At 36.7% G+C, this 72089-nt stretch overlaps 1 protein-coding gene and 2 long non-coding RNA genes across 3 annotated transcripts; 2 read left to right on the forward strand and 1 right to left on the reverse strand.

Annotated features, from left to right (window-relative positions):
- Positions 1-227: 227 nt before the first annotated feature.
- On the reverse strand, positions 228-2574 carry LOC147763808 (uncharacterized). Its single transcript, XR_015331901.1, has 2 exons — positions 2293-2574; positions 228-1382 (listed from the first exon to the last, which is right to left on the reverse strand). It is a non-coding gene; the product is annotated as an uncharacterized LOC147763808 (long non-coding RNA).
- A 4843-nt stretch (positions 2575-7417) lies between these two features.
- On the forward strand, positions 7418-12125 carry LOC147763809 (uncharacterized). The gene is made up of 3 exons (XR_015332199.1): positions 7418-7477; positions 10281-10350; positions 11063-12125. It is a non-coding gene; the product is annotated as an uncharacterized LOC147763809 (long non-coding RNA).
- Positions 12126-15261: 3136 nt separating this feature from the next.
- On the forward strand, positions 15262-25147 carry LOC147763810 (uncharacterized). The gene is made up of 2 exons (XM_087000871.1): positions 15262-15956; positions 25083-25147. The coding sequence occupies exons 1-2, from the start codon at positions 15275-15277 to the stop codon at positions 25145-25147; spliced, it is 747 nt and encodes a 248-aa protein (XP_086856997.1). The 5' UTR covers positions 15262-15274.
- Positions 25148-72089: the final 46942 nt, after the last annotated feature.

Raw genomic sequence — 72089 nt, forward strand, 5'->3', positions numbered from 1 at the left:
CAGAATTTTTTTCTGTTAATTATAGACTGTAAAATTTTACGAATAATAGGTGATATATCAAAATGCAACAATATGTTTAAAAAAAACTAGATGACAATTGGCTATTCAGATGAAAATAGCTGACTTTTGAGATTTCCTTTGCTAAAATGAATGGATGTGCAGTGTTTACTAGATCCCCTGAATTTTATAAAAGCAATATGCAAATGGACAAAATGAAAACACTAATAATCATTAATGCAAAATGTTTATTGAAAAAAATATTTATCATCCTGACTAATCATGTCTTCCTTCCAATTATTTTCTGTTAATCTTTGTATGCTACTAAAACTTATTAAGCAAAACTGAACAACTTCATTATATAATTATATACAAGAAGTTTTCTTATTAACATATCTGTGCTATTGAAATGGGAGCAATGATAATGCCACATATGACAATTGTTCATAGTTTATTATATCACCTTGTTCTAATACAATACATATTAAAATGCACATAAACCACAAAAATTGAGCACGAATAAGATAAACACTAAAGATGCCATCCCAAACTATTCATGTCAGTTAAAAAAAAATTGAACACCTTCATTATTTACCATCAGTCCTCTCATCGATACACCTGTGCTGTTGAAATACAATGATAGGACAAGATGTGAATCAGGACAGAAGCTCATTCCTTTCCCTACTTAGGTCATAGTCTATATATGTAAACTGAAGAGTTGTCTGCCACATACATATGGTATCTGCTTTACCTAAGTCATTCAAAAACTTATTTTTGGCCTCTACAGTAATAATTGTCCCTGCAGGCCGAGGGTCAAAGGCTATTACATTAGTTTGCTTTCGCTTGGAGTTATATACTTTCTTGTTGATGCTGTCAGGCATTTTCCTTTTGCTGCCACTGGCACGGCAGGTCTGTGCATGCTGGATCAGAGGCACGTATCCCTGTCTGCAGAGTAGCAATGGCAAGTGGCATCCAACACAGTTCCACTTACAACAGACAGAGCAATAGTCACAGTGTATGGATTTTCATTTCTCATAAAGGGCAAAACTTTGGCTTTGACATGAAATATACTGTCAGACACTTTAGTCTCTACACAACCCACATTGCCAGACTGAACATACTGTTGTCCTCGTACTAGAGGTTTTCCAGTAACCATACACTGGTTATCCGTATCCCCTGGAAGGCTTGGCATGCTCTCCACCAACCAGTATTTGTATTGTGCTGGCAACGAAGTGGCTACTAATGGCTTCCATCCTGTGACTGGCGGGATAGGTTTGTTGGCAGATCTTTCCACCAAGATACCTGCCTTCTTCTGGTACCATTTCCCCCCATCAATGGTAATATCGATGTCCACGGACCTTCCATTTGCTATGCAATCATTGCATCTAGATTAAAAACAATAAACAAACATTAGCAATGATCCAACACCAAAAGACAAGGTATTATTGGAGGGAAATGATCTAAAAAACAATGATCAGCCTCAATAATAAATCTCTCCTGCACCAACTTGTATGTCTATAATGCCACACAAAACAATGACTTCCTTGTGTGTGTATGTGTATAAAAGAACATTGGTCATAAAACTTGAAATGTGTAAAACATTATAAAAAATATATTTGATTCAATAGTATGAGTACTGTCAGTAAATAACTACTCAGCTAATGTTTGCACTTTAAATTAAGACACATTCTAACTTGGTGTAGGCCTACCTGCAGTTCAACAAAATTTTCAATCAACTGACATGTTCTAAAATAATTCAGTACATTTTTAAAACTACTTATATTTAATTGATATCACAGGCCTGTAATAAACCTTGAAAGTCTAAATCATAAATGCAACCTGGAAATCAATACAAACATTCAAGCTATCCCCTTGCAGTGGGCCCTGTGAAACGAGACCGCCATTTTCATTTTGTTTATACACACACAAGAGGATACAAGAGCAACGTGTTATACTTACGCTGATAGCACAGTCAAAATTTGGACATTAGTACACACATTGACTAAACCATCTCACAAGTAGAGGAAGAAGATATTTTTATTGCACCGTAGTTATATTAACACGATAGTACAAGGCTTCTGAACATGACACTGTGAAGTTCGGTCGCATATTTTGATACACACGTAATATGTTAACTAGTATATTCATTTTATCCCCGAAAACCTATCAGTGATATCGATGATAGCAACTGCGAGTTACTCATATTTCACTGATGTATAGACATACATGAATATTTAAGAACGGCTCTTTCCGATACACGTGTTTTACAGACACAAGAAATATCACTGAACCTACCTTGCGACCAGTTCACTCCGGTTTCCACTGGATTTTAAGCCCCTGCAAGGCAAGCCAACGTCTCAACTGAATATTGGAATGTTCAGCTGCTGTTTCATAGGAAAATTTTGCTCCTGGGACATCATCCTCGGTCAATCTAACGAAGGAAACAGTTGGTGTCCCTTCCTTCGCCATTGAAATTCAACGTGCAGACTGCTGTACTTGTCCGACTTCCGCCTTCAGCAGTGAACTCATTAATATGCATGAGATAGTAGTGACGCAATAGGTTGCTTCTCGCTATTGATTGTACAGCTAGGCTTTTTAATCTGTTCTCACTACCGTGATCGTGTCTACGGACACGGTTACTCTTCACCGTGACCAAGCCTACCGCCCACTTTTTGAACAATGGAAGTAGGAGGATCGTTTAACAATGGATATTTAGCCAGTCGCGTGGCAGGAGAGCGTGTCCCGATCTCTCAACCTGGCAGGGGGCGACCGTCTTATTCAGGAAGCGTGATGGCATTAATAGCCGCTTATTGCTGTCCGGTAAATATTGCACCGCTTCTTATTACTTCAAAAATCAAAGCATCTACTTACTGTACTTCGTCAGTTAAACGGGAATATATAAAGCGGGTTTAGCAGAAAATACCATTTTGGCCCCAACCATTACTTTCCCCCCGTCTACCGTCGTTAACTTTGACGTGTCGACACTAACGACCCCACCATCATCGCACTCTACCACTCCATATCTGTCTGCAAATAATAGTATTTGGCAACATTACACTCAATCTACAAGTCAATAACAATAACAAAAATAAATAAATACGCTGTACATAATCATTATTTCAGGACGTGTTTATAAGCCTTGGTTAATTTATGAAAATGTCTTTTTTTCTAGTTGAATGATATTAAACAATTTACTATGAAGAGCATCGCCACTACAGAGATTAGGAAGTAAACTCTTCATGGCACTAAGATGGGTGCAAATGTGTACCCTCTCCAGCACTGTCAAAGGTCCACAAACAAATATATACAAATTTGTCAAGACGACAAGATAGATTTCACTACGATGTATCAAGTGTAATAATTGTTACATATATATTCTAAATGTTGCTTACTTATAATTGCATTAAGAAAAATCAGTATATCAATTAATTTAGTTTAAATAAAATCATCTGCAACAGAGGCTAAAAGCTGTGCACCTGGGACTAAGGGACTGCCTAAGCTTAAACATATTGAAGACAAAGACAACTTCCTTTCTTTTCCGAGGGAACAATAACGGGGGCGAAAGGAGCGTGCAAACGTGCATCAGAGAAGAAGCCCTACAATGTAGTTGCGATTTTATCTGCAATGGTGGTCACAAGCTGGTCTCATCCTTCAATGCGATGGAGTTTGATACACCACACATGTAAACATTCATATTTAAGAAAAAATCGAAAAACATTAGTACAACTGGTCTGTGGGACAGTCATTTACTTGTATTGAAACTTAAAAAGCATCAAAAAAGGGACTCACTTGTACAGTTGATATTTGAAGAATGACGCCGAAATATTTTCCTGTTCCTGCAGCGTACATTAACTGTACTTGTGTATACATGTAATTACGTACGTATTTATTCTCCTCTCGAAACATATCGCGCACAATTCTCTCGACAACTATCATCGTTATATGAGGAATGTTGAGGACATTTTGAAAAACAGGCAGTCTTAAAACAACTTTATCACTATTCTAAATATTTAAATACAAGTGCATTTATAAGGGCAAATACTGTATATCATTTTGCTTGCTTATAGCCCGCATTTCTGAAGAAATGCAGTAAGTCACACTTTACAAAGGTTGAAATGGTGTCGCCGACATAAAACAACCTCACTTGGCAATGTTATGCTGGAGTTTTGTTAAGTGATGTCAGGCATAGACCTGAAAAGGTTAATTTGATCTACATTAGTGCGTTAAACATCGAAACGAGGTAATTTCTGGTAGTGCGTCTCCGTCGATAATTAATATACCGGTATGATAGAAGAAAGAGTCTTGACAATTTCCCTCAAAGTTATCTCTTCATTGTGTCCAGACGGGAGATGTGCATTTGCTATACAGTACTAAGCAACGTTCGTACATAAACGTTTATCTAAACACATCTGTCAGGAAAATGAGTCAAGATAGATTTCACTTAGATGTTTCAAGTATAATTTCATATTTACTCCAAATGTGGCCTAATTAAAAGTCCATAAAGAAAAACAGCATATCAATTAATTTATTTTAAGTTAAATTATCTGCAACAGAAGCTAAAAGCTGTGCACCTCGGACTAAGGGACTGCCTTTATTGAACTAAACTCAAACAACTTCCTTTCTTTTCATACAGAACAATAAAGGAGGTGAAAGCGGCAATTGCAGTATATATACGTGCATTGTACAGTGTACATCAATTAAGGGGTCCGGTTGCTGTAAAGGGTGTAATTATATATATGTACTCCAATGAGGTCTTGGTGCGATTTTATGTACTAATAAAACAACCTTATATTAATGTCACTGGGTTCAGCAACAAGAAATTTAATTCACATCTTTCCTATTATGTTAAATGTAACAATCAGGGCTGAAGAGGTGAAATGGTTAAATAAATAAGGGGCGGGGGGGGGGGGGGGGTATACTTTTTCGAGAGAGCCAGGGCTCAATGCCCCCCAGCACACAAGCAGGAAAACTAAAGGATTTCTTAAGGAAAATGTAAATTTCATAGAAAACATCTGGGGCCAGTTTTATAAAGGATGTTTATCACTAACCAGTGGATAAGCCTAACCAGTGGATAAATTCTCCTAACACCCATTAACTAAAAGACGGTTAAAATGTGTTTCATATACAGTGTTCTGACTGAACACTGTATATGAAACAAGTTAACTGGCCAATGTTTAACTGGATAAAATAATTATTTAAAGGTCAGTTAACTAACAGAATGTTTAAACACTGTTTATGAAACACAATTTCATCCGTCATTTAGTTAACGGGGTTTAGGAGAATTTATCCACTGGTTAGAGTTAAACACTGGTTAGTGCTAAACGTCCTTTATAAAACTGGGCCCAGGTCTACGATGAAACACCGCTTAAGAAAATACACTAAGCCAAAAACAAAAAATGAACTAATAAGTGGGATGCAGGAATTCTAGAAGACGGTCACAACTGAGGAATGTATAAAGTACATAAACCATATAAACAAAGTTATTCCGGAGGTGTTGAAAAGGGAAGGCCGTGCATCCGGATATTAGATTAATGATTATCAGGAGAATGCACTTTTTCAATTAAATGACTGTTCGTAATAGCCATTTTACTAATTTGCCATTTTTAAAATTTATTTTTTATAAAATTGTTGTAGTTTACTGTATGGACGTTCCGTGTTAATTGTGAATAAACCGACTATTCATTGACTGCAATAATTTGTTTCATTATATATACATGTAGGTCACATTCCACTTCATTGAAAAAGACAATCACCGCATAATTCTGCCATATTCATACTTCACTTTTTCAATTGGCTTGAGCATGATATCGTGACTCTTATCGTTTCACCTAAGTAAGCCAAAATAAGATGAAAGGGCAACATCGGTAAATTAATTATATTTCATTCAATTACAAAATTCTATTTTTGAAAATGTCTACGAAGTTCGGAATGCGGTGAATAAACAGAAATATCGTCAGTGCTTGAACCATGGTTAAACCCAACATTTAGTCTTCCATGTTTTAACAAAGGGCACGTGCCGTTCTACACCAGAACAATGCTTGGAACTAGCGGGGCGTATGATTGCACAGGCTGCTTGACGGGACACGATGTAGACAGCGGGGAGTCCGAGATGGTTACGATTGATAACTTAACAGCTTAAACTGTCGATATTTGCCCTGTTATTATCCTCGCGGGGGTTATCAGGAGTCACGGTCGCACTGACCGTGACCTACTGTGAACGGTCTTATTGACCTAGCTGTACCTTTATGTGAAGGTGTTTGTCAATAAAGAATCTGAATCTGAATCTGTTGAAATTGACAAAGCCTGCCGGTGTTTACCGTTTGATTGATTTGATTTAACTTGCTTTCTGGTGTCGTTTTGAGAAATTAAATTGGAAATGTTTTGCTGATTGTATGTATTAATAAGTAAATCCATCGGGCTTTCCTTAGAATAACATTTATTTTCTCTTTATTGTAAGGGGATTCCTTACTAGACCTCGGCTCTTCTCAATGTAAATGCTCTCTGTGTGGTCCAAGCCTATTAAAGTTAACTGGCCCAAGTCCAATTCTCAAAAAAAAAAAAATAAATAAATAAATAAAAATAAATAAATAAATAAATAATAATAATAATAATAAAATAAATAAATAAATAAATAAATAAATAAATAAAAATAAATGAATAAATAATAATAATAAATGAAAATAAATAAATGAAATAAATGAAAAATAAAATAAAATAAAAACTTAATTTAATTTGAGTACATGTTACAGCCGAAAGAATTAACTGGGCCAGTAAGTAACTGTTTTTAAGAAATTTCACAGGCCCAGTCAAAAAAAAAAAAAAAAAAAAAATATATATATATATATATATATATATAATAAAAAAAATAATAATAAACTGCAAGTGCAACTGTGTACCTGAACTCATATGCCTCTGATTGGCTGATCTTAAAGAGGCCAAGTGGCTCTGCCCAATCATGTCGCACCCCATCGTTGTGTCTCACTGGTGCCACTTGGAAGTAATTAGTGTAAAAAACAAAGATGAGACATCCTGACTGAAATTAAGGAAGAAACATCTGGAGCTTGTTTTATAAGAGCCAACCTCCCCCCCTCCCTGCCCTGGAAAGCTTATCTAACAATAATAATCTCATCTCAGATATATCCTTTTATTACTTACTATCCTTACTATCTTTCCATATGTGTAATGTATAGTAGCTAGAGAGCCTCTAAATGTAAAACATTTCAGTGCTCAATAAATTATTATTATTATTATTATTTTATTGTGACCAATAAATTATATTTATCTCCGGAACGATAACACCGCCTCACGCGGATTCTCACACGCATTTAATATCTCGTATGACTCAGTGAAGACAGCCTCGTTATAGGCTTTCGTCCCACTGTCCGTTTTGCGTATCACCTAGTATCGGTAGGAGGTGTTTGGGGGAGGGTGCAAGTGCTGAAGACCAGTACTAGTATGAAAGATCTGTAGCCAGGTACATGTAAGTGCGAAGACTAGTTCTGTTCTGTTCTCTTTCTCTTAATGTTGGGTATAATGTGATGTCAGACTTATTGGATTTAAATGAATATACTGTACTAGAATAAATCAATTTTGATCGGTAGGGTAGGCCTACGTGACATACATACATATGCCTACAGACATGCGCGCGCGCGCGCGTGTGTGTGCTGTTTATAAAATATTTCTAGTTTTAATCTTTGAAGGAGAAAACAAGCCAATTCCTATTCAATCAATGCTACATGTACACGAATATTACCTTGAACTGTTAAGTTGCTTTGCAAAGTAAACATTGAAGTAGGCCTAATTGTGGAGACGAAAAACCATGATAGATCAATTTTGCTCAAAACACCGAATAGGAATACCTTCATACATAAACATTTAAAACGTTTTGCCAAATAATTGGCACTCACTATTAGTGAGATAGTTCAGGCTTTAACAGTAAGTCTCGAGTTGCCTCCCAATTCATGTCAGCCCTCACCCGTAGGGGGCAGCTTCCATTTAGTATATGTATCTAGGTCGTTAGTGTAAATATAGAACGCACACTGTACACATTTATAACAGCAACGGATTTTTGAGGAAAATAAAAAGGCGAGTATTTTTTGCTCTGTTTTATTGTTACAGTACATATTGGTGTAGTAGAAGGAGCGACTCTCGGGTGTATATGTTAGTTTATAGCACTTATGAGCCACATTGCTCAGGAAGCGACTCCAAAATCCTTCCATATAAATGAAATTATTTTATAATCTTTATTCAAGGTCGCTTCTAGTCAGCGAGGGCTGTTTCTTAATATTCGTACTCAAAATTGATTTCAACGGTATCAGTGGCAGAGATAAGCCTTTACGTTATGCACCCTCTGTCAGTTATTGAGGCCACACTATCCTTACTAGTTAAATATCTAAGTGTGTCACCTTCCAAGAATACAAATGTTTTGTCAGTGTTACCATATCACAGCGAGTACACATCCATAAGGCAAGTTGAATAAGTTCAGCGCGTCACACTAGAGGCGGAATGAGCAAGAATGCCATCGGAAAGACAATTCTTTGCACTTTCCTGGATATTCGAAGAGGATTCTTATATTTCTGAGTGCATTCCAAATATTTTTACCCATTCTCGTGGCCGGCCCGAATGTTTTGCTCATGCTCAAAACTTTCGAAGTGCATTCCAAGTGTAGAAATATCGAATGGCATTCTAGGTGTATTCTAACTGCACTATAAGTGCATTCTTAACATTCTTAGGGCATTCCGACAGCATTCGAAACATGCTGATCGCGTTCGAGGGAGAACCGAAATGGCAAGACACTTCGAATCGTGCTAGAATGAGCCGGAATGTAACTCGAATGCATTTCGATGGCTGCCGAAATCCTATTTCAGCCAGCTATCGAACTACACTCGTACGACCTTCGAAGTGCATTCTAAATATTCTGATTGTATTTTGACAGCATTATCGATAGGCCTATTCTTAGTTTTCCAAGTACATTCGAGCTGCATTTGAGAGCTAAAAGGCCCTACAGCCAACATGTGCACGAATAATTCCAGGCGGATTCAAACGCATTTTGAGTATTCCAACGGCATTCTTACAAGAATTCTTCATTCCGGTTGGTCCTGCTTGATTCCTGCTGCTTCCGAATAAGGGTGACGGGGCCTTTAGAATGACACTTAATACCCCCGTCACACTAGAGGCGGAATGAGAAAGAATGCATTCCAAGTGGAAATTCTAACTGCACTATGACTGCATTCTAAATATTCTCACGGCAGCATTCCGACAGCATTCGAAACATTCTGATAACATTAGAGGAATATTCGAACTGACAAGTTACTTGAAGCCCCCGTCAAACTTATTCGAAATCAGTAGGAATCAAGCCGGAATTACTAAATTAAAAATTCGTGCCATATTCGAGAGGGAATTTAAAATTATCATAAAATATTAGGCTTTGTAAGAATGCCTCTGGAATACTAAGAATGCACATCGAACCCACCTGGAATGATTCTTGCACATTCCAGGTATATTACATCTCAAATGCACCTCGAATGTAGTTGGAATAGGCCTACTGTAGGGAAATTGCGATAAATTTCCTCTTGGAATGCACTTCGAAAGTTTTTGACATGACAAAAGCATTCGAGCCGGCCACAAGAATGGGTAAAAATATTTGGAATGCATTTAGAACTTTTAGAATGTTTTTAGAATGCTATTCGAATATCCAGGAATGCACAAAGAATTGAATTTCCGACGCCATTCTTAATCATTCCGCCTCTAGTGTGACGGGGATTTTATACTCCGCCAGAATGTTTCGAATGTGTCTCGGATGAGCTGAAATATTAATTTTGCCAGCAATCGAACTACACTGCGCCGTTCAAAAAATATTCTAAATATTCTTACTGCCTTCTTACAGCATTATAAATATTCCTAGTTTCCCAACTACATTCGAACTGCTTTTGAGAGCTACACAGTCGAAAATGCACCCATCATTCCAGGCGAATTCAAGCTCATTCTGAGTATTCCAACGGTACTCTTAATTAAGGTCAATTTGAAATTTCCCCCCGAATGTGGTTCGAATTTTAAAAATTCTTCGTTCGGGCTCATTCTTCTTCATTCATGCTGATTCCGAATAAGTGTGACGGGGGTATGACTAATCCTCCGCGTGACTCGAGACGAAGAAGCTAAACCGGTGCGTTTATACATGTACTTTATTTATTCACGTCCATATATTTGAAAGTAAAACGCAAGGCTGGGCGGTATAAAGGTGAGTAAGAGTTGATAATGTGCGTTGAACATTGTTTTTATTTCAGGCTGGGGCTGTCAGTCCAATTTGTCTATGCAGAAACTAGCGTTGGCTCGCCATGCGTATGCTACATACATGTATGTATACAAGGTCATGGGCCCATTCAGCGGGACCTCCATGTTTAGGACATTTTTCTTCTTTAGTGCGTGATGTATGCACATGACCAATGTTTATCAGTGCGATTCAGGATGTGCATCATTACAAGACGGCATTTTGGAAAAAAATGTAATCAATCCTTTAGATGAAGAACATCGTTTCATGTAAACACCTTTTCATCGGAATTTTTCAAAATGGCGGGTCCCAAAGTTGGTGAGAGGCAGTTGGGTGAAAGTTTAGGGCTTTTTTTTTGTTGATTTAAACATGATTTATGCACATGACTAATGTTTATCATTAACATAAAATTACGACGTGAGTCATTACAAAAAAGCATTTTAGTAAAAATGTAATCAATCCTTCAGATAAAAAACATCGTTTCAAATAAACAACTTTTCATCGGTCTTTTTCAAATGGCGGGTTCAAAATTTGATGTCAGGGGACTCTTACAGATATTTTTTCAATTTTTTATTACCGTATTATGTTTGCAAATGTTTCATGGTTTTCTCATACAGTTAAGAGTGAAATCCAGTTACAGGCATTATTATGGCAAAAGTGAATCAGCCCTTTAAACGTAAAACATGTTTCAAACCACACCTATTTCCAATTGGCTTTAGGTTTATTGTTTGTAATTGAGAGTTTCGTTTAGGATATGTAGTTATATGTTGTTATGAATTCCGTACTTACTCATTTCAGGTTGAAGAGAATGCAGATGAAAGATCTTTAGTTTTGATGGGAGATGTAACCATAATTGTTCAGTCAAAATGATTTCTAGCAGCAACTTGATGAGACACAAGGCTCTGTTTTCTTACCACCACTAACATTTAACTACAGTGCAAAAGAGGTTACTATCGATGGTTTTGGGTTTAATTTCAGTCAAGCTATCAAGTTCCTTAATACCTAGTCAACAGTTACTAGTTTCCCTATAACAGAGGTTGTGATTTATTATTTATTAAGATTTTAGAGAATATTTATGTGTAAAGTTTTTTATGTATAACTATTAAAAACTATTTTTCTATAGTCTTATTCAACATGAATGAGACCAAGAATAACCATTTTGCCATTCCTTGATCTGCAATTATTATAACAGAAGCGCCTATCATCTCGAAATGCTGTGTGGCAATGAGCACCATCGCAACCTCTGACATACTTTTAAGGGATAAATAGATATTCTTGAGCTGTGCTAGCTGTTGCTAATGATAACATTTATTGGTAATCAGTGTACCTAAATTTGTCATCTTATTTTAAGTTTGGACCACCAAAAGTAAGGCATATGCAGTTAAACAATACATTGTTTGTAGACAAAAGTGCTATTTATTAAAAAATAAATTTAAATGCAAATATAAACTGATACTGGACCGCAGGTTTAATGGTAAAATTGAAGAGTGGTCCTAGTGTTAAAAGGGAATTAAGTGTTAATTGGCTATCTGTGTACTTGTCAAGACGTATAAAATAATCACCATATCAGCATGTTGCAAAATAAAAACTAACCAATTTTTGCCATATACATTCATGTATTTTTGCATTGCTTTAATCTCTGCTGGGTGTAACAATATTGGCATATTTTCATTGCTGATACTTTGTTTTAGGTGTTACACAAGTTGCTCAAATGATAAAATAAAGTAAAGCAATATCAAGCGTTTAAATATTTGTCTTTCATTTTTTTCTTCCAATGAATTTAAACTGTCATTAGTTGGCCTCATGTACTGTAATAGATAAAGGTACAAAAATAGGTATTGAAATTTTATTTAGGCCACACTTTTTTATTTTTATGGATGACATCCTGCGCGCGCACCGATTTTCCAAAAAAAAAAAAAAGAAAAAAGAAAAAATCCCCCCTCCCAACGGTTGTCGCAAACGTCGTTATTGCATTTGCCTGTAAATGAGCTTTCTGCGCATGCGTATTATCGCCACGTGGAAATATGGCCGCTTTGCCGTCAAATTGATCTCAAGGATTACTTTCAAAATACACGACAATTAAAGTCATAAAGAGAACGGGGCCGTCGTTTTGTGTTGGTTTGCCATTGATATTGGGCATGGAGATATCACCTTTTTACAATTATAGGAAAGGCTGGCCGCGGCCAGCGATTATCGCCCGGAAAATTTCAGTGACATATGACATTGACGAGTCAGTTACTTTAACTGACATATTTGTTATAAAGCAATATGACATATTAATACATAACCAGTATTGCCCTAAAACAACGACCTATGTAAGTGGGTGCCATTAATAATAGGCCTATAATGTGTCAATCAATTTTTTTTTGCTATTGCAGTGTGAATTAAGATGGATTTTTTATTTTCCCACCTAAGTGGCAAGTTGTCAAAACAACACTAAGACACTAAGCACAGCAACATCACATAAATTTTGGTTCGTTGCAGTATTTCCATTCACCAACGGCTATTTTCAACATGAAACGCAATGACTTATTTAATAAACCCTTATGTACGGAATCAACTGTTCTTTAGCCTATTTTGACGATTTTTTTCCTCATGTTCTTGCCAATAATATTAAGGATTATTTGAGCTTGTGAAAGTAGCTCAAACAGCAAAAGACAATTAAGAGCAAACCTATACTTGCATGACAGATGCTATTCTAGCAGACGAAATATTTCCTACAGATGATTCACCTCAAATATTTATTCGGGATACAGAGCTTATTCAGGCCTACCCAACTACCAGACTCGGCACCTAAGGATCCTGAATTAACCGGTATATCGGACCACACTACCCGTTTTCAAGGTGTGTGTCAGATCGCATTTCGACTGTTGTCGTCATTATAACAATATATTCTGTCCAAAGCAGCACTACACTACACCAGGTTTTATTGTAGCGAAAAAAGGATCGACAAGATTAACAAGGTATTTGGTGGGCTGAAGGTCGGACAGGCCACCCGATAGTTTGGCTGCTTCGTGTGAGTGGAAGTAGACAAAATGGCATCGACCGAAATGACCTTTTATAAATTTGGTAGTATCAAGCATAGGCCTATCGTTGCATCATTTTTTTAACAATTCTGTGAACTGTCCATAATGCTTTAATATTCTGAGAGTACAAATGAAGACACGCTGTTTATTTGATATTAGTTTTATTGATTGCTATTTGCTATACCAACAAAATGCATGAAATAACCTTAAATAGATTTGGTAATATGCAGCATATATATTCATGACTTTCTACCAAGTAGGCCCTATTCACAATGCTTTAAAATTTTTCAGAGCATGGATAAAGACATGTTGTTAGTTTGATACGTGTTTCTGTGGTAAATTAGTGTTTCCAGCTGTGTACTGGCGACATAACTTTTCTTAAGCAGTAATTTTTTTGGACTGTTTTTTTTTTTCGCCCTCTCGCACCGATTTTGGGGTCCCCAGAGCATGTCATCCATAAAAATAAAAAAGTGTGGCCTTATGTTAAAATTATGGTTAGTGCATATGCAATAACTTATTTTCATTTCCCCAGTTTTCCTGTGCAAGCTTTTCTCTACCTTGTATATAAGCAAAAAAAAAATAAATAAATAAAAAATAAAAAATAAAATAAAATAAATAAATAAATAAATAATAATAATAATAATAAAAAGCAACGAGGCTGGCATACATTGCAAGTACTATTTTTTGTGCACATGGCTGTGAATTGAATGTGTCATTCCTAGATGAAAGTAAATTTCCTTTACATGCTTACAATGAAAAAAAGCTGAATTTAAAATAAAGACAAAACTTCTACAGATGCAAATTTTAGCGTTGGAGGTGGATTTGTGAAATTAATCTCATACGTTCTTGACGTGAAACCTATTTTTGCATAACAGATCGTCTCCAGATCAAATGGAGCCTCCATTGACCTCCTAGAAGTATCTTACATGATTTGAAATTTATTTCCCAAAATGGTTGCGTCCAGGCTGGAACTTATTTCTCTACACCTCTCTGTAATCCTACAATGTTTTTATTTCTGTATGAGATTATTAGAGACTTCGCAAGGGTTTATCCCAATTGGCTGAAGCAACCCACGTGGAGGGTCTTTTGAATATGTATTAGACCCAAGCTCTCCCTAAGACCGCATTCACAACGTTTTGAGCCTGGCTTTACAAATCCTGGGGACAAAATATGGCTCAAATCGTTGTGAATGCGGTCTAAGACCACAAGCTGGGTAATTATGAGGATTAAGCCCGTTACAAGGATGGGATGGAAGGAAAACCCTTGTTTTTAATCCTTCTCTTTACAATTTCTTGATTAGACCGATACTGTTGGATCGATCTAAGCATGGGAACACAGTCCTATATAGTATTTCATATGGTTAGCAACACCAAGTTTGTTTAAAAATACATTAAATTATATTTTCCGAGTCAATCAAACATTTGTGAAGTACAGATTGCAAGGCAAACATTTGAATCTATATCATTTTGATGAATGAAACTGCGACCCCACAGACACACCATCGGTCTACGTGGATCGACCCTTTCGCGGGGTTTCCTGCTAAGTACAATCAGCTAAACTGAGCCACATACCTCCTCTTGTTTCACCGTACTCGTATAATCACCAGCTTTTCTGTATTCCACTTAACGCCAGGAGAAGACGTGTTGATCTGTTAAGCTAAGGGGATTAGCGAGAGTCCCCACAGAGTTGGGGAGATCAACGTAGGCCGATGTGTCCCTAAGCCTAAGACTGCATTCCCACAAATTTAGATCAATCCATCTGGATCGACCTAACTCCCTGTGGGTTCACCCTAAATTGCTGTCAGCTGAGCGCGCACAGCAGTTAATTACCCCCTTGCAGCTTTTAGTACGCGGGACAGACATTTAAGCCGGTTAAGCTGACAGTAATCTAGTGAGACCCCCCACGGGGATAGATCTGTGGGAATGCAGTCTAAAAGTCAGAGTCAGAATGAATATTTTATTGCAGCAGATGTTGCCTTCCCATCATGGAAAACGCCGTAGCCTTGAAAGTGTGGAAAGAGCAAAGTGGCCCTAAAGCCAGTGGGAAGCAGGCTCCACAGGAGGACTTCAGGACACTTTGTCTCTATTTCGGCATGAGTGGAAAGGACGGAAACACTGTGAATGTTGGACTGACGTGTTCAGGGTCAAACAGCGACAGCACATGGGAAGAGGGCGATATCTGTCTCACTGGGGATGCTTCTAATCCAACCACAGTCGGCCGTTGCCTTCACGTGCATGACGATGGCACGTGCAAGTGGATCCTCATCGAAATTGAAGAAACGTACCTTAAATCATTAGGACAATATAACAAACAACTAGTATCCTCTTCTGACGATTCGCCGACACAAGGTCGCCTCACTATAAGAACAGCATCTGATGAAGTATCTTATGGAAATGTAGGTGAGACATACGGTCCCGGTTGGTTTCAAGTGATACCGGAACCGGGGGGAACCGGATTCACCAAAGGCGACAGCGGTTCCGTTGTGTTGTCGGAGACGAGTTCATATGATGTGGCGACTCGTCTGAGTGGTGTAATAGGGTTTCACTCTCGCCAGAACCCTATTGTAAAAACTAAAAAAACTCTCATTTCTGAACTAAGGTTTTATCTTTTAAAGGAGGACAAAACTATCGACGAGAAGTACATCCTCACCCGACTTCCCACACTTGGTGAGTAATAGTATATTCCTTACTCCCTAAACCATTACTTTACAGAAATGATTCATTTTTTTGTCAGCAGAACATGTTTTAGTCTCCAGTATAATTAAAGTATCATTTTGCAGAAAAGATAAATGTAATACTTGCAACTTCCAACTGCTTTAATCTTTAGTACAGACTAAAGTATATGCGGTTTATTTTAGCTAAGTTCTAAGTTGAAAAGCCATTACAGTAAGTCACAATTTAAACCTGTTTCCACGTACATGTAGTGCTTACTTAGTTCTACACAAACACGATAAAATATTAGGGTCGTATATTATAAACTGTCACTTAACACAAGAAGTACCTTCTTCGTGGGACTAAAAACCTTGCCAAAGCCAATGGGTCGTAACAAAGGTTTAATACACATGTAGCTCACTCTTCTGTCCAGCTTCCATAATGTTCAAGCTTTGGAATTCATATATGTCTTTTATGTACAGACACAGATGTGTGTGTACATATAGCCATCACCTGCGTCTGTCATCGCCCTCGTCGCCGTCGTTGTCGGCGTCATTGCCGTCGTTGCCGTGCAATTTCACCGATAACACGATATGTGAAAAAACCCTTTACCTTTTGGCTTAAAACCTACAGAACTGATACATATTCATAATACGCAGGCCAAGTTCGAAAATCAGCGTGATCGGGCCATTTTTTTTTGTACAGACGCAGATGTGTCTGTAAATATTGCCGTCACCTGTGTCTGTCGTCGCCGCAGTTGCCGTCGCTGTCGCCGTCGCCATGCACTTTCATCGTAAACACGCTAGGTGGAAGACAGTTTTACCTTTTGGCTTTCTATTTACAGAGCTGATGCATATTCATAAAACGCAAGTCAAGTTCGAAATCGGCATGATCGGGCCATTATTTTAGCAATTAGTTGTTTTTTTCACTCTTCAGCATATATTCAGCACTGTAAACATACTTCAAGGCAAACAGATATGCCTGTTTTCATGAAACTCACAGGGGTAATCAATCCTACTAAAACGCAGGTCAAGTTTGAAAATCAGCATGATCGCGCGGGCTATCATTTTAGAAGTTATGCTGTTTTCTCACTTTTCATTATATATGCAACACTGTAAACACATTTCAAGGAAAACCAATAGACTAATTGACATGGAATTCACAGGAGTGCTTAATATTACTAAAATACAGGTCGAGTTTTAAAAAACCTTGTTTTGTTTATAAGTGCTTTAACGTTATGGAAAGAAAACTGTGTTACTATTTTTTTTTAACTTACGAGAATGATTCTTAGGTTTGACATACAGCTCAAATTAGAAAACCAGCTCTATTGGATTATCATTTTTATTGAATTTATTGATTTTTTTTGTGAAATTTTCATTTTTCTCATTCTGGCACTCTTTAAGTGTGAACTTGAACTCTCATAGGCCTGAAGCCTTATGTTTTTACATTCATCGGTATTACTTGCTGTGCATAATTAAGATTTGATGTTGACTGTGCAGTTAAACATAATGTATTATTGCATCAGAATTGGCAGTCTCCTAGTTTGTGCATTATTATTTCTGTTTTTCTTAAGGTGTGACTTATGGGCCTGAAGACACACTTGTGTGGTCAGTCTGTAATTTCCCCTTGGGTAATCACTAGGCTGAGTTCAGAACAATTAAGTCACTTGCCTAATTAAATGGCCATTAAATGAGATTACATAAAACACACTTGTTGATATTTCCCTGTAAACTCGCAAAGGTTAAGCTCTCTGCTAGATAACACTGTCCATAATAAGGAAGCAGTGATAATTATGCAGTCATGTTGTTTAATATTGCAAAATAAAAAAATATTCCAAATAAAAAAGGGGTGGATTGAGACCATCTTCTAGGTCTTCTTGAATATGGTCAGATTTTAAAGTTTACATTGACGAGTATCTATTTTTTTCTGTTGGAAGACCATCAAAAATGAAGGAAGGATCACCAAAGATACTTTGGAATACTGTTTGAATATATCTCTGGATCCGCTCTTGTTATTGGCCATGTTACCTGTTGTGCATGATTAAAATTCGGTGATGATTGACAGTGCTTTTACAAGCCTTATTGCATCAAAATTGACAAAATGACCTATTTTTGCATCTTTATTTTGTTTTTTTGTCTGTACATTTGGCAGCTTTGCTGCCTTGTTCACAGATTTGTTATTATTTAAAACTTACATTCATATGTAAAAAGAGAAATTAATAACAACACCAAAGACACTGTAAAGTCAAGCTTCCTATTTAATCGCCATGAGGGAACTGCTAGGTGGGGACCGAACTTTTCCGACCAATGATTGACAGACCGTAAAACAGAGTCCACCCCCACCCGTGTAATCTCCTTCTGTTGTAACTCTGTTGTAACTCCTTGATTTTAACAAGCCCCCCCCCCAACAATTGCCCCTCATGGCAAAATTTTCAGTCCACAATGCTTGTAAATGATATCAAAACCACACTCTTCGCATTAAATACATAAAAATAATCGAATAAAATCGATCTTAATTCTTCAGAAAGAAATTATTTGAAAGACTGACATAACGCCTCAGTTTTGCGTATTATCACCTTATTTCCAAATATTTACTCACGATTATTCCTCTGGTTGTTTCATAAGCTTGTTTAACATAGGGACGCTAAGGATGCTCTTTGTTTTCTTTCTGGCAGGGTTGTTAAATAGTTAAAAAAAGGTTGTCGAAACAACTAAAGATTATTGCTACGAAAACACAAACATCAGAGAAGTGGTGCATGTTGTACGTTCATGTAAAGTATTTTAAACCAGTTTGATGTCTACAATATTCAATATGGTCACCATGTAAACTTAAAGGACATCCGACATACCGTCAGAATGGCCTGAACGGAACATATTCTTCAGAAAACATGCCCAATTAACGACATCTTTATCCAAATACACAAATTAAGCTCATTTTGTAAATTTTGGACTATTTGCTCGGCCTGGGAGTTAACGAGCTACGTGGTTACGTGGTCCGACGACGACAATTGTGCCACCGGCGGAGCTGTCAAACTCAGCTGCATACCCGAGGGGTCTAAATCCTCATGAAGCTGTGTAAAACCATTTCCCGTCTATTCAATTCTTTAACAAGCATTAAATTATGCTTATCCCAAGTTGTATAAAACACTGCATTTAAATGATTTAAGGGTACTGTTAATTATTCCATATTAGGTCCATGTTATTTGTGAAATTCAATTTATTTTATTAAACTGCTGACACCCCGTCTTGCATACTTTTATTAAACTGAGGTAAACAATGCCTGTTACCTTTACAAGTCCTATCTTAATCATCCATCTAACTGGGACTTTTTTACCTCTTAATTAGAGGGTTAAATGGCATTCAATTCTCCTGTAGCTTTTGTCTTGCGAGTATCGAACGCACTCTTGCTGGCGATATTTATCTCAGGTAAAAATCTACCTGTGCGTTAGTTTCCAAGAGCTGCTTCCGCAGACCTGGGGGCACTAGATCTGAACACCAGGTTTATTGAGGAGCTAGAGAAACAAAGGGAGAATTTTTCCTGCAGAGCTTCATAGGAATTTTAACAAGGACTTGATCCAGACCTCCAATTTAAACTAACAGGGTAACATGGGCAATTTTCACAAACAAATAATAAAACTATATTTCAGTTAGCCTCCTTTTAAATAAATATACCGTTATGGGTAAATTAGAATATTTATTAAATCGCGAGAATATTTTTGACTTAAATGATGATTTTATTATTAATGGAAATTGATTAAGCTACTATATGTGGTTCATTTGCTGTGATTACGCTGCCCTTCGTGTTTTGCGTTAGTCTACATTTTGCTGTACCTGCTCGGAATTTTTATGTACAGACACAGATGTGTCTGTACATATTGCCATCACCTCCGTCGCTGTCGCCGTCGCCGTCGTCGCCGAGCACTTTCAATGTAAACGCGATAAGTGGAAGGCAGTTTTAAATTTTTTGCTTAATATTTACAGAGCCAATGAATATTCATAAAACGCAGGTCACGTTCGAAAATCAGCATGATCGGGCCATTATTGTAGAAGTTATGCTGTTTTTTCACTTTTCAGCATATATGCAACACTGTTAACACTTTTCTAGGAAAACCGATAGGCCTGTTGTCATGAAACTCACAGGAGTAATCGATCGTACTATAACGCGGGTCAAGTTCGAAAATCGGCATGATCGGGACACTATTTTAGTAGTTATGCTTTTTTTTTCACTTTTCAGCATAAATGCAATATTGTAAACACAATATAAGAAAAACAGATAGGCCAATTGTCATGAAACTCACAGGAGTAATGAATCTTACTAAAACGCAGTTTGAGTTCGAAAATCACATTTTTCACATTTCCTCAGATTCAATTCTTAGGCATGTTAACAGTCTCATTATTGAACTAATAAGATATGTAAAGGTGTTTGTTTGACATTTCCTGCATCTTTACAACATTGTTAGTTGATTTTGTAAAAAGGATGGTAAACTTGTTATTGTGTATTGTGTAATATAGTTGCAGTTGCCAGATTCAATCATTCACTAGAACTCAGAATGGAAATTGGACATTTTACACTGCTCTATAGATATTTTTCCAATCTCATCAATTTTTTTAGTTGATCATATAAAAATGGCAGTTAACTGTTAATTTGGTTTTATGTTAAAAATTGTTAAAACTGAAAAAAAAAAAAAAAAAACATTTCAGAACAGTGCTGTCTTGTTTACATTTTTGCATTTTCAAGTTGTGACTTTGAAGTTTCATGGGCCTAAAGACCTTTGCTAGTCACATTTTCTGAATATCTATGATACTAATATTTTATTATAAAAAATTAATAGTCATTAGGCCACACTTTTTTATTTTTATGGATGACATCCTGCGTGCGCACCGATTTTCGTCGGTTCTCAAACAAACAAAAAAAAAAAAAAAAATTCCCCCCTCCCAACGAAGTAGGTTGTCAGAAACGTCGTTATTGCATTTGCCTGAAAATGAGCTTTCTGCGCATGCGTATTATCGCCACGTGGAAATATGGCCGCTTTGCCGTCAAATTGATCTATAGGATTACTATCAAAATACACGACAATTAAAGTCATAAAGAGAACGGGGGCCGTCGTTTTGGATTGGTTTGCCATTGATATTGGGCATGGAGATATCACCTTTTTACAATTATAGGAAAGGCTGGCCGCGGCCAGCGATTATCGCCCGGAAAATTTCAGTGACATATATTCTGTCCAAAGCAGCACTACACATAAGCCTACCAGGTTTTTTTTTTGTAGCGAAAAAAAGGATCGACAAGATCAACAAGTTATTTGGTAGGCTAAAGGTCGGACAGGCCACCCGATAGTTTGGCTGCTTCGTGTGAGTCGAAGTAGACAAAATGGCATCGACCGAAATGACCTTTTATAAATTTGGTAGTATTAAGCATAGGCCTATCTTTGCAACATTTTTTAACAATTCTGTGAAGTGTTCATAATGCTTTGCTGAGAGTACAAATAAAGACACGCTTTTTATTTTATATTTATTTTATTGATTGCTATACCAACAAAATGCATGAAATAACCTTAAATAGATTTGGTAATATGCAGCATATATATTCAGGACTTTTTACCTTATTACCAAATAAGCCCTATTCACACTGCTTTAATATTTTGAGAGCATGGATAAAGACGTGTTGTTAGTTTGATACGTGTTTCTGTGGTGAATTAGTGTTTCCAGTTGTGTACTGGCGGCATAACTTTTCTTAAGCAGTAATTTTTTTGGACTGTTTTTTTTTTCGCCCTCTCGCACCGATTTGGGGGTCAATAGAGGATGTCATCCATAAAAATTAAAAAGTGTGGCCTTATGCTGTTAAACATAAAATATTGCATCAAAATTTGAAAAAAAAAACAAACTTATTTTGGACACTGCTCCCATGATGACCATTTAAGGAAAATAATGTCACTCACTGTTCTCAAACTTACAGGAAAGAACCATGGGACTAAAATATAGCTTCAGTAGGCAATGCAATCTGTTTGGTAATTCTTTCTGCCAGTTAAACAGTTTTTTGTGAAAATTTAATTTTTCACACATTGACATTTTCAAGGTGTGACTTTGAAGTTCCGCAGGCTTGAAGACCCATGCTAGTCACATTTTCTGAAAATCCATGATACGTATATTTTATTATTAAAAATTGATGGTCATTATGCTGTTAACCATTATGTAATATTGCATCAGAATAGAAGAAAACACAATTTTGGGTGCTGCTGCCAATATGACCATTATGGGAAAACCATGTTATTTATGATTGCCAAACTTTCAAAAAAGAAAAACAGGACTAAAATGCAGCCTGACTTGGAAAAGCAGTCTAATTGACTTCTTTTTCTGGAAGTTATACATTTTCAAAGTGTGAACTCCCATGGGCCTGAAGCCTTATGCTTGTTACACATTTTACTTACGTTGGTATTACCTGTTGAGCATAATTAAAATTTAATGTTGAATTTGCAGTTTAACATAATGTACTTTTGCATCAGAATTGACAGTAGCCCATTTTGTTATTTCATGCTTTTTGTCTGTACATTTGACAGCTTTGCTGCCTTGTTTAAAATCTGTGCATACAATTTTTGCAGGCCTGGTTACGCCCCTGTTATGTGATGAAAGTTTAAATTTGGCAATTAGTTCCTTTGCTTATTTAAAGAGAATTGCAGTGTAAAATTTTCAACAAGATGTTGGTGCAATAGCCCTTCACTCTTTGTGGATATTTCGCCCGTCAAGGTTTCTCTAAAATTATCTTTCAATCTTTACTCTTTCAAGGGCAGTATAAAGTTATCTGACATATTTTCCTAAAAACTTAAGCCAAGTGTCTCAAGTTCATTCCGTACCCAATTTTTACCCAAGCAATTTTTCTTGAGTAGATCTTTATAGCACGCTGTTATATACAATTTTTCGAAGAAGGGATTTAAATGATACCAGGTTATGTACATTGAACTTAGTAATCAGTAGTGCTCTTTTTTACACCCAACAATCTTTTAAAAATCTGTTTGTGCCTTTCTTATATCCCTTACCAGGTTAAATCTCCATGCATAATTTAAAATATACTAACGTGCGTAAAACTGCACATTTAGTAAACGCATGAAAGTAAATGATTTTTTACATGCTTCTTGTAGCAAACAATGCTCTTTTACCTTGATCTGCTACATGTTATGGGTTTGACAAAGCTTACAAATTTGCTAAAAGTTTTGCGTACAAAAGCAGAACTTGCTTTTCAAGTTATAAAATGATAAATCTTTTAAATTATTTTATATGTCAGATGAAATGAACTTCAGAAACAAATGTTTAAAGCATAAACGAATTAGGATAACGAACCATTTTATTACAGCAATTCCCATTTTTTCTTTAATATACCCCTCTTTTTTCTGTTTTTCCTCAACACGTTTTCTTCCACGGAGATAATGCCTGGGCAAACGCATGCTTCTAGATATATAAGCAGCAATGAATGTCTCAATTAGGTATCCATAGTCTTGTACTTTTGGCTTCCTTTATGGCTCATCTTTTCCATGTTTTAGAAGCAAGTTCTCTTTTGGAATCTGCAAGCAAGGGAGGTGCTACAGGGTTCAAGCCAGTTTTCTTGGTCATTTTGCTTCAAAGTCTATTCACTTTGCTTTAGCGAGTTGTTGACTTCTTTTAGCCTTTGAGAGAGTGAATTACATTGATTCTACTTTGCTCTTATGTGTACTCCTTTGCCACTGTGTCACTGTGTGGAATTAAACGGGCTGCTTTTACAAGTACGAGTCCTTAAGTCTCAACCATGGTCATCCTATGAGATTGATACCCTAAACCAATTGACCAAATAGTACAGCTGTTTTGGGAATTTGCTATGCAACATTAATCAACTTCATATGTCCCAGTCACCTTAGTATTTTTTTGTACAGAAATGCCTCTAAAACTTCTGTAATGGTTACTCTGGCTTGAGTGGTATTGCCAAAGGTTGTGTGCAAACATCTTTGTTTTAAGAGAGTGAGCCTCTTGCCCTGTATTCAGGTCTCTGGTCCGTATACACACATGTAGACGGGAAATTAGTGTGCATGCTTTATGACCTATTTCTAGAATGTCACATTTTCACCTTCGTTTGTCCATTTGTTACTGATTCTCTGATTGTTACCAGCCTATTACTAAAAACTTTCAGAATAGACATTAATGAAGTGTTCAGGATAGGTCATTTTTGGGCTAAAAGTAAGTAGATTTTGGTGGTGATCTACTTGTTAATTAGTTTATTAAGAAAGTTTGTTTTAGTCTGTGTTTCTCCAATGTTTGGATTTCCAAATATTTTTCATCTCTCAGAGAAGAATATTCCAATCGAATAATGTTGGATTTTAAAAATTCATGGAACATATTGAGCAGAACCCATCCGTGAAGTGTGAGAATTACCTGCACCTACATATACATAGTATCATAAACATTCTTTGTCATGTTGTATTTGAACTCCTTTATCGTCACTTACATGTGCCATACACCATTCACCATCAATGTACTTCACTTTGCAGCACCACTTCATAAGTTACCTGAATGTATTATTATCCAACACTATTCTCTGAAGAAACAAAAGATGTTCTTGAAGTTCCAGATATTAGGATATTTATTTGCAACTTCTTTGCTGGTCTCAATTTATTATAGTGATTGCTTCCCGGCTTTATATTTTCAAGCTGGAAACAAGCAAAATTGAAAAATTCAGGTTCTAAGCTACAAGAATCAATAAAATACCTTTGCCTGATGGGGAGTGCGGACAAATCCTTAAATATTGCATTTTTTTCATTTTGGGTCATGGACTATAGGAAGAGTGCAGTACAATAGTGTTTGTTCTTTCATTTTATATGTCCAATGCTTAAACATTTTGTATCTGCAAGCAATGATATACCTGGGCATGGATTGTATTAGGTGTGACAACCGTTATTAACAACAGTGAATTAACCTACATTCCTTCTACATTCTCACCTCAAATCTTTCGTCCATCCTAAAATATACAATGCTTAGTATTATCCTTATCAATATTAGTATTGTCTTTATCATTATTACTATTAATTTATTTACTTTTCATTTATTTAGATGTTTAAAATATTTTACATGTATAATATATTAAGATAAAAATTTTTGCTCATTTGTACCAATTTACCAGTCCCAGAAAATCAAGACCGTCATGCAGTCCCATGCCCAAATAAGCAGGCAAGTTTCGGTGTTTGAAATGATTGCAGTATGGATACTTGTTTTCGTTTTAAGTTAAAGTATGTCCGATTTGCACACGTTTAAGTAAGAATATAAGATGAAATGCATTTGTACATATGTAGTCACATGAAGTATTTTTTAATGATGAATATTATATGCCTGTAATATATTTATGCTTTAATGACATTTTAGTACAAGAATGACTCTGAACCAAGAGGTCGCGCACTAATTATAAATAACAAGACATTTTCCGTGGGTGGCTTTCCAAACCGAGATGGCACAGAGGTAGATGTAGATGCCTTGAGGAAGCTTCTCCATTACCTACAGTATGAAACAGAGATCATCCATAACCTAAAGGCAAAAGTAAGTTTACTTAGGAGACCATCGTGTGTTTTAATGGATGTGCATAAGAGTTAAGGAGGCTCTCTCAACAACATTTCTACTCGACCAATTTTGATGAAAAGTGTAAGAAAAGATCTACTTACCATTTGAATAAAATATGTTTAAAAATTCTGGGGCATTCCAGCTAATTTTTGAGAAGTCACATTTAATACATTGCCTTATACGCGATTTTGCCAAAATGGCCAAACTAAATCAAATTAAATTAAAAATTTTGCCGTAGCGATTTCAACCCTATTTAAATGTTTTAGTTCTTGGATTTTTATTGATTTTAAACAGGACTCAATGGAAATTGCTTAGCAAATTTATATATAAATGTGAGTATGGATGGGTTTATAATTGTAAAGCTATTTTGTCCAAACAAAATTATATTCATACCCTTTTTCAGCTAGCCAAATTTCATCTAATGAGCGCTTATCATTCATAAGAAATTTATGTTCAAATGTTGAAGTTTCATTTTGATTCATAGAATGCTTCTATCTTGGATTTTTTGGGCTGCCTCAAGCATATACAGTATATCAATCTTATGTGACATGGTAAAATATATGCACATTTCAAGCTAAATTGTATAGTTTGTACATGTATTTTTTATCAATTTATCAAGTCCATACTACTGGCAAGTTAGCTGTATTAATTCTTTGTATGGAAGATCGTGACACAGTGCTAAAGACACCAAGTGACAAATATGTTAGAAGAAAACTTAATAATCAAGTGATTTTAACTGCATTTTATGTTTATAACATTAAATCAAATGAATACCAAATACAGGCTTGAAACTTAATTAATGTGGTATATTTTAGTTTAAAAGGCATGTCAATGTAAAAAGCGGGTTTTAAGGCCACTTGTACTGCCTTAAGCAGGTTACTATCCCAGGCGACCCATGAAGATCCCCCTGCAAACAATGCATCATCGTTGTCTATTCCTGCAATAAAATGGGAACCATTAACATTTTTGGGCACAACACTAGAAAGATATGGTTTTCATGTTTTAAAAGTTATTAAAACAAGAGTCAAATCCTTATTTTCATTTATAAGTCCGAAAAGCAGAAAAATTAAATTAAAAAAAAAAAAACTCTTTGGAAAAAAATATTCCATATTAATTGTCAAGTCTGTATAATTTATAAACATGTAAGTGTGAGATTTGGACTTTAAAATACATTTCTTTATCCATTAAACAACCAATAACTCATAAACTACAAAGCAAATTCTTTTTGTACCGGTTAAAAAGGAAAAATACAGTTCCTGTAACTATTTTTATTTGCATCAAAAACCATCGTTTCTTTGGCTTGTGTTGAATGGGTTTTGTCTTTTGGCAGTTTTAATTATCTATTTTAAGAATGTTACTGATGCAGCCTTACCGTCACATGGAACTTTTTAGGTACATACACAGATGTGTCTGTACATATTGCCATCACCTGCGTCTGTCGTCGCCGTCATCACCGTCATCGCCGTGCACTTTCAGCATAAACACAATAAGTGGAAAACAGTTTTACTTTTTGGGTTTATATTTACAGAGCTGATGAATATTCATAAAACGCAGGTCAAGTTCGAAAATCAGCATGATTGGGCCATTATTGTAGAAGTTATGCTGTTTTTTTCACTTTTCAGCATATATGTAACACTGTAAACACATTTCAAGGAAAACCGATAAGCCTGTTGTCATGAAACTCACAAGAGTGATCAATCTTAGTAAAATGCAGGTCAAGTTCGAAAATCAGCATAATCATGACATTATTTTAGTAGTTATGTTGTTTTCTTTCACTTTACAGCATATATTCAACACTTTAAACACAATATAAGAACAAGGCAGCAAAGCTGTCAAATGTACAGACAAAAAGCAGGAAATAACTATGCACAAAATAGGCTACTGTCAATTCTGATGCAAAAGTACATTATGTTAAACTGCAAATTCAACATCAACTTTTAATTATGCTCAACAGGTAATACCAATGTAAGTAAAATGTGTAACAAGCATAAGGCTTCAGGCCCATGGGAGTTCAAGTTCTATAAATAATATACTAATATTTTATTATTAAACATTGATGGTCATAGTGCTGTTAAGCATTATGTTATATTGCATTTAAATATAAGAAAACACAATTTTGGATGCTGCTACCATGATGACCATTATGGGAAAACCATGTTACTTATGGTTGTCAAACTTTCAAAAAAGAAACACAGGACTAAAATGCAGCCTGAGTTGGAAAAGCAGTCTAATTGGCTTCTTTTTCTGGAAGTTATACATTTAAGTGAAATATTCATTTTTATCGTGTTGGCATATTCATTGTGGGACTCAGAGCTACCATGGACATGAAGACGAATAGTAATCAAATTTTCTACATGTCCATGCTATTTATAGCCAATAAAAACTTTTGATGCAATATTACATAATGCTTAACAGCATAATGACCATCAATTTTTAATAATAAAATATTAGTATCATGGATATTCAGGAAATGTGTCTACATGTAGCAAAGTTCTTCAGGACCATGGAACTTCAAAGTCACACCTTGAAAATGCCAAAATGTGAAAAATTAAATTTTCACAAAAAACTGTTTAAGGTAGTAATTATTATATTTAAGTTGGTTGAGTTTTGTTTCACAAGCTCTTTCTATTTTATTGTCTCTATGGAGGTATATGGGGACTTTACGACATTCGGTTTGAAGGCTTTAGCCACTTGTTATAGTTTATTGTTGCATTGTATTGGATTAATGTGGCAGTCCAAGGTTGTCCTAGGTGGTTTTCAAGTTTATGCACCGGGTTTTAATATCATTTAGCGATTTTACGACAACCGTTTACTATCCAATCAAGGTGACAGCCGAGCGTGCGCAGACATATAGACGAGGCGTAAATGGGCAAAGGCACGTCCCCTAGGTGTCTAGTGGTGAAGAAGGCTGACGTCACGACTAACATGGTGGCTGCTGTCAATGCATGGAGGGGGCTTCCGATTGAAAATGTTCAATAATAACGTTGAAAATGTATGAAAGACATAGTGACAGTTACATAGGCAGTGAGTAGAGGGCTGAACCAGTGTAATTAACTAAATTTCTCAGCTTGTTAATGCAACTTAGTCATTATATAACGTTGGAATCTCTGGGGAGCACTAAAAGGCTGATTTCTCCGCTTCAGTTTATGGCTTCAAGAGAACGATTTAGACCAATGACAAAATCAATTAGAACTCTCAACCGATAAAAACCGTTAGATCTAAGGTTTGTCTGAAATTATATGTCTGGGATTTCATAACATCAGCTCCGTTTTCAACTTACGCGTGCTTTCGTTAGGCTAAGGGGTCTCGTTGAACTGGAAACCAGGTTTATTTTGATATCTCTGCTAATTTAACACATATCGCTAATTTGAGACGCATTCTAGTTGATCCCAATGAGGGCTTACGAGTCAAGCTGTCTACACGTCCATTTGTAGTGGAGCACACTTATTAAGCATAATATCTCATTACGTAACGATTACATAATAAAAATAAAGATATGAAATGAAGAGCTGTTGAAATAAGCTTTCTATTGATATGTAACATGTTGGTATATCTTGGGCGGTTTAGAAGATAGCTACCCCTGTTAATTACTAACTTTACTGCAAGAAAAATTTACCAAACAGACTGCATTGCCTACTGAAGCTGTATTTTAGTCCTATGTTTCTTTTCTGTAAGTTTGAGAACAGTAAGTGACATGGTTTTTCCTTAATGGTCATCATGGGAGCAGTGCCCAAAAAAGGGGTTTCTTTCTATTCTGATGCAATAATACATATTGGTTAACAGCATAATGACCATCAATTTTTAATAATAAAATATAAGTATCATGGATATTCAGGAAATGTGACTAGCAAAGGTCTTTAGGACCATGGAACTTCAAAGTCACACCTTGAAAATGCCAATATGTGAAAAATTATATTTTCACAAAAAAAAAAAAAAAAAAAAAAAAAAAAAAAAAAAAAAAAAAAAAAACTGTTTAACTGCCAGAAAGAATTACCAAACAGACTGCATTGCCTACTAAAGCTGTATTTTAGTCCCTTGTTTCTTTCCTGTAAGTTTGAATACAGTAAGGGACATGGTTTTCTTTAAATGGTCATCATGGGAGCAGTGCCCAAAATAGGGGGTTCTTCGAATTTTGATGTATCATAACATAATGTTTAACGGCATAATGACCATCGATTTTTAATAATAATAAAATATTAGTGTCATGGATATTCACAAAATGTAACTAGCAAAAGTCTTCAGGCCCATAGAACTTCAAAGTCACACCTTGAAAATGCCAATATGTGAAAAATTAAATTTTCACAAAAAAAAAAAAAAAAAAAAAAAAACTGTTTAACTGCCAGAAAGAATTACCAAACAGACTACATTATCTACTGAAAATGTGACTAGCAAAAGTCTTCAGGCCTGTTCTGAAATGTTTTTTTTTCATTTTTAACAATTTTTAACATAGAACAAAATTAACAGTTTATTGCCATTTTTATATCATCAACTAAGAAAATTGATGAGATGGGAAAATATCAATAGAACTGTGTTAAATATCCTATTTTCCTCCATACTGAGATTCTGAACATAGTGAATGATTGAATCTGACAAACTGCAATGATATGAGTTTATTTCCATTTTTGAAACTCTATTACACAATACACGATAACAAGTTTACCATCATTTTTTTTACATAATCAACTAACAATGTTGTAAAGATGCAGGAAATGTCAAACAAACACTTTTTTATGTCTTATTAGTTAAATAATGAGACTGTTAACTTGTTTAAGAATTGAATCTGAGGAAATGTGACAAAACAGCATTCATCATTATCATCATCATCATCATCATCATTTAGAGCCTATAGTGTTCCACTGTTGGACAAAGGCCTCAGCATGCTTTTTCCATTGTTTCCTATCCTGAGCCTCAGATTTCCAGTTTGGCCAAGGTTTCTTCTTCCAAGACTTCCAGTAGTCATCTAATTCATCCCTCCATCGTTTCACCGGCCTTCCTCTTTTTCTTTGTCCATACCTTGGGGTCCATTCTGTAAGCCTGATTGTCCACCTATTTTCCTTCATTCTTTTGACATGTCCTGCCCACCTTCATTTCATTTCTTTAACTGTGAGCAGTACGTCCTTAACTTTGGTCTGTTCATGTAACCATACACTCGTTTTCCGCTCTCTTGGACTGATGTTCAACATAATCCTTTCCATCTTTCTCTGAGCTACTTGTGTAGCTTGTGTTCCATGGAGGCATTCAGTGCCCAGGTCTCTGAACCATAGGTGATTGCCGGCAGAACACTTTCTTTTTCAGGCAGGTAGGAAGTTTGCTCTTGAAGATGTCATTGTGCTTCCCATATGCTGCCCATCCTGCTTTTATCCTTCGTTGGATTTCTTTCTCCAGTGTTCGATCACTAAGGTTGAACTGTTGCCCAAGGTATATATACTCTTCTACTGCTTCTATCTCTTTGGTGTTGACCTTCACTGTGCAAGGGGTGGTTAGTGGTCCAAACATCACCTTTGTTTTGCTGGTGTTCATCTTTAGCCCACTTTTTGCGCTTTCATCTGCTAATGCCTGTAGCATTTCTTCGAGGTCTTTTGCATCATCTGCTACTATTATGATGTCGTCTGCAAACCTAAGGTGATTGAGCCTGGTATCGTCTATGTTTATGCCCTTGTCCTGCCAGTCTATATCCCTGAATATATGTTCCAATGCTGCTGTGAACAGTTTAGGAGAGATTGTATCTCCTTGGCGTACACCTTTCTTGATCCTGATCTTATTGGTGGTCTTGTGTAGTTTGACTGTTACAGAGCTATCGATGTATGTCTCTGAGGACGTCTACGTATCCATCTTCGATCCCTAGATCTTGCAGGGATGCCAGTATATACTGGGTTTCTACTGAGTCGAAGGCTTTTTCATTGTCAACGAATGCTACACATAGTGGAATGTTATACTTGAGACATTTCTCTTTGAGCTGGTTGACAGTGTGCATATGATCAGTAGTGGTGTACTGGCCTCTGAAACCTGCTTGTTCCTTTGGCTGCGCTTTATCTAGTTTTCTTGTTAGCCTTTCAGTCAATATTTTGGTGTAAATCTTGTACAAATTAGAAAGTAAGCAGATGGGTCTGTAATTCTTGATGTCTTTCCTATTGCCCTTTTTGAACATTATGATCATGTTGGCGTTCTTCCATGGTACAGGAAATTCCTTCAGATATAAGCACTTTGTGAAGAGCCTGGCTAATTCCTGAGATAGGATATCTCCTCCTGCTTTTACCATTACTGCTTTGTTGTCGTCATTTCCTGTTGCCTTCCCGTTCTTCGTTTTCTGGACTGCTGACTCTACTTCCCAAGCTGTTATGTCTGGTAGATCGCATGCTTTTGTTGAGATTTCTATTCCCTTGTTGCTGTCATACAACTCTCCATAGAATTCTTCTATTCGTTCTAATATCTGGTCTTGTGTGGTGAGCTCATTTTCATCTTTGTCTAGAAGAGTCAGCATTCTATCCCGCCCTAGTTGAAAGGATCTCTTTGCTCTTTTCATGCTCTTTCCATTTTCGATGGTCTCTGCTATCTTCTTCATGTTCTGCTTCCTGATGTCTTCCCTTGCCTTCTTCTTGATGGTCTTATCCAGTTCTGCATATTCGATGTTGTTTCTGATGTCCCTGTTGTTGTTTACCTCCATTTTCTTCATCATTCATCTTTTCTTCATGAGAATCCTCGTTTCTGTTGAGAGCTTTGAGTCCTTCATTTTACTGGCCGGTGCGACTTCTGATGCACATTCTAGGATGGTGGTCGTTATTCTATCGTTCATTTCATCTACTCCATCTTCACCTTCTAGCTCTAGTGCACTGAATCTGTTCCTTAGGAGGATTTGGAACTCGTCTTTCTTTATGACCAGTTGCTCGATACTAGGTCTCTTTGATGGATTTGACAGGCATTTCTGTCTGTCCTTCCTGACATTGATCCTAATCACTCCCATAACTGCTCTGTGGTCACTGCCCGCATCCAGTCTGTTTAGCACTTTCACATCCGTGAAAATGTTCGGTCTGTTTGTCAAGATGTAATCAATTTCGTTTCTTGTACATCCATCTGGGCTTTGCCATGTCCATCTTCTTGATATCTTCTTCTTGTAGACGGTATTCATGATCTTCAACTTATTTGCTGTCGCCCAATCAATAAGTAAGTCTCCTCTTTCATTCCTCTCTCCGCTGCCAAATTTCCCTGTGGCACGCTCTTGTTTGTCTGACTTTATCCCGATCTTGGCGTTGAAATCACCCATGACTATGTGGTAGTAGCAGTCTGTTGTCAACTGACGTTGTACTTCTTCATACAGTTGTTCTACTTCTTCATCTGATCTGCTTGATGTTGGTGCATATACCTGAATGAGTTTCATTGAGAATCTCTGATTCACTTTGAGCTTGACTGTAGCCACCCTTGCGCTAATTTGCTTTACCTCGATGATGTTCTTGCTTAGCGCCTTGTTTATCAGAAATCCAACTCCTTGTTTGTGTTTGTTGGTCGTTTCCTACTACTTGTTGGCCATTTGAAGCATTTGTATGGTACAATATATGTCCGCTATTCAAGGTAATTAAGCGTTCTTCCGCTCGCCTAACTTCTGACAAGCCTATCACATGCCATTTAACTCCCGTGTCCTGGAGTTCAGTTTCCAATTCTGCAAGTCTTTCATTGTTCTTCAGAGTTCTAATGTTGTTAGTAATGATGTTGAAATTTTTCACTGGTCTTCATGTTCAGTGATCCTTACTGACCCAGAGATTCTCAGCACCTCCTGCACTCTGCTGGACTGAACCAGAATCACCTCCTAAGTTCAGGGCGTTTGTGCGGCTGGGAACTGGAGGCCGTGTGTTTGTTGGTCGTTTCATGCTGGATTTTAGGCCTACTCATCCCACGCTGGCCATTGCGGGTTGGGAGAGGGTGTTGAAGTTGGCAAAACCATTCCTAGGCAAACTTGTGTGAACACACTAAAGAGCTTTGCCTGCCCTATGTTTGTATACGCTTTTCCTCCGCTAGCCTTATGATCCGGCTGGATTTTTGCTACTAAGGCAGTAGGTTTTTTTGTGTAGAGTTATCCTAACTCCTAGTCAGGTTGCTATTCAAAGCTTACGGGTCCTGACCCCCCGCATGATACAGGTAGTACTGGTTTTACATGTTTACCAGAATGATAAGTCCCGGCTACAGGATTTGAACCCGGGACCCCTCACACCCGAATTAAGCATGCTCACCACTAGGATATCACACCGAAGTAGAGTCAGCAGTCCAGAAAATGAAGAACTGGAAGGCAGCAGGAAATGACAACATCAAAGCAGAAATGGTAAAAGCAGGAGGAGATATCCTGTAGCATGGAAGAACGCCAACATGATCATAATGTTCAAAAAGGGCAATAGGAAAGACATCAAGAATTACAGACCCATCTGCCAACTTTCTAATTTGTACAAGATTTACAGCAAAATATTGACTGAAAGGCTAACAAGACAACTAGATGAAGCGCAGCCAAAGGAACAAGCAGGTTTCAGAGGCCAGTACACCACTACTGATCATATGCACACTGTCAACCAGCTCAAAGAGAAATGTCTCGGGTATAACATTCCACTATGTGTAGCATTCGTTGATTATGAAAAAGCCTTCACCTCAGTAGAAACCCAGTATATACTGGCATCCCTGCAAGATATAGGGATCGAAGATGGATACGTAGACGTCCTCAGAGACATATACACCGATAGCCCTGTAACAGTCAAACTACATAAGACCACCAATAAGATCAGGATCAAGAAAATTGTACGCCAAGGAGATACAATCTCTCCTAAACTGTTCACAGAAGCATTGGAACGTATATTCAGGGATCTAGACTGGCAGGACAAGGGCATAAACATAGACGGTACCAGGCTCAATCACCTTAGGTTTGCAGACGACATCATAATAGTAGCAGATGATGCAAAAGACCTCGAAGAAATGCTACAGGCGTTAGCAGATGAAAGCGCAAAAGATGAACACCAGCAAGACAAAGGTGATGTTTGGACCACTAACCACCCCTTGCACAGTGAAGGTCAACACCAAAGAGATAGAAGCAGTAGAAGAGTATAAATACCTTGGGCAACAGTTCAGCCTTACTGATCGAACACTGGAGAAAGAAATCAAACGAAGGATAAAAGCAGGATGGGCAGCATATGGGAAGCACAATGACATCTTCAAGAGCAACCTTCCTACCTGCCTGAAAAAGAAAGTGTTCAATGCTTGTGTGCTACCGGAAATCACCTATGGTTCAGAGACCTGGGCACTGAATGCCTCCATGGAACACAAGCTACAAGTAGCTCAGAGAAAGATGGAAAGGATTATGTTGAACATCAGTCCAAGAGAGCGGAAAACGAATGTATGGTTACATGAACAGACCAAAGTTAAGGACATACTGCTCACAGTTAAAGAAATGAAATGGAGGTGGGCAGGACATGTCAAAAGAATGAAGGACAATAGGTGGACATTCAGGCTTACAGAATGGACCCCAAGGTATGGACAAAGAAAAAGAGGAAGGCCGGTGAAACGATGGAGGGATGAATTAGATGACTACTGGAAGTCTTGGAAGAAGAAACCTTGGCCAAACTGGAAATCTGAGGCTTAGGATAGGAAACAATGGAAAAAGCATACAGTGGAACACTATAGGCTCTAAATGATGATGATGATGATGAAATGATGATGTCACTTACTGTTCTCAAACTTACAGGAAAAAAACATGGGACTAAAATACAGCTTCAGTAGGCAATGCAGTCTGTTTGGTAATTCTTTCTGCAAGGTGTGACTTTGAAGTTCCACGTGCCTGAAGACCCATGCTAGTCACATTTTCTGAAATTCCACGATACGTATATTTTAATATAAAAAAATGACGGCCATTATGCTGTTAACCATTATGTAATATTGCATCGGAATAGAAGAAAACACAAATTTTGGTGCTGCTGCTATGATTACCATTATGGAAAAACCATGTTACTTATGATTGCTAAAAGTTCAAAAAAGAAATACAGGACTAAAATGCAGCCTGAGTTGGAAAAGCAGTCTAATTGGCTTCTTTTTCTGGAAGTTATACATTTTCAAAGTGTGAACTTGAACTGCCATGGGCCTGAAGCCTTATGCTTGTTACACATTTTACTTACATTGGTATTACCTGTTGAGCATAATTAAAATTTGATGTTGAATTTGCAGTTTAACATAATGTACATTTGCATCAGAATTGACAGTAGCCTATTTTGTGTATAGTTATTTCCTGCTTTTTATCTGTTCATTTGACAGCTTTGCTGCCTTGTTGTTATTTTCTGCTTTTGACAGCTGTACATTTGACAGCTTTGCTGTCTTGTTTTGATCATGTGACTCGAATTTCGACCAAGCATAATGTATCAAACCTTTCCATCCATGTTTTCTAATGATGTGTTTTTTGTATACCCTAAATAGAGTTGAGTATTTCTGTTCCTTGTTCCTCACCTGTTTGTCCGTGGCCGGATTCGTTCACATTTTCTATTGCCTCAATAAGTTTGCACTTTGCCCCTTTGCTATATGCCCATGTTGATAATAAATGCGTTTCTTATTTTAATTTGTAAAGGAAATCAAAGAAGAGATAGAACGAGAAAGTCGACAGGAACATCACAAGGAATTCGATTCCTTTATCTTGTTTCTATTAAGCCATGGTACCAAAGGTGCTGTTTACGGAACTGATGGCTATCCATTGAACTACGACACAATCAAAGCTATTTTGAATAACCAGAACTGCCCTGGCCTAAGGGGTAAACCGAAGTTGATTTTTATTCAGGCTTGCCAGGGAAGTAAGTAACCGTATGAGTAACACGTGTTTGAATGTCTGTGTTGTAAATAATAGATGGAGTAGATTAAGACCTTTGCAGGGGGCTGTTAAATCCAAATAAAATAAAGCAAGATTTTCGTTTTAATTCAAAAAAGTACTGGATATGAATGAAACAAGTCCATAGAGCTTGAACATGGGTACAATCTCAAAAATATGTAATAAAGTTTCTTTTGGGTCACTACAAAAAGTTCATTGTGCATGTTTTATCATGATATATTTAAAGAGCATAAATAAATTCCATATAAACTTGTGAATTGCAATTTCAGTAGTTTATGATATTTGTTTCTCGAAAAAGAAAAGCATGAACTGATTCCCGTTTCTCAATTCGAAAATCAGTGTTCAGTTTGTCCCTCCATTTGTCAAGAGTGTTTTAACACTTTATTAAAATAAAGATATCAACCCTGTGTCACCCTCTTAAAAAACAATGGCGCTTTTTCATCTGTATTTACCCAGAGAAAAAGGACAGTGGGGCAGTCCTAGGCGAGCAAGCAGTTCAACAACCGCAACAAGCACCACCTACAACTAACCCTGGCGATGATGTACCGGATGCGCCAGGTGACAATACGCAGCCTGATCCGACTATGGCCGATATTCTCTTGGTCCAGGCGACAGCACCAGGTACTTTGCGTAATTTTTAATATATTTTTCCCATTGGAGGATGACGCAGTAGGTAGAAATGGACGCCAGAGTTTTTTATGTGTGGATTGACGTGTGGATTATTCGTTTGTTTATATGTTTGTTTTTTTGTTTTTTGTTTTTGTTTGTTTGTAAATTAACAAATATCGCCATTCATAATTGTTTAATCGGCAGCATGCTAGCTGACCACTCTTTGTCCAACCAAAAGCTATTGTAAAATTAAAAGGTAGTAAGAAATCCAAAATACAAGTAGGCTTTATTGTTGACACACTCAATTGTCCTAGTAGCCCAATAAAACAAAAGATATACAGTTTTCATTGTCGACGCAAGCCATTGTAAGTTACTCAGGAAGCCAAATATGCCCAAAATTTACTTGTATGGGATGACCGTGTGCGCGCTTTTGTTTTGGTGTGTAAACCATTTGAATCGGCTTTTTGCCTCCAAGGGCACTTGAGGGCTTAAATATAGGCTGTGTCCACTGCGTGCCTTAGCTTGTATACCCACTTAATAAAACAGTCCAATAATGCAATAAAGAGGAGGGGGTCTTACTATACCTGTAGCTCGCTATCTATTGTTAAACGTGACTGTTATTATCTCTCGAACAAGCTTAAACCATGCCTATACAATTACTGTCTCCGGCTGCCGTTCAGAAACGCCATGTCGAACATATTTTGCTACAGTGATGAACATGGTACACTAGCGACTTGTTTTAGATCACTCAAGAAAAAATGCATACGTGCGACACCACAGGAAAAACAATCAAGTATGCATCTGATCCATTAATAGTAATTGCACAGTGCATGTTACTAGACCTTTGTCCTAACTCAGTAGTTAGGAATAGGATGTTTGGATAAAAAGCTTCTATTCAACTCGCTTAGACCTAGGGCGAGATGCTACTATCATCCGATGAAACACGTAACTGAACCCTCTACCTGAACCTGAAGTCCCTTTAGCTGAAACAAAAACTGCCCCTTGAACCTGTCCATTTTTTATCGTCAAATGATTTGTGATTTCATTGAACGTCTTTGATCGAAAGCTTTCAAGTGACAATAACCGAACCTTGTGTTGATTATTTATTAAAGCGTAATTAAGTTTATTCATCATGATCTATTTTGTAAACAATACTTGCCAAGATTGTGCTTGGATTGATCATCGTCACTATTTAGCTACTCGCCTATAATGCGTGCTGAACGACAGACAACTTAAAAATATTATCTGTGTAACTGTGCAAATGAACGCATGTAGTTAAAAATAACGAAGCTGGCATTTAATCCATCGAACACATTTATATTTGTCCTTTTAAAACCAGTGTAAGGTTAACGCCAAATCAAAGCAAGCCTTGCTGACTGGTTTTGTTTAAACTGTGGTATATTAAGTAAAGCTAAGTAAAGCCTGTTTTTACTTCGCAGTGTTCATCCCAGCCATAAAACTGCATGAAGGATAACAAGACTCCGTAGCCCTGTGCTTCAGGTTTCCAGGAGTCCCGTATAACACAATAATATCGAAGAGTATGGTCTGAGAGTAATACATATATGAAGCCGTGTATGAAAGATTTTACAAATTAGAAATTCAAGAATTTAAACATGCTAAGTACATGCACATCACTTAAGTCATTTCACAAAAATCGCATCTAATTGTTTAGATTAACCTTTACTTTTATCGATCTAATCACGTTGTCTCAACCAACTAAAAGAAATATAGTGAACATAAGGAAAAGTAACACGTTTACATGCAGGCGAAGGAGTTATACTTCAATATTAATCGCGAACAATATCAACAGCGACTCAAGACCGTTGCCTGTCTTTCACACTTTTACACAAACACACGAAGGTTTAATAAAGGGAGTCGCGGCGCGATATCTATCTCTTTCATTCGAACAAGCAAAGGGCTGACCCGAAGTAAGCTTTCATAACTAATGCCCTTTTTATTGTATATTGTAATTACTCTACTTGCTCGCCTCCATTGTCTTGTAAAAGTGACATAAAATGTGTTATATTCTCACACGAGTTGAAAGAACTTTGCATAACTCCTTTGCCTTGTTGCATAATGTCTTTCTCAAGGTTATAATCAGTGTGAAGAGGGTGCCTTGCCTCATTTAAAAAGGGTGTTGTTCTTCACACTGGTTGTTGCTTAACTTATGCCAATCTATTATGTACCAATATATGGTTATAATAAATCGCCATGATTATGACATTAATGAACATTGTGTATCAAACGTTTTGATACGATTTAAATAAATGGACGAGGAGTATTACGGTATTAGGTAAACTTCGCCCTGCTATATAAATTAACAAATGTTGCAGATTGTAACAAAAAAACAAAAAAACTTTCTTATAGTGTTTTATGACATATATGATTTACACATTTGATAGTGAAACACTGCTCGACTTTAACGAATCACCTGACGTAAACTGTCTACCCACGCTCGCCGAAAAAAACTGTTTCTTTTAATTTTGAAATGAATTGCTTTTAAGGCAAAGAAGTCCATTAAACCTTTTAAGACTCATTGTCATTGTACAGCATGTTGTCATCTATATTTAAAAAAGTTTTTTTTGTACTCCGCTTTCATGGGGGATACCTTAGGTTGAGGTTATAATTACGTCGCTCGCCTATGCTACTGGAATATATATTTAAAGACAAATTAAGCTTTGTAAAGTCCCTATTGTCACACACCATAGATACCTAATTTTGTCTTGAATGAAAAAATAGCCTCAAATTATCGTTTTGTGCTTAAACCTTTCATTACTTGAACCAAGATCTGTACTATAGCTACCAAGACGTACATTCATCAAGTTGGGTCTGCTGGGGGAGGGGAGCATTTAAATGATAAACGAGGAAGTCTACCTGCAAAAGCAGCAGCAGTGGTTTAAATAATCGCTATCTAGACTCCTTTTTCTTTGACAGCAACATAAAAGTGTTTAGGGAGAAAGTCACACAAAGACCCGACGTTGTTTTGTCTTCAGCATTTCCTCTTCCTTGTTTACTGCAATTACTATCGGCAATTAATGAAATCGAGAAAGCAATTAAGTGACGGGACATTGAATATAGTCACTACGTGCATTTCGCTGAGTGTTTACAAGATCTAGCGACACATTTTATTGCCAGGCGTTCTAGTTTGAATAATCAGGGGGCGTTTATGCTGAATCGGGGAATGAAGAGATATGTCCCTAAATGGGGAGATTCTCGAGGAGACCAGTAGTGTTGAAAGGTCTGAATAATTTTGTCTGATAAATGTGGAAACTAGCTTAGATTATCATACATAGATCGTCAGTGTGTGCAACAACAAGTGACTCAAAAACGGCATAATGTAAGCAAAGAGGCGTGTGTTTGTTTATGGGGGGGGGGGGGGGGGGGGGCAGCTAGTGGTATTTTGTATGTGTAGTTGGATAAAATAAAATTGTCCAAAATAGCGTACGTACAGGTTTGAGAAGTTGAATATATATGAAAACATTTTCGACTGATAATAAAAATACATCAGGAAAAAAACGAAATAGAATGTTTAGAAAATTAAACAGTTACTCTGGCAGCTCTCCGTCATTGCTATGAATCTGACATAGAATTTAGTCCAAAATATTAGTAAATTCAGATTATTAGCTAAAACGTAAATTGCCCTAATTTGTCAGATAATCAAAAATGCCGGTGATCCACGCGGAGGGTACGCTTTCCTGAAGGTAGCGGCGACGAACGGCGACGATATTTTTCTGAACAGTGAACCTTTATTAGCTACGAAAAGCCCCCTTTTTAACAGGCGCGTTTTATTAATTACTTCATATCACAAAGTGAATTTATACAGGCAAAATTTTATTCAAGGAAATAGTTTCACGAAATGAACGAGTGTAAAATATAAGTCGGCACAAATATAAGTCATACAATAATGAGTCATGTTATGGATCATGTTATGGACCATGTCGGATTATAATGGCATACCTTGATGCAAAACAGTCTATCGTTTCTTCCACCGCGAGTCCCTTTATTTAATGTAATGTATTACTCATTACCCGTTTCATTTGACACTCTCTCTTTTTATCTCCCTTCCCCTTTCTCTTGTTAGAAGGAGGGTAAATAATTAAGCACTCAAAATCTGCATCACCAATCTTCAGAAAAAAATAAGTCAACAAACCAGTGGGCTGATCCACAACATCCGACACAGCAGAATAAATCAAATAACAGCTAGCACAAATTTATATGCAGATAGCTTTAGTGTCACTACATACATAATCAGCTGCACGCGCGAAGCTGTTGAACAAAAGGATAGTTCGCAACGGGAGACCGTTTGTTTACACAAGTAAAGGGGGCGTGGCTACCCAGGCGACCAGGGGATTAGGCTAGTTACTATATGCCGTCAACAATCGTTTAGCGACCCTATCATTATACACTCTCTCTATTGTATTTTCCACCGCATTAATCGCAGTGTCATCTTCACATGGTCTACGGGGTAAATGTACACATTCTTAATCCTAGTACGGTACTTTGTAGTGTACGCTGATATTCAGTCATGACGAAACTACTTCCTAAAGCTTACAAAACACAATAAAATGTTTCTATGAACTTTAATATACACATTCCACGCCATATGCAGCAGTGACAAGAGTGACCTTCATGCGGTACAAAACACTCTAAGCAAACTACAGGCCAATTTGTAAAAGGGGACACCTTCCGGACCTTCATACACACGGCAACTGACAAAACTGATTGACAAAAAGAAAAATTTCAAATTTTCAGCGAGAGATCGTTCGCAATCCGAGAGAGACCAGGAGGCAATTTTCATATTTGTTAAAGAGACTTCGTAAGCCAAAGGGCGAGACGAGAACGCAATTTTCGTATCGTCAGCGGGAGATCGTTCGCAATCCGAGTGAAACGAGAAAGCTCATACTCGTTCAGTGGCTTTCGTTTGCGGAAGATCGTCAGCCGGGGCTCGTTCTCGATTGTTTTTAACCCTCCCTCCCCATTGGAATTTATAATTTTTTAAAATATTTTTCATTTCATTTGTACATTTCAAGGGACTTCATTAGCGGAAGATCGTCAGCGGGAGATCGTGAACGATCTGAGCGAGACCAGAAAGCAATAATGGTTATCTTTATTACAGCTCTTAATATTGCTCTTTTGTTCTGTTACTGAAGTCTCTACTGTTAACAATGCTATTGTGCGCCTCAGCAAAACTACCGATCGTTATCTCACACCGAATACTGCGGTAAAGAAACAACAGCCCGACAGTGCAACTCTTAATATATTCTCCTGTTAACTGAATGAATGAATATGACGATGTTGTTTAGCCTCCTAAACTAACTGTACCGATCGTTATCTTGCACCTTGGGCCGCACCCGTAGTACTCAGGTAAAGGTACGCTAGGGCAACATTGCCGACTGTTAGATTTTTATAAGCGCGAAAATAGCCCGGTGGCCGATTTTAAGGCGTACAAAATTGCTTACTGGCCGAAATTCATGGTCCAGAAAAAACTCCAGACGGCCGATTTTAAGATCGTTCGAAATTCAAGAGCCGTTCGAAATTCATGGCACTTTACCGTAATTGCCAACTCTCCCTCTACTGATGCTGCTGAGTGACAGCTTTAATTGTCATCTCCCAAGTCCCAGCCGCTTATCTGATTATCTGCCCGACTGCACACAATCATTGTTCATCTATATGTGGCACGCTTTCATCGTATTCGTCCTTCAGATAGTATTTAAAGCCTAGGTCCCAACTACGTTTTCCACGCACAGTTTTTAGGTTCCTTGCGTCTGGCTAGGACGTAGCAAGATCGCACGTAGCGGCTGTTGATCATGTCGAAAAGTTAAGCCTAGGTCCCAACTACGTTTTTGACGCACGGTTTTTTGGTTCCTTGCGTCCGGCAGGGACGTATGTAGACCACACGTAGCGGCTGTTGATCATGTCGAAAAGTTTCTATGTGCTGTTTGCGTCCTCCAAAAGTCGCACGATGGACGTGCTCCTCACGCACGAACTCCCACGTTTTCCCCATTTTTTGGCCGTAGACCACACATAGCAGCCCATATGTTCGGTTGGGGCCTAGGCTTTACTTGATTTCCTCCCTGCGATTTAGCTACGTCCTAGACGGACGCAAGGAACCTAAAAACCGTGCGTCCAAAACGTAATTGGGACCTAGGTTTAAGATAGCATTTTCTTTTTTCACGATGTCTTGGTTCTCAAGGCTCGGTTACAATTTAATGTCACTCCTAAAATTGTTTCAACAGGCGTTTTTGCTGCGCACATAGTTACAGTTTTTTGCTGTAAATTGTGTTGTAGATTTTAAAATTCCCATGTGTTGTTGATTCTGAATGTTGAAAATAAAGGAACAATAACCCAAATAAGACGGCATGTTTTACGTTTTTCCTTGAGGTATCAATTGCAGCTCAAATTATTACATTGGAATGCTCACACTATTATAAATTTTGAACATATAATTGATTGCAGTTTAACCTGGCTTTGCCCTAACCTTTAAACCTTTTAGATCACGAAGAACAACAGAGACCGGGTAATCTTTTTTTTCTTTACTTTTAATTATGAAGCGGCGCGGAGTATTCAATTGGAGATTAAGACGACCACGATAATATCCATTGACTCGTACGTCAAATTATGGCTGTACCCACGCACCATTTTTCCATTATTTATTCCCACCATCCCTAATCAACGATCTCATCTGGTTTCTGACGAATATCGTCATTACAATTTCGTTACAGGAAATATCCTAACGGCAACTGGATTTAACGCTTGTACATATTAGTTTGAAGACCTTCATTTGAATTAAGCTGTTTTCTTTGGTACCAATGTCTTACTAATGAGGACAACTTAAAAACAGGTCGAAAGCGAGCATATAAAAACTACTTTTGTATTAAGCCATTAAAATTCACCATAGTTAAGGGCTTTTCTTAATTGAAGGAACTTGCAGGCAACATAATTGTACCATCACAATAATTTATATGTGTCCACACAATGATCAAAGACTACAGCATGGTTATATAATGTTTTCATTGAATATGATCGGCTATCATTACCAATAATTATGTTACAATTTTTTTGGTTGAAATTTGCTTGGTTTGGTGCATGTAAGCTCATTCTGTCACATACGTTACCGATACCGATACGGATGTTTCTTCTGTGTTTTTTTTTTTTTTTTTTTTTTTTTTTTTTTTTTGCGAATTCATATCAGAATATTTTATCTATCGCAATAAGTGATATGTCTGGCATATATAGCATATATTCTGATATAACATTATTCATACAACTTATTTGATCCAGATTTAGTTCACGTGTATCTTGATGGAATGATTTAAGCAAGCAGTTTTCTAAGAGCTTTATTTTAAATTGTAAATTTTTAAAGAACTTTATTTTAAATTAATGTTTTTACATTCCCGTCCTTCTGCTGAAATGAACAGATTTCTTATTGTTTCATGAATAAAATAATTATAAAAATCCCTTCTCCATACAATGTTCTTCGTTTGATAATTATCCTTCTGATGAGCCGTAGGGCTTAAAGGTTTAATGAATTGAAATTGAATCCTTGTTGAACAGTGAACGAAAATAAAGGCAGTCTCAAGAAATATGTTAATGGAGAGATAGGAAGATGGTGATCTTATCGGGACTCTCAATTTACCTGTACGTTGCAGTAATTAAACTGTTAGCTTACATGGCAGCTCTGATTAAAAGTGTCACCTGAAAATCTTTTGTCCGACTTAAACTTTCAAGATGTGCCAAGTTTGATTTCAATCACGCTCCCTGTGGCAACTGCCGATACGAAACCAGCACCTGACAACAGTGAAATTATCATCCCAAGAGGGAATCTAAAGCACAAAGATGTCTGCTTGCCAGCTGTCCAAAGTTGGTAAGATAATAGTACAGTTTAAAAATATACGAAACCCTACACCCTGGAACTGATCACAGTATTAAGGAATGTGCTTTTGTGCGACTACATGTAGCCCTATTTCTACAATTATTATCATCATTGAATAATAAGACTTTGCCCACCACCAAATAACTGAAACATTACAGAAAGAAGGTTCCGTTAAGATGTTATGTCGTTGGTGTGATCTGTAAGTTTGATGTTCATTACATAGGATTGGACGTTGCTTTACCGGGTAAAAAAACCCACAATACTCTTAAAATTAGACTGCGCTAAATAGGGTATCGACTAGTTAGCAAACTAAAATCAAGGAGGGAGGGATGTGCTACAGAAACGGCATAATTACGGATTACTATTAGCACCTCTTTACTATCTAGAATTGTACACCATACTGACTCTTGTCAAAGCCGACACAGGCTCTAAATATTGTAATACAATAGATGTAGCGTAACCCCCCCCCCCTCACCCCCACGGATAATGACTGGCCTGTAATTATGCATTTAACAAAGGTAGTGTTACAGTGATATTCACACCTTAAGCCTCTGGCGATAGTCAAGCAAGCAGAACAAGATATAAAACCTCCTTCACTATAAACTGAGTCACACAACAGTGGTCAAATTCCTGCTTAAATCAAGACGGTTACTCCAGCACACTTTCCCGCCATTTTGCATTAATTTGACACATGTAGTTGTACGTGTAGTGTATAATATCAACGAAGTGCTGATTCAAGTGATTGGCTTAAAAAACCGGAAGCTAGAGGAAATGAACCAAGCGTTTACCTTGGCACAAATGGCCTTCGTTAAATTTGTAGGCAGTGAAACTTATTACGAGTTTTCGTGAAACTTATTACGAGTTTTCGCATTTATGTTACTCCGATTGAACAGTATAAGTCGGACGTCGGTGAAAAAAAGGAAATTATTTTTGGTTTAAATTTTATTTATTTATTTATTTTTATTACATTTTAAAGTCGGCTCACTGACTCACTTAGTCAAAGTTATGCCTGGGTTGCATCACAGTTAGCGGGAAACTGGACCTGCAGTATTATAGACCACAATACCGTGACGTATCACCGACTCGTTGACAAAGGTATCATTTACAAGAAATCAGTAAATCAATGTGAATTACTCTTAAACATCCCATTCTTACCAGGGCAAAGGGTCGCGTCGCAGCGTAACAGAGGACGATTTAATAGCCCACAATTAAGCGGGATCATATATCACGCCTGTTTTCACACATGATTGTGTTGTCGTAAGGCGAGAAACACCCCGCCGTCACCCTGTTTGCATAAGCCCACCCCTTCTTACTCATTGCTGCATGTGTGTAAGATGTACGTAAGATGTGAGTAAGATGTACGTAAGTCGGCATTGTCCTTTAGCCTACGGACTTTCACACAATTCTTTTGTCCTCTTAAGGGGCGTACGTAAGATAACTTAATCGTTTTTGAAGTAAGCATATCCGTAATGTCATCTTCTCTGCACAAAACTGTATAAAGCATTTTTTGTCAATTTGGAAAAATTTAACATCTGATCCAGCCATTCTGTACTGTGTGACTGGGGCTACTTTGGAGTTTACTGAAACACTTTGTCAGTTTCAAGAGCCCAGATCTGTAAATTTTGATCAGGCAGAACGAGAGATAATTGATTCAGAAATTATCAAATTGTTACAAAAGGTGTAATTGTACCTTGTGAAGATGAGTCAGGGCAGTCTATTTCACCAATTTTTATTCGACACAAAAAGGATGGTTCACACAGAATGACTTTAAATTTATAAGAGCTAAACTCTTATATTGAATATCATCATTTTAAAATGGACAGTGTTCAAACATGTTTAAGCCTTATAACTCAGATTGAGAATTGTTATATGGCATCATTAGACCTTACAGATGCCTACTATATACAGTACCTGTCTCTAAACTACATCAGAAGTATTTGAAATTTAGATGTAATGGGAAATTGTACAAACATGTTTGTTTGCCTAATGGTTTGGCTTCAGCACCCAGGATTTTTACAAAACTGTTTAAACCTGTGCTTTCACATTTGCACTGTAAGGGACATGTTTTTTTTTGCATATTTAGATGACCTTTACTTACAGGCTGATAATTACGAGAGTTGTGAGGATAATGTACAGACTACTGTTCAGTTATTGTCAGACCTTGGTTTTGTGGTTCATGAGGAAAAATCACAATTTTTCCTGTCCAAAAAATTCATCATCTTGGGTTTACCCTCAATTCACAAGACCTTACAGTGAGCCTTACCTCTGATAGACAAGGAAAATTATCTCATTATTAGGCCAGATGATTAAAGATCCGTGCTGCACTATAAGGGAAGGGGCAAAACGTATTGGATCATTACAGCCTGTCACACCAGGAAGGATCACAGAGCACAAAAGCTGCTTCAGCGTGTAAAGCTTTTGCAGCTAAAGTACCTCTTGCAACAGTGATTAGGACAGCAGGATGGTCAAACAGTAGCACATTTGCTAAGCTTTATAACAGAAGCACAGGGGATACTTGTGATTTTGGTTCTTCTATTTTACATGACATTAGAAATTAATGTGTTCTTAATGACATTATGACAAGTTGTGTTATTGTGTTGTAGTCCTTTGTTTAGGACTAATAAAAGTTTAGAGATCTAAATTTGCTTATGTTCGTGTTCATGTCAGATGAGAGTTAAATTTTTTGATTAAACGAGACTTACCTGTAAGTTTGAATGGAATTAAACTCTCATCTGGATCATTTTAGGGATTATAAGCCCACCCTTGCCAACCAGTTTATGCTGTCTGTTTTGCCATGAACACTCACCTTCCAAGTTTGAGCTCTACTCATGCGCATGCAGTTCTCATATAATCCCTAAAATGATCCAGATGAGAGTTAAATTCCAATCAAACTTCAACTTACAGGTAAGTCTCGTTTAATCTTTAAATTTTGGGGTAAGAACTGAAACATCAGTTTCTTAAATTTCTCACGATCAGCGTTTCAGTGCCGATATAATGGCACCATATAGTATTCCAAACGCTTCCAGTGATTTTTTCCTAAAAGTCTTAGACCCCATTTCCATAGATTAGATCGACCTACTTTAGATCGACCTAACTCCCTGGGGGTTCACGCTAAATAGCTGTCAGCCGGGCGGACACGAAAGTTAATTACCCCCTTAGAGCTTGTAGTAGGCGGGACGGACATTTAAGTCGGATTATCTGAAAGTAATCTAGTGAGACTCCCCGCGGGGATAGATCGATCTAAAATCTATGGGAACAGAGCCTTAGACTCCGTTCACATGGAAAGTCTAATTTTTAAAAATCTATTATCTATTCGCGGTATCTTGTAATCACGGTCCCTGTGCCCTGTATGTCCCGAGAATTAATTACAGCTTTGAAAGTAACTGGCTTGCGCCGCCAGTAATTACGCTGCGGGATATTCAGGGCACAAGGGCTGTGATTACAAGATACCGCGAATAGAAAATAGATTTTTAGAAAATAGACTTGTCATGTGAACGGGGCCTTAGTTCAGATCTTATCGTTGATAAGGCCACACTTTTTTTATTTTTATGGATGACATCCTGCGTGCGCACCGATTTTCGTCCGTTCTCCGTAAAAAAAAAAAAAAAAAAAAAAAAAAATCCCCCCCCCAACGAAGTCGGTTGTCACTGCGCATGCGTACTATCGCCACTTGGAAATATAGCCGCTTTGCCGTCAAATTCATCTCTAGGATTACTTTCAAATTACAAGACAATGAATTATATAAAGTAATAAAGAGAAGGGGGCCGTCGTTTTGGATTGTTATCCATTGATATTGGGCATGGAGATATCCACTTTTTTACAATTATGCAAAAGGATGGTGGCGGCCAGCGATTTTCGCCCGGAAAATTTCAGTGACATTCTGTCCAAAGCAGCACATACCAGGTTTTTTTGTAGCGAAAAAAGGGTCGACAGAGCGTTGAGGTATTTGGTGGGCTGAAGGTCAGTCAGGCCAACCGACAGTTTGGCTGCTTCGTGTGAGTCGAAGTGGACCAATAGCATATCTATCAGGCCCGTAGCCAGCAATTTCAAAAAGGGGTTCTTTTTCTGAAAAAGTGGACCTATTTCCATAAAAACGTCATGTACCTAGATCAAATTTTACCCAGAGTGAAACTTTTTCTAGCAAAAGGGGTGGTTCTTTCGACCCCCGACCCCCCCTCCCTCCCCCCGGCTACGGGCCTGTCTATTCATGACTTTTTTACCTTTCTACAAAGTATTCACAATGCTTTAATATTTTGAGAGCATGGATAAAGACATATTGTTAGTTTGATACGTGTTTCTGTGGTAAATTTGTTTCCAGCTGTGTACTGACAGTATTCCTTTACATAAACAGCATTTTTTTTTTTTTTGGACTGCTTTTTTTTTTTTTCGCCCTCTCGCACCGACTTTGGGGTCCCCAGAGGATGTCATCCATAAAAATAAAAAAAGTGTGGCCTAAAGTAAATTAATGCCTTTTAAATGAACAACTTAACGACTCTTGAACTCTGCATAAAATTGTATAAATGCACGTTTCCTTTCAGCGTGGATTATTAAGTATATTAGTCAGTCAATGATAGTGTTAATGAAATTTTCACATCCAACCCTCCTGACCGCTTCAAGAAAACCCCAACCCTGTCCGTTGTTCAGTCTCCCAGTCTGGACGGAAAACACGTGTAGAAAAGAACGTGTATTCCATTTTTGCGAGTAAAAAATATTTGGGGTGCTATAAACCTTCATTGTTGAGTAGTAATTTATTTTGGTTCAGGTAACTTCATATTCCTTACCAATAAGCCATGGTTTGAACACTTAGACTGGAACTTTTTATTCTATCAATAAGGTAGCTAGGTTGGTCAGCTAATACTCGGCAAACACAGAACATTTCTTAAAACACTGCCCTGATTGACAACCTAAGTATTGAGTATATACTTAGATTGTCATAGTTTTAACAAATCATTTAAAAAACCATTTCTCCCTTTTCAGACTACGTATCTTGGCGAAACGAGAAAAGTGGGACGTGGTTTATTCAATCCATAGTCAAAATATTTACTCTTCATGCACACGAATGTGACATTTTGCATTTGATGCTGATTGTAAGTATTGAAACAACGTAACATGTAATGTTGAAGTGAAGGCATGCTAATTTTAACAAAATACCGTAAAATTAAAATGTATACTAGTAGCTGCCAGAAAAAGGTTTGCCATAAGCTTTGTCTTATTGGTCTAATGTTATCAAAAATTATTATGTACAATTGAAAAAAATAACAGAATGACTATTTGAATGTACTTTGACAATCCAAAGCTCTTTATTTCATATTTTATTTAACTAGGTCAACCAAGAGATATCTCAGATGCAAACTAAAAAGGGCAATGTACAGGCTTCAGTTTTGGATTGCAGCTTACGAAAGAAATTTTTCTTCAACATAACTCAACGAAGAAGTCTATCTTCTCGAGGTACATTTAGTAGATTTCTTAAGCTCCGATGGTGCTTTTGTCGTAAACTTAAAATATACTTCTAAGAAGTATAATACAAAAACATGCATTAATATTTTTATACTTTATAATTATTAAGTGCATTAGTCAGTCAATGATAGTGTTAATGAAATTTTCACATCCAACTCTCCTGACCGCTTCAAGAAAAATCCAACCCGGTCGTCGTTCAGTCTCCCAGTCTGGCCGGAAAACGTGTAGAAAAGAACGTGTTATTCCATTTTTGCAAGTGAAAAATATTTGGGGTGCTATAAACCTTCATTGTTGAGTAGTAATTTATTTTGGTTCAGGTAACTTTACATTCCTTACCAATAAGCCATGGTTTGAACATTTAGACTGGAACTTTTTATCCTATCAATAAGGTAGGTTGGTCAGCTAATACTCGGCAAACACAGAACATAATTAAAACACTGCCATATGGTTTATATAATTGAGACCGTTATAATATATTTATGTTAACCTTTTAAAACGTTCTGTACCAGTATTTGGTGAGTAGGAGCAGTCAAATTGATGCATCCTGCCTTGTGAACTTGACCATCAAAAAGAGGAGATCGCCAGTGGCTACTGTTCTGCAAACAAACCATTTCCTTCAATGATGTCAAGAATAAATTACCTTTATAAACGGCCGTAGAGACCTTTATATTGGTTCAAAGATGTGGATTGTTTCACATGGAGAAAGATTTATGCTATTTATATGTATGTTCTTACACAGATGTGCGTGTACATACAGGCCTTACCTCTGTCTGTCATCGCCAACATCGGCTCCGTCGCTGTGCACTTTCACTGTTATAACAAAAAGTGAAATAGCATTTTACAGCACGAGAGTCTCATGATATCTGGAAGTGAAGTCAATGGAAAGTTTAGCAGATCTAGAAAACCGTCACTCAGGCGTGGATTTTGATATTTTACCAAAATTGTTACAGATTTATGGCAAGTGTCAGGAAATGAAGACTGGTAATGGAGAATGCAATTTACCCCAAGATAATTCATTAAATATGAATTTTTGAGGGAAGTTCCTTATTGGGTACCTTTTAATACAGATTACAGAATACACAGGAGCCTCCATAAATCCAAATACACAGGCTTATATCTCGGGCCTTACATGCATGTACATGTTCCTGACCAATCAGCACTTTCAGACTAGCCAAGGCAGGATATCGGAGGTACCAAGCTTAATAAAGAAATGTCACTAATCACTGAATCACGTTTCCACAATGTAATTATTATTTGAAAGAAGATATTTGTGTAGTTTTTACCTTTGATAAATAAAGTTGGATTAGTATACAAATAAATAAGGATTCTAGAACAATTCCCCCCCCCCCCCCCCCCCCCGCGGACAATTCCCACCCGGACGATTCCCCCCAAGAAATATCTATTTATAAACAAATATAATGAAAAAATCATAAAGTTTAAAACATTTCATCCATTTTATTAATATTTTTAGTGTGATAATGAAACTTCATCATGAAACAAATTATTTTATAACAAATTCCTTTTTCATTTAGTACTAGTACAGAAAGTTTTATCAAACATCTAATCAAAGTATAACCATCTATCCTTCATATAAAGGTTGGGTAAACAGGTTAACAGATATTCTATGAATATTTTATTGTGGTGGGTAGTGGTCAAGCAATTAAAAGTGACAAATAATCAAAGGGATATCTGGATAAGCGAGAAAATCTGTTTACCCCACCTCTCCCTAGAGATGCACCTTGATTCAACACTAAATCAAGGGGGGGGGGGGGGGGGGGGCGTAATTAAGCAATTTTAATTTAACTTTTAAAAAAGTAACAGTTAATTGTACCACCAGCGTTAGCGCTGGCGGTACACATGGTTTTAGTCCCGTCCAGATCTTTCCGCCGGACGGCTACCGTTACCGCTTCTCCTCCTAGACGGTAAGGGCCCCCGTACCCATCTCTTGGATTTAGGTCACCTATAATCTCAACTCGTTCCACGTAAAATTTGGGCTTTGTCGGTTTTGGGGTCTAGGTGTGGCACTCATTGCAATGCACCCTTGTCTAAAAATGGCAAAATTAAATGCTAATTATCTACCCTACGGAAGGAATTATGGGAAAAATTTCTACAGACGGCTTTCCAAAAGTCATATGTGTAGATTTCAAATATGCCCTTGGATTTGACCTTTGACCTTTATTTCAAGGTCAAACGGGCCAAAATTTTCAAAAAAATTAATTTTTTTACGAAAAAAAAAAATTATTTGCCCTGTTTTTCAGACACCACACAGACTTAACCAATAATATTATTGGAAAGTGTTACCCTTCAGGTCATCTTTCATCTCTGTGAATTTGGGGTCAATCGGTGCATTTTCACGGGAGTAGCGGCCATAAGATACCGAAACTGAAAACTGTCTCTAATTCGGGAACTGTTAATGCTAGAGACCCATTCTTTTTTGCATTTTGTAGAGTATGTAAAGCCCAACACTGGAGGTGGTCTCGGTTTTTTTTTTTGTATTCCATACGGTTTTCGAGTTACACTGTATCAAAAAGTACATATTGGTGGTGAAAGCAACATGTGCAGTACGGTAATGGATAATAAATTTTGAACTCCGGAAAAATAAAACATAAGGCTTGGCAAAGCAGACAACTTGTGGTCAAAAATGACATTATTTCATCAAATTTGAACATCTGGAACTTCAGAGCACCTCCCATTTCAAGAATTTTGACCAAAATGACCTTTTCTTTATTTTAATTAATTTTTTCTGTTGGAAATTTATGGCACATTATGGTAACTCCAAAATTATAACATTTAGTCCCTTATATCTCCAAAACTGGCAGAGATAGGTCCATAGTTACTATTGAAGTTGAATAGGAAGTCATATACTGGCAATCTAAATGTGACCTTAAAATTGACCTTTGACCTACTTTTCACCATGAACTGAACTTTGCAAATTTTGCTTCCCTTTTATCTCCAAAACTGGCAGAGATAGGTCCATAGTTACTATTGAACTTGAATAGGAAGTCACATACTGGCAATCTAAATGTGACCTTGAAATTGATCTTTGACCAACTTTTCACCATGAACTGAACTTTGCAAATTTTGCTTGACTTTTATCTCCAAAGTTACGCTGTATCAAAAAGTACATATTGGTGGTGAAAGCAAAATGTGCAGTACGGTAATGGATAGTGAATTTTGAACTCCGGAAAAATAAAACATAAGGCTTGGCAAAGCAGACAAGTTGTGGTCAAAAATGACATTATTTCATCAAATTTGAACATCTGGAACTTCGGAGCACCTCCCATTTCAAGAATTTTGACCAAAATGACCTTTTCTTTATTTTAATTAATTTCTTCTGTAGGAAATTTATGGCATATTATGGTAACTCCAAAATTATAACATTAAGTCCCTTATATCTCCAAAACTGGCAAAAAGTTGCTATTGAACATGAATAGGAAGTCATATACTGGCAATCTAAATGTGACCTTGAAATTGACCTTTGACCTACTTTTCACCATGAACTGAACTTTGCAAATTTTGCTTCCCTTTTATCTCCAAAACTGGCAGAGATAGGTCCATAGTTACTATTGAAGTTGAATAGGAAGTCATATACTGGCAATCTTACTGTGACCTTGAAATTGACCTTTGACCTACTTTTCACCATGAGCTGAACTTTGCAAATTTTGCTTCCCTTTTATCTCCAAAGTTACGCTGTATCAAAAAGTACATATTGGTGGTGAAAGCAATATGTGCAGTACAGTAATGTATAATAAATTTTGAACTCCGGAAAAATAAAACATAAGGCTTGGCAAAGCAGACAAGTTGTGGTCAAAAATGACATTATTTCATCAAATTTGAACATCTGGAACTTCGGAGCACCTCCCATTTCAAGAATTTTGACCAAAATGACCTTTTCTTTATTTCAATTAATTTCTTCTATAGGAAATTTATGGCACATTATGGTAACTCCAAAATTATAACACTTAGTCCCTTATTTCTCCAAAACTGGCAGAGATAGGTCCATATTTACTATTGAAGTTGAATAGGAAGTCATATACTGACAATCTTACTGTGACCTTGAAATTGACCTTTGACCTACTTTTCACCATGAACTGAACTTTGCAAATTTTGCTTCCCTTTTATCTCCAAAACTGGCAGAGATAGGTCCATAGTTACTATTGAACTTGAATGACCTACCTTACGATGAACTTAACTTTGATTGTACCATTTTTAGGCATATATATTTTTTGCATATTTTGAAAATTCTTGTTGATTGCATTTTTACAGCTTGTCAAGCAGAAGACTGGTGGCTGTGACCCTTATTTTGTGTATGTGGGGGTCTATACGAATGCGCTTGCTCCAGCTGGTGGTACAATATTCGGAGGTGGTATCGCCTCTCTGATCCTCTAGTTTATCAAAGAGTCACCTGGATGAGTGAGATCATCTGTTTACCCCACCTTAACTAGAGATGTACTTTGATCAGATTTTTAATAAAATGTTCTGTACTTCTATCTCTAAAATTTTCTGTACTTGTACTATACCGGTACATGAAAATAAATTGTTTACTTTAATGAATATTATCTATCCTCGAGTTGCATCATCAAACTGAGAAATATTCATAAAATGGATGAAAAGACTTGAACTTTATACTCTTTACTCTATATTTTCCGTCCGGGGGGGGGGGGGGTTGTTGGGTCTGGTTGTTGATTCATGGTTTTGTTACATAACACCTGGGCTACATTAAAGAGGCCGTACTGCTGGGCAAGGAAGACCCCATATATTATGGGCAGGTGCTACCTTTAGGGTAATCTCTCATCTTTCTGAGTTTGGGGTCAATCGGTGCTTTTTCAATGAGGAAGCGGCAATCAGGTGCCAAAACTGAAAAAACTTTGGAATTCTGGAATTGTAAATGCTAGAGAACTCTTGTTTTGTACATTTTAAAGAGCTTGTCAACACTGTAGGTGGTGTATGTTTTTATGTACAGACACAGATGTGTCTGTACATATTGCCATCACCTGGCTCTGTCGTTGCCGCCGTCGCCGGCGCCGTGCACTTTCATTGTAAACATGATAAGTTGAAGGCAGTTTTACTTTTTGGCTGTATATTTACAGAGCTGATGAATATTCATAAAACGCAGGTCAAGTTCGAAAATCAGCATGATCGGGCCATTATTGTAGAAGTTATGCCGTTTTTTCACTTTTCAGCATATATGCAACACTGTAAACACATTTCAAGGAAAACCGATAAGCCTGTTATCATGAAACTCACAGGAGTAATCGATCTTACTAAAACACGGGTCAAGTTCGAAAATCGGCATGATCGGGACACTATTTTAGTAGTTATGCTTTTTTTTTCACTTTTCAGCATAAATGCAATATTGTAAACACAATATAAGAAAAACAGATAGGCCAATTGTCATGAAACTCACAGGAGTAATGAATCTTACTAAAACGCAGTTTGAGTTCGAAAATCACATTTTTCACATTTCCTCAGATTCAATTCTTAGGCATGTTAACAGTCTCATTATTGAACTAATAAGATATGTAAAGGTGTTTGTTTGACATTTCCTGCATCTTTACAACATTGTTAGTTGATTTTGTAAAAATGATGGTAAACTTGTTATTGTGTATTGTGTAATATAGTTGCAGTTGCCAGATTCAATCATTCACTAGAACTCAGAATGGAAATTGGACATTTTACACTGCTCTATAGATATTTTTCCAATCTCATCAATTTTTTTAGTTGATCATATAAAAATGGCAGTTAACTGTTAATTTGGTTTTATGTTAAAAATTGTTAAAACTGAAAAAAAAAAAAAAAAACATTTCAGAACAGTGCTGTCTTGTTTACATTTTTGCATTTTCAAGTTGTGACTTTGAAGTTTCATGGGCCTAAAGACCTTTGCTAGTCACATTTCAAGAATTTTGACCAAAATGACCTTTTCTTTATTTCAATTAATTTCTTCTATAGGAAATTTATGGCACATTATGGTAACTCCAAAATTATAACATTTAGTCCCTTATTTCTCCAAAACTGGCAGAGATAGGTCCATATTTACTATTGAAGTTGAATAGGAAGTCATATACTGACAATCTTACTGTGACCTTGAAATTGACCTTTGACCTACTTTTCACCATGAACTGAACTTTGCAAATTTTGCTTCCCTTTTATCTCCAAAACTGGCAGAGATAGGTCCATAGTTACTATTGAACTTGAATAGGAAGTCATATATTGGCAATCTAAATGTGACCTTAAAATTGACCTTTGACCTACTTTTCACCATGAACTGAACTTTGCAAATTTTGCTTCCCTTTTATCTCCAAAACTGGCAGAGATAGGTCCATAGTTACTATTGAAGTTGAATATGAAGTCATATACTGGCAATCTAAATGTGACCTTGAAATTGACCTTTGACCTACTTTTCACCATGAACTGAACTTTGCAAATTTTGCTTCCCTTTTATCTCCAAAACTGGCAGAGATAGGTCCATAGTTACTATTGAACTTGAATGACCTACCTTACGATGAACTTAACTTTGATTGTACCATTTTTAGGCATATATATTTTTTGCATATTTTGAAAATTCTTGTTGATTGCATTTTTACAGCTTGTCAAGCAGAAGACTGGTGGCTGTGACCCTTATTTTGTGTATGTGGGGGTCTATACGAATGCGCTTGCTCCAGCTGGTGGTACAATATTCGGAGGCGGTATCGCCTCTCTGATCCTCTAGTTTATCAAAGAGTCACCTGGATGAGTGAGATCATCTGTTTACCCCACCTTAACTAGAGATGTACTTTGATCAGATTTTTAATAAAATGTTCTGTACTTCTATCTCTAAAATTTTCTGTACTTGTACTATACCGGTACATGAAAATTAATTGTTTACTTTAATGAATATTATCTATCCTCGAGTTGCATCATCAAACTGAGAAATATTCATAAAATGGATGAAAAGACTTGAACTTTATACTCTTTACTCTATATTTTCCGTCCGGGGGGGGGGGGGGGGGGGGGGGGGTTGTTGGGTCTGGTTGTTGATTCATGGTTTTGTTACATAACACCTGGGCTACATTAAAGAGGCCGTACTGCTGGGCAAGGAAGACCCCATATATTATGGGCAGGTGCTACCTTTAGGGTAATCTCTCATCTTTCTGAGTTTGGGGTCAATCGGTGCTTTTTCAATGAGGAAGCGGCAATCAGGTGCCAAAACTGAAAAAACTCTGGAATTCTGGAATTGTAAATGCTAGAGAACTCTTGTTTTGTACATTTTAAAGAGCTTGTCAACACTGTAGGTGGTGTATGTTTTTATGTACAGACACAGATGTGTCTGTACATATTGCCATCACCTGGCTCTGTCATTGCCGCCGTCGCCGGCGCCGTGCACTTTCATTGTAAACATGATAAGTTGAAGGCAGTTTTACTTTTTGGCTGTATATTTACAGAGCTGATGTATATTCATAAAACGCAGGTCAAGTTCGAAAATCAGCATGATCGGGCCATTATTGTAGAAGTTATGCCGTTTTTTCACTTTTCAGCATATATGCAACACTGTAAACACATTTCAAGGAAAACCGATAAGCCTGTTATCATGAAACTCACAGGAGTAATCGATCTTACTAAAACGCAGGTCAAGTTCCAAAATCGGCATGATCGGGCCACTGTTTTAGTAGTTATGTTTTTTTTCACTTCTCAGCATATATGCATCGCTGTAAACACAATATAAGAAAAACAGATAGACCAATTGTCATTTAACTCACAAGAGTGGTCAATCCTGCTAAAACACAGGTTGAGTTCTAAAAATCAGCATAATCGGGCCATTATTTTAGAAGTTATGCTGTTTTTTCACATTTCCTCAGATTCAATTCTTAGGCATGTTAACAGTTTCATTATTTAATTAATAAGATACGTAAAAGTGTTTGTTTGACATTTCCTGCATCTTTACAACATAGTTAGTTGATTTTGTAAAAATGATGGTACAGTTGTTATTGTGTATTGTGTAATAAAGTTTCAAAAATGGAAATAAACTCATATCATTGCAGTTTGTCAGATTCAATCATTCACTATGTTCAGAATCTCAGAATGGAAGAAATTGGACATAACACTGCTCCATTGATATTTTTCCCATCTCATCAATTTTCTTAGTTGATCATATAAAAATGGCAGTAAACTGTTAATTTTGTTTTATGTTAAAAATTGTTAAAAATGGAAAAAAAAACATTTCAGAACAGTGCTGTCTTTTACTTACATTGGTATTACCTTTTGAGCATAAAAATTTGATGTTGAATTTGCAGTTAAGCATAATGTACAGGTACTTTGGCATCAGAATTGACAGTGGCCTATTTTGTGCATTGTTATTGTCTGCTTTTTGTCTGTACATTTGACAGCTTTGCTGCCTTGTTTTTTTTCCCAACACAGTTTATGAGTTGTGCTATATCAAAAAGTACAATATTTAGAATTAAGATTAAAATGTGAAATAGGGTAATTTGCCATGAATTTTGAACGGCTCCTTAATTTCGGCCAGAAATTGAATAGCTGTAGGAAGTCATACACTGGCAAACTTACTGTGTCTTTATAACTGACACTTGGCCTACTTTTCACCATGAACTGAACTTTGCAACTTTTCCGTCCCTAATCTCCAAAACTGGCAGAGATACGCCCATAGTTACTATTGAACTTGAATAGGAAATCATATTCGGGTAATCTGTGATCTTGAATTTGACATTTGACCTACTTTTCACCATGAATGACACTTCACAAATTTGGATTTGACATTTTACTTTTCCCCATGATTTTGTTTTAAATGGTTATTTGCAACATAAATATTGAGAACTCTTGTTTACTGCATTTTGTAGAGCTTGTCAAAAACTTTACTGGAGGTGGTGTCCCTTTTTTGTTTTCCATATGAATGCGCTTACTCCAGCTGGTGGTACAATACCCCTAGACGGTATCACTCCTTGTTTTAACTTGTCATACAGCTCTTTTTATCTAGCTATAGGGTATTCTTTCACTTTTGGTGTAATAATATTGAAACAGAACTTCCCCTTTTGACCTATAAAAGGCGAAGTTTTAAAATGATTGTATTTTGACGTGTTACGAGTTAGTGCCAAAAATTATAAAATGAAAATTGTATTTCATGACAAAAGGAAACTCTGGGAACCATATATTGACACCAAAATCAATGGGAATGTCCTCGAACAAGTTTTAAGTACCTTGGATCCACAATTTCACAAGACATGTCTGGCAGCACTGAAATCACAAAAAGAATTGGGATGGCATCATATGCACTTGCCAAACTTAAAAAGATAAGAACAAACTCTAATTAACAAATTTGGGTTAAGAGAAGCTCTCCTCCTGTATAGATGCTTATATAAGCAGGGCATTAAGGAAAAAAAGGGGGGGCATAGGTAGGCTCCAAAGCAGCTGGCTTCATGGCATGTAATATTGGAGTGGTCTCGATCTTAACATCAACTCTAAAATATCTGGTAGGACAGTGTTAGGAACTAGGTGCACCAACAGGCATACGACTTTAGTTGATCGTGATAATACCCATTTGTTCACTTCGATGGATTTATATATTAAATTTGATATTGCATGCATTCATTCATTGATTGCCATTCATCCTTCCTACTGTGTTATTATTCAGCCAAACCCACTTTGATCTGGTCAGTTTTTACGCCATAGGATGTAAAGGAAACATACATCTATATAATAAGAGAGGAGAGGCCCATCTTTTGTCCCGATAATCTCGATTGCAGTGAATTCTCGTACTATGTCACTGTGCATAAATGATCCATTAACTTCTCGACAGTGTCAAGAAAGTGTCAAATCCTGAAACCATTTTACAGCTTCTGACATCAATTTCCAACTGTAGTTCTTTAACAGAAAGCCATTGACTGGAGGCATCCCCTGTAAACAATAGCATCGCAAATGTGCCTAGTTTTGGTACCAAAGCCTAGAGGATGTATGTACGACAGGTGGCAAAGTTATGTACTGGCGTCAATGCAGCCTAGGCCCATTCCACTTTCGGTGATTATAATTCCCAATCAGGCCATCCTTTGCTATGACAATCAATAAATCACAAATTAAGTCAAACATTCAAATCTTTAAAAAAAAATAAAAAAATTGAGTCACCTGAAACAACTGAAATGAAAAAAAAAACACAAATCCCATAAATTTGTTTCCCCTTAAAAGACATGTCCTGTAGGTATAAAACAATATAAATTATATAATGAATAAATTACAATGAAACGCATACATTAAATAACCCTTTAAGAGATTGTGAGAAAAGAGGGACGAGAAAAGATACACCTGCTTCTCTAAGTTGCCAGCTGTCATGAAAACAACCAGATGGGCATGTCGAACTTTTTCAGAAATTTTACTGTTCGAGCGGGAAGGTGTATAGCATGAAAAGTGAGCGGATGCTGAACACAGATAGACCTCTAAGATTTTGGTCCTGGTACATCTCATCAAGCATATCAGCAACATCAAGTGGAAGGACAAGTGAATCTTATCATGTTGCATTTTTTACAGGAATAGAAATATCACTGGGGACGCTTTTGATGCAATTTTGTGGTATAAGTCGGGGTTAGAGAATTCTAATTGTGACACTTTTCCCTCAATATGGATCCGGCAGCTTTCATATTTTGCAAGACTTTCTTCAGTTACAATTTTCCCAAATGTAATAATAGACCTGTAATGCTTCAAAACATTTTCTTTCTTCCAGCCCCAGATGTACTGGAAGATTTTGCAGTGGTATGCAGAGGTTCGAAACACATGGACATAAAATGGAACAGACCGCGCTGTGTATTTGATCATTTCATTGTCAAATGGCGGTCACAAGATGAGCCAAGGGCATGTGAAAGCACAAAGACAACAGAGACCCTTCACACCATTGATGGCTTGTGCCCTGGTAACCGATATGAAGTCAGTGTTGCTACAGTCAGTAATAGGATGGAAAGTGAACCTCGTTTCATTAACCTCCAAACAGGTGAGATTTTAAATATATATAGTTTTCTTTGTCTGTTGGCTTCCATGAAGCTGCCAATTCATATTAAATTTCTTTCAGTAACACGAATTTAATAAACTTTGTTCATACAAAACAAACTATGGTCTCCTACTATAAGGGTCCAGTTCATTTTATTACAGATAAGGAGAAAGTCATTATACATTGTTTGGTATTTGTGTTCGCCATTTATAGCAGGAATTAAATAGTTTCCAGGACAAGTAAAATTATAGCTTGTATTGGAATGTCTTGAGGTATATAAATTGCTGCAAGTTAAAATGGAATATGACATCAAATTTGTTGTAGTTAAGTTAATTTACATCGTTATTAAGACAAAGAATTAGTGATTGTGCTTTACGAATTTAAGAAACTGGCATATCTATCAAAATCTATAAGTTAACAAGTAAAATCGAAAAAAAGCTTGACAAAAATAAAACAACTTTAACTGGTCAAATAACACTTTACTACTGTGTTTGTTATTCAGTTAACTTACATTTTTCATTATTCAATTAAACTTACATGTTGAATCTTAACTTACTGTCTTCCAGTCTTTTGACCACTTCCATACCAGAAAATTGAATATTAAAATTGTATTCAAAGTTAAACATGTATCTTGCTTAGCTGCTGATATAAATACTGGTAACAACATACAGTTTCTACTATTGGCAAGCAATTATGCTGTTCTCCCAGGTTTGCAATAATATATATATCTAAAGAAAAAAGGAAGACATGGGACCGAATCCAAAGCCTTGATCACATTGCCCCCATTCCATTCTTTCTGGCTATACCACCAAAAGGCGATTTAATCAGGTTGTGGTAATATTTTGATGATTGTTATTCCAATTACTTCTCAGTGCTGCACATTTTCCATGCTTTCTTTACAATTGAAAAATGTCATATTTATTTAGACACCACACATATGGTAGACACTTGTGTATGAAGTGCACATGCATTCACGCCATTATCTTTGGAACAGTCAATTGGGATAATTCAAATTATGTACTGTAGTATGACACATTCATGCATTCATTATATAAATAAATATATTTGATCATTCACAATTTGTTCATTATAAAAAACAGTCATTCTTTGCTAGTGGTGCACTGCGGGGGGGGGGGGGGGGGGGGGGGGGGGGGGGGGGGGGGGCATAACAAGAATGTAATTTAAATTTAGATAGCCGACCAAATTCTCATGACATCATTGTTTATGTCTCAATAACAAATCAAAGAAGCTGCATGAGCAAGGAGGATGCTGTTATAAAAGCAAAATAAGTGAAAAAGCAGAAAATATATCGAAATTACCCTCAAAAAGGCGTCAATTTTTGTGGAATTTCGAGCCTACCTCTATTTAGGAACAGTTTGTTTAGGATTTGAATGGATTATTGAAGCAGGAAATACACTTACTGCAAGAAGTTATAATACACAGAATGTGCAAATGGTTATTTAAATAAAAATTTATTTGAAGTCACTGAAAAATGATCACAAAATTACCGTAACTAACGTTACATGCCCTGTCCCAGCCCAATGAAAATTTCATCTAATCCTATCTTTCCGCATTAAAACTCTTCAATCGTCCAAAGTAGTCTGTCGGTTAGGTTGTGTCACGAAGTCCATGCTAATATCAGTTTTCTTAAGAATTTCACATTTCTTGCTAAACAAGGTCAATTTTTCTTCACCGCGTCCCATGTGACATACGTTACACTGAAATTTCAGAGATCGATTTTTATCAGACGAATTTAAAATGCCACATGAAAATTATACATCGATAGCGACCTGCTTCCATATTCACTAATTGATGACGTCTCACACACGAATGGCTTCTTTTGCACACTTAAAAACCAGCTCAAACTGGCGTGTGTCCCATTCTGATAACATGTAATGCAGTGACGCTGTCGAGATCTGATGCAGGGCACAGGTGTAATTCGCTCGATTTAACTGCCACAGGACTGTTTATAGGGATCTTCTTTGTATGAAGGTGAGAAATACTGAGTTTCGTTTAATTTTTCTTCAATTGTTTCAACATATATGTGTACCGATTGATTATTACCATTCGATAAGTAGGGTGACTTCGTCTGAACTTTCGTTTTGCGTCTGTGACACATGGCGGACTAAAGTTCATATTGAACATGGTAACGCGGTGACACCGTTTTCATGTTCTCTTGTTCTCGAAAACTCAATCATCGAAATTGAATGACTTTTTTTTAGTTTTGTCTTAAATTGAGCTGCTACACTGTATTCAGTGCGTTTAAAATTTAACCATCTGTAAAAACAGCAATTATGGATTACCGCAACACTAACGTACAGAGACACAATGAAGCACCGAAAATGGGTGAAGAAAATGTGTCCCAGCAATGCGTGTTTGCCACTCATAATGCACCGTACTTTGTTTGAATAAGCAATAAACTATTTGTAATCTGAGGTTACTCATTGTTCGTTATCAGGTTCTTTGGATGATTTTTTTTCAGAATCCCAAGAATGGGTGCCTTGGTGAGCACAGAGCAGATATCACCAGTGGTCCATAGATGTCAGGAAAAATGTTATGTTACTGAACTTTGTGTTACACTGAACTTCATTTTGTTAAATTTTGTATTTAACTGAACTTTATTGTGTTAAAATAATAGAAAATAATAATAATTCTGACAAAAAACTACAATCTGGAAAATTCTTTAGATCAACTTTTTTCAGTGTGTGTCCCATGTAACAGAGTTACAGTAAACAAAATATGTGCATTATTCCACTGTGTTTGTCAATTCCAATTTAAAAGCATGTGAGAGTGATGTTCCCCTCATGATTGAAGTGTGTGTGGATAATAGCAAAAATATTGTTATTATTTACATGATTATAAAAAGTTTTTGTTCCCGCGTCACTAACGTTATTGTGTCCCACATATTCACCATTTTTATTAATTATGAAATGTGGATTGAATTCTTCAAAACCAGTTTTAAAGCATTGAGACAACACCCCCTTATGATTTAAACTAAAACTGAAAACATTCCATTAGACTTTCATTAGTTTGTGCAAAATATATTAGATATTGGATATGGTGGGTAGAGCTGTTCAACTCTCCTGTGTGCCCTAAAAAGGGCATCTGCTGTTTCCCTTTTCATGAAATGATAAACTGTGATGGTGTAGCTATCACATTGCAAAATTATAGCTTTCCCGAGAACGTTTGAAATTTGTGGCCAAATTCAACATTTTGTAACCACTAGCAAAGAATGTCAGAAATATATATATATATTTGTTCATTCATTATATAAATGTATATATTTGTTCATTTACAAAATGGCAATACAATTGCTAATTGGAGAATGGTAATGCACCAACTGCATTGTTGTGATTATATTATATTGTACAATGTCATGATAATTTATGTACCAGTACAGAAATGAATTGAATTGAAATGAAATTTATGCAAACATTTTTACCCATTATACCAGACCCAGCACCGATTGAGGATATAAATATTGAACCTGGGGTTGCCGCTATCAAGTTCAAGTGGAGTAAACCCGAAGGCAAAGTCGATGCTTATCAGCTGCAATTAGAGCCAACCAGTGATTTACAAGGGATAAAAATATTTCCTTCTGTAGAAATAGAAGAGGTAGAAATTCCTGGGTTAACCCCTGGAACATTATACCTTGGCAGTCTATGTACCATGCGAAATGGCCAGCAGAGTAAACATTTTCATTTCCAGTGTTCAACAAGTAAGTGCAAACTGTATCCATTGACATAGAGACGGTCAATCACTTATTCCGTGTACAATCCTAAACTGGCTTTGCAACAACACTGGAAATAGTAAGGTGCACAAGGAAGTGGTTAGAACATTGTAGACAGAATATACACCACAGTTAATGTGGCATCACCGCATAGTATTTTTCTTTTATGTAACATAGACAAGCTGTTTTTATTATTGTTATTATTATTACTATCATTATTATTATTTCAGGACCATCAAAATGTGCTCCCCAGTGTAGCGAGAGAGGCACCAGGTCTCTGAAAATAAAATGGGAACCGACTGTAGGCAAGATTCAGTATTATGAGGTCCAAATAATCAGAAATCATGAATTTGTTCGAACTAAGAAAATACCTCGATACAACGACACAGAGACAATGTTTGATGACCTGCTTCCAGGGACTAAATATGAAGTGATAATTCGCACTGTTACTGACAATGCAGACACCTCAAGTGACCCATTGGATGTTTATACAGGTATTTTATATTTTAAGATGCTTGTGCTTCCCTTTAAAATACCTATACTAATCTCAATCACAATGAATCTGGTTGTCATTAATGATTGTACGTACTTGAACAGACATTCATTGTAATTCCATTGCCTTTTGTATCATGAAACAGTTCCAGATGAAGTCAGTGAAATCAAGATAGAAACAAAGGAAAGACCGGTTACGCTTTCTTGGGAACCTCCATGCGGAAATTGGGAATGTTTTAGGGTTTCTCACTGGAAATACACACACTACTTGCAAATTGACCAATACACAGACAGATGTATGATTGATTTACCCGAACTTGAACCGGGAGAAAAGTATTATGTGGAAATCGCTACTCTGATCAACAGAACAGAAAGCAAAGTACGGACCGAAACTTTTGATACAGGTACGTGCATTCCTTTAACTTTTTCAGTTGAAAGTGTCTAAGAGAGCTCGTAAAATTTAAAGTTACGATATATTAATGTTAGAATAACCTCATCCCTCCAACTATGCTTTTATGATTTTTGATGAATCCAACTCCATCACTGTCATTTGATACCCAATTAGTCATGTAGTTGTATCGCTTTTCTTTGTCCAGCCCCTGCCATGGTTAGAAAAGAAAAGATACAAGTGACAGAAGGAATACAGACTTTTACCCTCAAATGGGATCGTCCAGTTGGAAAAGTTGATGAGTATGACATTTTGGTCAAGCAGGAAGATGGCGAATCATTCAATCTTCAATTTAAATCACTCAAACCAAATGTGGTGATCAATAAAATCATCCCTGGGGTCAGCTACATAATTGAAATCAGATCTTGCAGTGTTAAAAATCAAAGTGAACCATGCTGTATCCATTTACAAAAATGTAAGTATACCAAAAGAAAAAAAAAAAATAAATAAATATAAATAGAATAAAATAAACACACTGAGTCACCACAAAGTAGCCTGTTATAGACTATAAATTAGAATTTTTATATTGATTTTTTGTACATATATGTGAAATTTTCAAGTAATTAGTCTTTAGCCAGAGAAACATTAAACCTCCTGGGTTGATATATTGTCAAAGTATTATTTCCTAGTATTACATTATATGTTCCAAAATTTATGACAGATTTATCACTGTTTGATGCAGTAAAAAGTTTGATCTAACATTATAGAAATAATTTTCTATGAGCGCAGTATGTATGATATCCAAATATATTATGGAGAAGGTTACTCGATGTTCTTCTTGGCTACCTGTTTATACTTGATGACATAATGTGTTACAAAATACATTTAAGCACCTGCGCCGCCCACGCTGCAGAGGGGTGGAGTTATTGCCACCAAGAACACGATTACATTGTCCTGGGACCTCCCACAAGGAAAGTATGAAGGCTATCAGATATTTTGCAAGTTGGATGGTGCTGACACCTGGTCATGTGATTATCTTAGTGCTGGGGTGACATGTTATGAAATAAATGATCTGCAACCAAGCACCCATTACACCGGTTGGATCCGTACCCTGACCAAAGGGGAATTAGAGAGTGAACATGTGAACTTCGACTGTTTTACAGGTTTGTTCTGTAATTCTCAAGATTTGCATTTTATATACACAGCTGTAAGATTAACTATGTTGATAAATTAGCACCTGGTGTAAATATACCTATTTCGTTGTATAGAACCAGAACCTCCACAGCAGTTCTCTTGGCTCAGTGATCGTCGAGAAACAACAACATTGACATTGGCATGGGAGCCAAGTAGAGGCGATATTGAAGGATACACACTGATCATCAGGGACACAGATGACAATGAGATCTCTCGTGAAGTAAAACCGAACATCACCAGATACATAGTAGAAGATTTGACTCCAGGCATGATGTACCATTGTTTGATCTCCACTATATCACCAGCAGGTGTGAAGAGCAGCAACGTGGAATGCCGTACAAGCACAGGTTCATATCAGCTATCAATTTTCATTCTAAACAGGTTTGATCATACAAGTTTTTTATGCATTTAACCTCATCGTAAAGAAAAACTTTTGGTATGGTATTATTCGGTTAAACGTACCAGTGCATTTTATGAAATATTCAAAGTGATGTTTTGAGTATTTTGCTTTAAAAGAAAAACTTTCATGTACGTTATTTCTTCTTGTCTTCAGTTCCACAAGCGCCGAAAGTCGGATTTATCACAGTAAAACTTTATGAAGGTTCGTATGTGGTGTGTTGGGAAAGGCCAAGTGGTATATTCAAACACATGTCCTTTGAATATTTCCCAAACGACAGTGAGAAAGATCTGAAAGTGCTGACGTCAAAAGAGAGTCCGTCACCACCACTTTCCATCACCCCTGGAACTATATATGACCTGCACGCTTTCTCTGTAACAGACCATGACAAAAGTGACCCGTGTGTATTGAAGTTTACAACAGGTATGTTTTTATTTGCATCCACAGAATTGAACATTGCATATTTTATCACCAATGTTTTGCATCGATATCCATTTACATGTGACACAGTATTCAAAATGGCTTATGACATTCACCCAAGGTTTGACATAGCAAATTTTCTGCAGCAAAATACACTGTAGTGCATTTTGTAGAACATTGGTTTACCATAATCATTGAAATTTTCAGATACTTACATCAGCAGTATCTTTAGTTATTTTAGTGTATCAACCATCTATTATATATACACTTGACTTTTCCAGCACCTTCCAAACCTGTGCTATGGCATCAAATGGACATTAAAAGCACGTCAGTCTCCATTAGCTGGGATCCGGTTCAAGCATTGTGTAGTTACGAAGTGTCTTGCGAGCAAGCTGGCAACAACACCATGAACCCACAAACAACAACAGAATGTAAATACCAAATAATGAATTTATTACCTGCCACAAAGTATGAAGTGAGGTTAGCAACCTGTGTAATGGACCATAAAGGGGAACTGCTAAAGAGTGATACAAGCGAATGCACAATATGGACCAGTAAGTCTGTTTCTGTAATGAATAAGACATACAATGATGTTTTACTAAATAGCAATCTACCTGTTTAACTGAAGAATACATATTCTATTGTGTCTTTCAGAAGGAAAGTTTTTTGTTATGTCATTATTTCACTGTGACAATCTATCGTGTCAGAATATATCATATCCTGTCATTGAGGCAAGTTATATCTCTTTAGATCCGTCAGCGCCAAAAAACTTCAAACAGATATGGTCCCAAGTGAACAGGAAAAGGCATCCAACATTAGTTAAGCTGAAATGGGACATGCTACAAGAAGACATTGATCACTTTGAAATAATCTATGATGCCCAAGGGGTTGGGTGTAGTGTAGTGAATGTCGGGTGCAGCAGAAGGACTGCCGAAATAGTTGGATTAGAGCCTGGGACTGAATACAACTGCAGCATTTCAGCTATTTTATGCAATAGACAAAAGAGTGAATGTGCCACATGTGTGGCTTTTACAGGTATCAATATTTGTAATATCTGGTTAATATTATAGATTATTATACATCATGTAGAATTATATAGGCATCCCATTGGTCAGTCACCACAGGCTATTTCAAATAGTAAGACCATAGGGCGCATTCCCATAGATTTTACATCGATCTATCCCCTAGGAGAGTCTCACTAGATTACTGTCCAATAATCCGGCTTTAATGTCCGTCCTGCCTACTACAAGCTGTAAGGGGGTAATTAACTTTCATGCCTGCTCGGCTGACAGCTATTTAGCATGAACCCCCAGGGACTTAGGTCGTTTTAGTTGGATCGATCTAATCTGGGGAGTGGGGTCTTACACTATTACTGTGGACTTTTAGTTGACCTGAGGTCAAGGTAAATTCAAACCTTCTCACTAATTAGTTTCCACATATTGTTTAGAACAGTTACCTTGAACAACTGGTTGCGACATTTCTTAACAGTGGGGCATTGGGGATGCATGGAATTTATAACATTTTGAAGGGAAGTAGATATTTACAGACGTAGATATGTAGGTGCAGTTTTTTAAAAGTGAAATTTGCCTTTCTTCATACCTTGGAGGACAACCAGTATAGTAAAACAAATAATGCAAATTCGCTCAGGGACTATGAAGAAAATTGAGCAGTGATAAGCAAAAGACCCCTCATCGGGATCCCATACCTCTTATGCACAGGCCACTGTCCTTTATAGTCCCCTCAGGGCAGTGCGATTTTTCAGTTTTATCTTTCGTACATGTGGTTCAATAGTATCCTGAAAGTTCAGTTATTAGTAAACCTGTAGGTATGAAAGATAAAGGTACAGTACAATTTTAAGTATAAGTTCAAAAATAAATTCCTCTTTATCCATTCATAAGTTTCCTACTTTACAGCACCCGCAGTGCCTGGTACCATTGTTACAGGTACCATTGTAGCAAGTACCAAAGGTTTGTACTTGCAATGGATGCCAGCTGCAGGAGCTGTCCATAATTATGCTATCATGTACAGAGTTGTCCAAGTAACCAGCACCGACAATCAAGGCAACGGCACCTCAGGACCGCAGGCAAAACACCTTCCCTGGATTAGTGACAGTGTTGAACTGGCATGGGAAGAAAATCTAGAAATTCTAGACAATGATGAGAAAAATGCATCCGATGCAAGATATAAACAAATTGAAACTGTGGAAAGCAAATGCAATTTAGAAAACCTTGTCCCTGGCACAAATTATGAAATCCAAATTTTTGCCAAAGCTCATGGTTATCCTAGTCTGCCACAACAGCTGACACAAACAACAAGTAAGCATTACTAATTACCTTTAGTATATTGTGTACATTGCATTAAATGATGCTATTTGTGTATTTAAATTTATCTACAGTATATTTTGATAGGTTTGATGAAGAGGTTACTTTTTGGAGCATATCTTTTTATGTACAGACACAGATGTGTCTGTACATATAGCCATCACCTGTGTCTGTCGCCGCCGTCGTCGCTGTCACCAGCGTCGCCGTGCACTTTTACTGATAATACGATAAGTGGTAAACTGTTTTTTGTTTCAGCTTGATGGGGCCATTTTTAAGGAAGTTTTGCTGTTTTTTCATTTTTTTTAGCATATATGCAGCACCGATAACACGATAGGTGGAAAACCATTTTACCTTTTGGCTTGAAACTTACAAAACTGATGAATATTCATAATATGCAGGTCAAGTTTGAAAATCAGCATGATTGGGCAATTTTTATGGAAGTAATTCCTTTTTTTTTTTCAATTTTTTCAGCATTTTTATAACACCGATAACATGATAAGTGTAAAAATGTTTTTCCTTTTGGATTGAAAACTTACAGAACTGATGAATATTCAAAATACGCAGGTCAAGTTCGAAAAAATTGGCTTGATTGGACTATTTTTACAAAAGTTATGCTGTTTTTTTCCTTTATTCAGCATACATGCAACACTGATAACGCATTTTAAGGAAAACCAATCAGCCTTTTGATCAATCTGACCAGTATACAGATCAAGTTTGAAAATAAGCTTGATCAGTTAAGTTTTGATGAAGTTATTAGCCTTTTTGTACATAAGTGGTTTTTCTTCAGATTTAATTCTTAGGCATGTTAAGTCTCATTATGGAACTAATTAGATATGTAAAAGTGTTGTTTTGACATTTTCTGCTTCTTAACAATATTGTTAGTTGATTATATAAAAATGATGGTAAACCTTTTATCGTGCATTGTGTAATAAAGTATCAAAAATGGAAAGGAACCCATGATTGCAGTTCGTCAGATTCAATCATTCACTATGTTCAGAATCTCCGAATGGAGCAAATTGGACATTTAAAAATGTTCTGCTGATATTTTTCCTATGTCAACAATTTTCCTACTTGATCATTTAAAAATGACAGTAAATTGATTATTTTGTTTTATGTAAAAAAGGTGTTGAAAATGGAAAGAAAATCATTTTAGTACAGTTATCTCTTGTTTACATTTTGGCATTTTGAAAGTGTGACTCTGAACTTCCATGGCCTTGGAGACCTTTCCATATCACATTTTCTGAATATCCACGATACTTTTATTTTTTTATAAAAAAATTGATGGTCATTATGCTGTTACGTATTATGTTATATTGCATGAAAGTTGAAGAAAACCCTATTTTGGACACTGCTGCCAGGATAGCGATTAAGGGAAAACCATGTTACTTATGATACTCAAACTTACTGAAAAGTTTCATAAGACTGAAGTGCAGCTTGTGTTGGAAAACCAGTGTGATTGTTTTCTGTTTTGGAAGCAATGCAGTTCTATAGATTGCTATATGGTGCGATAAATGTATATGGATAACAGGCAGTATGCTAATTCAGGGTCATAAAATAATTTGCTTAATTAATTTTCAAGTTATTTCAGGGTTATAAAGTAATTTGCTTAATTAATTTTCAAGTGGCCATGAAATGAGATTACATAAAACACACATTGAGATTTCATTGTAAAGTCCCATAGGTTTAGCTCTCTTAACTGTGTCACATAATTAGGAATCAATGATTATTATGCAGGTAAATCTTATTTAATATTGAAAATAATTTTACAAAAGAAAAATTTTGTTTAACACTTACATTAATGCTAAAGATGAATAACAATGCGTTACTATTCTCAAACTCAATAGGGTTATTCATATCATGTTAGTACGGTAATATGCCAAACAATTCGACCA

Source organism: Lingula anatina, chromosome 1 (genome assembly GCF_051362555.1).
Source record: "Lingula anatina isolate TDL-2025a chromosome 1, LinAna3.0, whole genome shotgun sequence".
Classification (NCBI taxonomy): Eukaryota; Metazoa; Brachiopoda; class Lingulata; order Lingulida; family Lingulidae; genus Lingula; species Lingula anatina.

Coding starts and splice junctions, on each gene's coding strand:
- LOC147763810 (XM_087000871.1), top strand. CDS start 15,275: ATGGAAAACGCCGTAGCCTTGAAAGTGTGGAAAGAGCAAAGTGGCCCT. Junction 15,957..25,082: donor CACCCGACTTCCCACACTTG/GTGAGTAATAGT, acceptor CCAATTTACCAG/TCCCAGAAAATCAAGACCGT.